The sequence below is a fragment of the Saccostrea cucullata genome, unplaced genomic scaffold (genome assembly GCF_032062105.1).
Source record: "Saccostrea cucullata isolate Sc308-1 unplaced genomic scaffold, CSIRO_AGI_Scuc_v1 ctg2009, whole genome shotgun sequence".
NCBI classification, from domain to species: Eukaryota; Metazoa; Mollusca; class Bivalvia; order Ostreida; family Ostreidae; genus Saccostrea; species Saccostrea cuccullata.
In genome coordinates this window covers 4,108-76,196 of record NW_026940604.1, presented here as the reverse complement: position 1 = coordinate 76,196, position 72,089 = coordinate 4,108, and the positions used below count along the sequence as shown (strand labels likewise).

At 31.4% G+C, this 72,089-nt stretch overlaps 3 protein-coding genes and 1 long non-coding RNA gene across 5 annotated transcripts; 3 read left to right on the top strand and 1 right to left on the bottom strand.

Moving 5' to 3' along the window:
- The first annotated feature begins 16,431 nt into the window (after positions 1-16,431).
- LOC134255689 (RNA-binding protein RO60-like) lies at positions 16,432-20,749 on the top strand. The gene is made up of 2 exons (XM_062738207.1): positions 16,432-16,728; positions 18,845-20,749. Exon 2 carries the CDS (start codon positions 19,300-19,302, stop codon positions 20,230-20,232), a length of 933 nt encoding a protein of 310 aa, XP_062594191.1. The 5' UTR covers positions 16,432-16,728; positions 18,845-19,299; the 3' UTR covers positions 20,233-20,749.
- Positions 20,750-30,016: 9,267 nt separating this feature from the next.
- Positions 30,017-39,726, bottom strand: LOC134255692 (protein draper-like). Of its 2 annotated transcripts, none has more exons than XR_009989607.1 (3): positions 39,594-39,726; positions 39,398-39,456; positions 30,017-30,313 (listed from the first exon to the last, which is right to left on the bottom strand). XR_009989607.1 is itself a non-coding variant. In XM_062738210.1 (3 exons), the coding sequence occupies exons 1-3, from the start codon at positions 39,686-39,688 to the stop codon at positions 38,764-38,766; spliced, it is 297 nt and encodes a 98-aa protein (XP_062594194.1). In that variant the 5' UTR covers positions 39,689-39,726; the 3' UTR covers positions 38,550-38,763. The 2 variants fall into 2 exon arrangements, 1 of the variants encoding a protein (XP_062594194.1); XM_062738210.1 differs by lacking the exon at positions 30,017-30,313 and adding an exon at positions 38,550-38,906.
- A 6,925-nt stretch (positions 39,727-46,651) lies between these two features.
- Positions 46,652-49,051, top strand: LOC134255693 (uncharacterized). Its single transcript, XR_009989608.1, has 3 exons — positions 46,652-46,740; positions 48,633-48,740; positions 48,973-49,051. It is a non-coding gene; the product is annotated as an uncharacterized LOC134255693 (long non-coding RNA).
- A 3,366-nt stretch (positions 49,052-52,417) lies between these two features.
- LOC134255691 (uncharacterized) lies at positions 52,418-64,494 on the top strand. The gene is made up of 9 exons (XM_062738209.1): positions 52,418-52,485; positions 52,880-53,383; positions 54,208-54,459; positions 55,526-55,777; positions 57,960-58,183; positions 58,385-58,516; positions 60,708-60,746; positions 62,290-63,531; positions 63,775-64,494. Exons 1-9 carry the CDS (start codon positions 52,455-52,457, stop codon positions 63,796-63,798), a joined length of 2,700 nt encoding a protein of 899 aa, XP_062594193.1. The 5' UTR covers positions 52,418-52,454; the 3' UTR covers positions 63,799-64,494.
- The last annotated feature ends 7,595 nt before the right edge of the window (positions 64,495-72,089 follow it).

Below are 72,089 nucleotides of genomic sequence, written 5' to 3'. Positions count from 1 at the left end.
ATCTAACAAACTTGATATCAAATCTTACATAAAACCAACAAACAACTTTCAATATTTACACAGGGAAAGTTCTCATAACCCGGCGGTATTCAAAGGTTTTATTAAAGGCGAATGCATAAGACATGTGAGAAAAACCAATGACACTGCAGCTCTCAATATTATTCTACAAGACTTTAAGAAACACTTGTCAAAGAGAGGTTACTCTGATACAGAAATAGATCCCATTATCACAAACATAATCCGAACAGACCGAAATGAGATCCTTAATAAAAGTAACAACCAATTAAAGCTCAACAATAAATTGGTTATGGTTACAAAATATAATCCCCGAATCAAAAGATTAAAAAAACGCATCTTAAAATACTGGAACGAAATGCAAACAGACACAAGATGCAAAGAATTATTTACATCGGAACCAATTATAGCTTATAGCAAAGACAAAAGCATAGGCGAAATAATTATTAGATCACGTTTACCACAAGATCACACTGAAAAGGTGGGCCCCTGAAGAGGCAGACCTTAGGGCAAGTACCCAAAAACTGCCGAAACACTCTTTACTATATTTCAATATACATATATGAATGCTTATATTTCCAAAGGCAAAAGAATGTTGCAAAGTTTGGTTTAGAGTGTAGGGTCCTAATAAATTTCATGGACAAGTTTGGCTGATTGATGTCTTTATTTTCACACCAAGTTATAAAAAAGTACATAAAACCCATACAAGTATGAAGTGATTCGCAATTGATGGATCATAATTTGAACAAGTTAGAATCTACACTTCCCAAGGATGTTTTTACATAAGTTTAAGCTGTTTTAGTGCAGCGGTTATCGAGAAGAACATTTCTAGATATTTGACCTATTTAACTCAACGTTAAAATTAGGTTCACTATTGTTGCCTTGCCCTACCCTCGGCGGTCATGATTTGGACAATTAAGAATTCACTCTACCCTACAATGATTCCATATAAGTTTTATCTTTTTGTCACAGCGAATCATGAATTGAAAATTTCTTAATATTTCCCCTAAAATGTTTACTGTAGAACTTTTGTGCATTATTGTTGCTCCGCCCTTATCTCAAAGGTCATAATTTGGACAATGTAGAATTATCACTTCCCTAGAATGCTTCCATATTTGTTTTATCTTTTTGTCACAATGATTCGACTATGAACAACTCAACAGCCAGGTTTAGGCTGTCCATAAGAAATAAGCCTTAAAATATTTCAAGAAAATCACAATAATGTTGCATCTTTTTTATTAGCATGAGTTTTAATTTCATGGGATTTGTGCAAATGGTCAAAGCGACTTTACGTACATCAGATGTTTGTCATGTGAAATGATTAAAATTAAACACAATATGTCCAGATACAAAAAAATTCTAGAAATTCAACGATATACGCATAATTTTTCCCTATGAAAGTATTTGTGTTTTCTTTAAGACAAAACCTTTAACCTAAAAAAATGCAGGAAGCAAATTCGTCATGTCCGGGAATAAAATTCTTGAATTTACAATATATACATTTGTATGAACCTGTATGCATTGAAATAATGTAAAATCATGGGGGAAAACTGCACAACATGCTTTAGCCACTTTTCAAAACAGAAGGGTCAATTGCTCTTGAGCAAACCTGCGCTCTATAAATTATAAAACTAAAATCGTTGAAATTTTGTCCATTTTGTCCCCTTTCTTAAAAATCATACGAAATCGGACTAGTTTGTGACGTCATAAAAACCAAAATTATGAATAAATCACTTTGAAATTATACATTTTTCTGTTAATTTATATTTCTCATAAATATTACAGAATTCAGCATATTTCATGCTTTTTTTTAAGTTTTACCTTTGTGGGGTCAAAGATTTGCAATATACTGCATATAGTTCTTTAACAATGAAATATAAGGAGATAACGAGCAGTATATATTTTTAAGCTCAGGGTTCATTGAATATTAAAAATAGGATCGGAGCAAGCACGGGCCTTCCTAACATCAGCGGTGGGATCAGATGCCGTGGTGGAGAGAGCATCCCATGACGACAAGAAACAGCTGCCGTTTCCTCACGATTGGCCAATAATGGAAAAAAGGCAATTCAGTGTATATAATGACTTAAAGACTAGTATGAAAAATATCATACACCATTTAACTTGTTAATAAATTGATTTTAATTTGCTGACAAGACTATTGTACCAAGTATAGAACTGCGAAATAATAACTTCAAAATGAACCCTTTTTCTATTGCTAAAATTATTAATTTTTTATTAATACAACCGTAAAAAGTTAACATACATTCTTGTAAACATGTTAGAAAACTTATCTTTCTGTTTTTTTTTACGGAAGCCATGATGACATTCACACAGACGTACCTCTCCATATGGATAATTGTCTCTGTGTACACACCTCTAGTACAATCCTTGAAACTCTCTACTTTCTCTACTGAACGGTGAACGAACGCAGAGCGAACGGTGAGTGAACGATGTGCGAACGCTGAACGCGAATCAAATCAATACTAACTTATTCAAAATTGAATTACTGCCAAAAATCGTACACGCTTAATATAATACATTTACAGTAAACACGACTCCCCTAGAAATTCATGGTTCGACATGTGGCCAATGATCGAGAATGCTTAAAAATCCTGTAGCATCAATTTATATATCAGTAGCTTGCATTGGTTTAAAATCAAAGAAAGGTAGAAGGAAGTCAAACTGTAATGGACCGGGCTATTGATGTAATGCCTATTCCTATATCACAGCCCCGGAGCATTCCCATGAAGACTACTTGAATTGTAAGGGGACTACTTATTAATCCTGCAGGGCACATGCTTGCCGGAACACAGCTATATCTTTTTAATTTAGACACAAAAACATAGGTTTGCCAGAAAAGGGTGCAAAATGCGCACGTTTTTGCAAATTTAAATTTATATCAGAGGACACTGGAGGTATAGTGTGTATTCTTGTTTTCAGAGTTGAAAAAGCCATTTGTGGAAAGAACTATGCTAGAACAACTCGGCGTATCCTTTAAAGCAGTACCCTTATCAAAACTCAAATTACTTTTAGCTGTTGTTGAAGTACAGCATAGATGACCATAGCAAATCCAGTTTTTTATGTTTTGCTTTCTAGCCGCCATGCTAACAGACTGATATTATACACACAACAATGCATAAACAACCGAAACAACACTTAAAATGGAGATTTATGCAATTAACAAAACAAAATACATACATAAGTATATTTGCTGCGAGATCTTATGACAAAATTTACACACATGAACTATAAATTTGCGACAACATGTATGCTAAAGTTAATTTGCACCTAGTCCTGACCAGGTGTAAATTTACTCAACTGTGCAAAATTTACATGTGAGCAAATCAGTTCATACGACAAAAAATGCACCTGTGAGTAAATTTACATATGAGTAAGACATACTGATGTATGCAAATCATGTCGTATGAATGGGGTATTAGACTTTTTGAAGAAAATTTAGTTTAATAAATTATCAAAACCACTGATAAACGTAAACTGTTATTTACTATTGCATACAGATAAAAGCGTGTCTAACGCAAAGACGTGCATCACCGACACAACATCACGTGACTTCCATTAATAGCAAAATTTTCCTTAAGAAAAATGCTAACAGAACAACAATACCCCAGAGTTTGATAATTTCTTTGAGTATGTAATGTAGCTGAAAAACATCTATTTTGTCTAAAAAGTGCTGCTAGAATCCCACTATCTTTTCCGTAAAATATTTATTGCAAACATTCGCACGAAACCTTACCCTTTGTTTTGAATTTTATACATATGAATTGAGATTTTTTGTACAACCATGCTTAACTCGGGATTCTAGCAGCACTTTCCAAGTTTGTCAAAAAGCAAACTTTCAATCTGTACAAATCGTATGTTTTGAAATATCCAGCTTATTGCTGTTCTGTTGCATTTTTTGGTCAAGAATGACGGACAATAGGCCGACCGGGATACGTAATATAGCGGACTGTCTTCAATAGAGAATATAATCGATGAAAATAAATTAGCAAATCTGTTAAATTAATTGAACTATGAATTTAACACAATATTTCCTTAACATCTTTGCATCTTTAGTATGTACTCTTAAAACAATTTCAGAGATTCCATGCTTGTCCCCTGAGATTGAACCCTCTAAAAGTTAGAGCCCCTTTCTGTGTAAACCATTGTTATCGCTACTCCTCCGAAACCGTAAACCGTAGAAGTACAAAAGCTTCTACAATGTCTGCAAGTAATTTAGTACACTTATCATTCTATTAGTGCTAAAGAATTCGTTAACATTTTAAGGTCAGAAGACACGTTCCTCAAAGATATGTTTTGTATTTCTTAGTATTATTTAAAGTAAATATTCATATTTTTAATTCTCATCTGATTTCTACATTGTTTTCAAAATGTTTTTAAACATAAGTACACCAAAAATTGTGTTATAGACATTTAGGAGATTACACATAAGGGTTATATAAGAAAAATGACCCTTTTGTATCTTGGCCAAATGCCTGGTAAGGTACCCTAATTTTTTTGTGTGGAATCTTGTTTAAGTACCTTTACTTCAATGACAAATTCTTAAGAAAAAAAAATATATTTTTGAGGAACGTATCATCTGACCTTAAGTAGTAATTGCCCCCGCCAGTTTATGATGTTTACGAAAAATTGCAAACTTCTTTACGACAAGTTGTAAAGTCATGGGCCCAACTGCATGAGATCTTTTGACCTTTGACCTTGAAGATTAGGTCAAGATCAAAGATCAAGGTCATTGTCAAAGTATCAAAATTGCTTATTTACGGTTTTTGTTAAAATGACCTTGAACTTTGATCTTGATATTTGACCTTTGACCTTGACCTTTTCTCAAAAGGTAAAAAAATATATTCATTACCTTTACCTAGATTCAGCTTCAAGTGTAAAACTGAAGTTTATAAGTGGGTGGATTGTTTTTGTTTTTTTAGAACACCTTGATAAATGACCTTGATCTTTGTCCCATTGACCCAAAGGTCACAATCAAGCTTAATTACATGGAGGTATTTACAACTCCCACTTTAACAAATGCTTATATAATAACCCCCCAGTCCCCTTCTGTAAAATAAAAATCAATACCCACATAGGAAAATTTAATACAACTCAAAGGACATCACTGTTCAGCATAAACTCCAGTTAAGCATGTAGAAGACACCTCAAAGAAAGTGCCCTGAGAGTTTTACGGTAAGTCTCTTAAGTACAATTAAATTCTAGAGAATATCGGCAAAAACTTTTTTTCTGTCTGAAATTTAATTGTTCCTGAGAATAAAAATTAATGAAAGCTTGTATTGGTTATTTCTTCGATAGTTGTTAATATCATTCGATTCGCCTACTCTAATACGACATTTCAATACCAAAAATTCTTGCTTCTTTAGTATGTGGAATCTATTTCAATTTTATTTAGATATCATATTCATCGAATGAATCTCGAAAGTAGCGATTTTTCCTGTCATATAAATTTCCACGCTCTTAATGATACCGTTTTCTTCTTGAGATGCATGTTTCAAGCTTTATTTATGCTTGAAACTATTAATTCAATTCAAAAAGAAATGATTATTAAATCTTACCTATGAGTTTACCATATCTGTCAACACGAACGCGGCCTTTTTCAAATACATAAATTGCTACGCAACCTCAAATGCATGAATCCCCGTTAAAAGCAATATCATAATTGTAATCAGACAATATCCCTTACATATTAACTCAAAATTAAACTCATTCAAACTCACATATACACCCAGGAGCTTGTCAGTAGTTTATTCAGTGATAATATCCCTCTGCTCCACATTTCACTACTTTTTTTTTTAATTCCAAACATTGATTTTCAGCAACAACTATAACATCTAATTCAAATAGAAAATAGTTTGAAGTATGAAGAGTTGCTTACTTTTTCAGAAATGAATAATATGTCAAATCATGAGGTGAAGAAAAATTTCATATGGTCATTATAAAGATCAATTATTTTTAATCTCACAATTAAATTAGAAATTTGAGGCATATATTAAAATAATATTTACTCCCATACCTATCTAATTCCCTTAAGAAAACATACTGAAGCAATGTTTTTTAAATCAGAATATCAAATTGTTTTCTGTGCATGTAAAATAAAATGCATCCATAAACAAGAATTGAAATTCTTTTTTAATGAAATAAAATATTAATTATATGTATATAAACAATTCTGCGGCTGTTATTAATTAAAAGTCTTCCACGTTTAGAGATATATTTTTTTTTTTCAATTTACACCATTTAAAGGAACTGAGTATAAATGTTTTAGGTAAACTATTATAAATAATTAATAAATATACTAGCAATAGAGCTAGACATCAACCTCTGAACAATGGGGTAGGTTTGTCAGAAGTTATTCTGAAAAATGACCCAAGAAGTTTGATCTTTGATCCCTTTCGAAGTTATTGCCACTTTCATTGTCAAGTTTGTTATCGCTACTACTCCGAAACCGTAAAACGCAGAAGTTTGAAACTTTTAGGAGTGTGTTGGACTAATCAAGAGGAACACTGCAGAAGGATTTGTAAACCCCTTCAATGAATTAATAGCTCTGACACTTTTTTAGTTTTACAATTAATTAAAAAATTTTCAAAACGAGAAGTAGTACTTACATAGGACCAACTGCATAAGATTCATTGACTTCAGACCTTCAAATTTATTTCAAGGTTAAAGGTCTTGGTGATTCCAAAAATGAGAACCGGTCACGGTAGCCTAGTGGTAGAGCGTTCGCTTCGTGATCGGGAGGCCCGGGTTCGATTCTCGATCGCGGCGCCGCGTCATACCTAAGACGTAAACATAGGTAGTGACTGTTCCTTCGCCAAGCGCTCGGCACTAGAAGTGAAAGTCATGGGTCTTTCGGATACGACCTTAAAAACGTAGGTCCCGTGTCACGGTAGACGTTGGCACGATAAAGAACCCTCACTGCTCAATGGCCCTGAGTGCCGAGTATAGGTCTAAATTTTGAAGCCCTTCACCGGCATCGGTGACGTCTCCATATGAGTGAAAAATTCTCAAGAGGGACGTTAAACAATATACAATCAATCAATCAATCCAAAAATGAGAAATTAAGCTCTTTTTTTTATCTCTTTTGTCTTTCAACATATACTTAATGTTTAGGTATCATTAATATGTACTTTCAAAACTATTTCAAAGATCTTATTCTTGTCCCCTAAGATTAAACCTTATAAAAGTTATTGCCCCTTGTGCTAAAAACCTTGTTATTGCTACTCCTCTGAAACCATAGACCGTAGAGAGACGGTCCACAAATGTCTTCAGGGTCTTAAGGCATAACTTCACTGTTTAAGTGCAAAAGGATATGATGACCCCTTATATGAGTTATCTCCCTTTAACGTCTTTGTACTTCCTATTAAACGTTATAACTTGAAAACTATACCACATAGACGCATGGTGTCAATTGCATTGTGACCCTTGACGTTTGACCTCGAATCATTTCCCAAGGTCAAAGGTCAAGGTTTATTTCAATTTTTTGTTAATTTTCATTTTTTCTATCTCTTTTTTTTTCTGGTTTCTTATTCAAGGAATTCAATTTTAAGGAATCAGATATAAAACAAAATTGAAATTCAAAGAAGGTGGAAAGACCTCTTATTGTTCTATGAACAATAAGTCTCCTAGTGTTTATTAGTGTGGAAAGACCTATTGATTTTCTTCTGTTTCTTATTATTCTTCTTCTTCCTATTGTTCTTCCGCTGATTTTTTATTTCGACATTTATCGAAAAGACTTTTTGTTCATGGTAAAGGTCATTAAAAGTTAGTAATAAATTTGACCCAACACGTATGAACTATGATCGCTTTCGAAGTTATTACCCCTTTCGCAAGAAATGCTTGTTATCGCTACTTCTCTAAAACCGTAAACCATACAAGAATGAAACCTTCACTAATGTCTTCGACTACTTGAGAGGACTGAGGAATCTATCCATTGCGAAAGTATTCGGTGACATCTTCAATGAGTTATTGCCCCTGAAAGTCTTTAGATTTTACAAAATTTTCAAAACGAGAAGTTGTAGAAACATGGGATCAACTGCATGTGATTCATTGACCTTTGATCTTAATATTCATGTGAAGGTCAAAGGTAAAATCAGTCCGAAATTGAGTAATTAAGCTCTTTTGATATCATTTTTTTGTCTTTTAAAATATAGAAACTGTCTTAGCATCATTATTATATGCTCTTAAAACTGTTTTAAAGATTTAATTCGTATCCCTTAAGATTGACGCTGTTAAAAATTATCACCCTTTGTTGTCACTTGTTATCACCTTTACTTGGAAAAGGTAAACCGTAGGGACATGAAACGTTCACTAATGTTTTCGACTCCTTGAGAAGACTCTGGAATCTATCATTGCAAAATTATCGGTGACCCCTTCAATGAGTTATAGCCCCCGAAAGTTTCTGAATTTTACAAATAATTGAATATTTTTAAAGGAAGAAGACGTAGAGACATCCGACTAAAGCATAAGCTTCATTGACCTTTGACCTTAAAATTCATGTAAAGGTCAAGGTCATTCCAAAAATGAGAAATCAAGCTCTTTTCATAGCTTTTTTTGTCTTTCAACATTAACTAAATATCTCTACATCAATAATATGCAATCTTAAAACTTTTTCAAATATATCATTCTTGTCCCCTATGATTATTCCCTTTAAAAGGTTATTGCCCCTTTTTGTGAAAAACCTTGTTTTCGTTACTCCTCCAACATCGTAGACCGTAGAGACACCAAACCTTTACTAATGTATTGAGGGACTTTAGACATAACTTCCCTGTAAAAGTGCAAAAGGATCTGATAACCCCTTATATGAGTTATTGCCCTTTAACTTTTTTATACTTACTATGAAACCTTATAACTTGAAAACTATAAGAGATAGAAGCAAGGGATCAATTGCACTTTGGCTCCTTACCTTTGACCTTGAATATTTTCTCAAGGTCAAAGGTAAAGGTCATTACATTAGTTTTTAATTTTCATTTTTTCGATCCTAAATTTTGGTTTCTTTTTCATGGAAATTAATTTTAAGGAGTCAGATATAAAACACATTTGAAAATCAAAGAAGGTGGAAAGACTTCTTATTGTTCTGTGAACAATAAGTCTCCTAGTTATTATTCTATTTTGAATATTTTGATCTACTTAGCTTTTGAAACTATAAGACTTATCGAAGAACTTTTTAGTTCATGATACTGGATATTCTAAGTTATTCCAAAAACGATCCCCTATGTTAGAACTTTGACACCTTACGCATTTATTGTCCCTTTCACTGTAAAGCTTGTTATCGCTATTCTTCAGAAACCGTAAACCGTAGAGATACAAAACCTTCACCAATGTCTTCAACTATTTTAGGAGACTTTTTAATCTATTCACTGCAAAAGTTTTTCTTTTACCCTTCAATGAATAACTGCCCCTGAAAGTTTATAAATTTTATAAAAAATTAAAAATATTCAATACGAGAAGTCGTAGAGACATAAAACCAACTGCATAAGTTTCATTGACCTTTGAACTTCAAATCTATTTCAAGGTCAAAGGTCAAGGTCATTCCAAATATGAGGAATAAATTTCTTTTAATAGCTCTTATATCCTTTAACATATACTATCTAACTTCTCTCTGTGATATGCACTCTAAATACTCTTTCGAAGATTTCATTTTTGTCCCCTAAGATTAACCCTTTCAAAAGTTATTGCCCCTTGTGCAAAAAAACCCTTTTTATCGCTACTCCTCCAAAACCATAGACCGTAGAAACCCCAAATCTTCACTAATGTCTTAAGGGTCTTTAGGCCTAACATCACTGTATTAGTGCAAAACGATCTGATGACCCTTTATATGAGTTATTACCCTTAAACTTCTTGTTCTTACTATTAAACCTTAGAACTTGAAAACTTTAAGTCGTGGGAGCATGGGATCAATTGCATTGTGACCCTTGACGTTTGACCTTCAACAATTTCTCAAGGTCAAAGGTCAAGGTTTTTCTATATATTTTTTAAATTTTCATTTTCTCTATGCTTTAAGACAATTTTGGTTTCTTTTTCATGGAAATTTAATTTTAAGGAGTCAGATATAAAATAAATTCAAAGAAGGTGGAAAGACCTCTTATTGTTCTGTGTACAATAAGTCTCCTAGTTTTTTATTTATTAGGTCTTTCCACCTTTCTGTGGAAAGACCTATTGAAATGCTTCTGTTTATTATTATTATTATATTTCTGGAGATGTTTTGAAACCGCAAGACTTATCGAAAATCTTTATAGTTCATTATACTTGATATTAAAAGTTATTCCGAAAAATGACCCCCCCCCCCTATCTAATGTTTGACCCCTTGCGAACTTATTGCCCTTCACGCAAGAAATGCCTGTTATCGTTACTCCTCCAAAACCGTAAACCGTAGAGGTATGAAACCTTCACCAATGTCTACAACTACTTGGGAGGATCTTTCAAACTATTCATTGCGAAAGGATTCGTAAACCCCTTCAATGAGTTATGCCCATGAAAATTTTGAAATATTACAAATAATTAAAAATTTTCAAAACGAGAAGTCATAGAGACCTGGAATTAACTACGTAAGATTCATTGACCTCTCATCTCAAAATCTATGCAAAGGTCAAAGGTCAAGGTCATTCCAAAAATGATAAATTAAGCATTTTTAATATCTTTTTTTTTTTTATCTTTTTAACATATTTAATCTGTCTTTGCATTTTTAATATATACTCTTAAAACTATTTGATTTCATATTTGTCCCTTTAAATTGACCCCATTAAAAGTCAGATTGACCCCATTAAAATTGCCCTTTGTGCAAAAAACCTTGCTATTGCTACTCCTCCAAAACCATTCATCGTAGACAAATGAAACCTTCACTAATGTCGGCGGGTTTGACTGGTCAGCAGGGGATGCTCACTCCTCCATGATATCTGATCCCACTTTTGATGTTTCGGAGGTCCTTGTTTGCTCTGCTGATATTTTGTATTGTTTAATTGTGCTATTTTGTATTGTTTAATTGTCATTAAGGTGGAATACCACTCCAACTTTTTATTTTATAGATCTTGAGTAATCCCTTTTCATCCCTTTTGAACAATGGTTTCAGCATTAGAAGGCCAATATTAGCTCTTGATAATTCTATATAATTTTTTTTTTGGTATTTTTTAAAAGAAAATGAAAAAAAGAATTATTTACATCCAAATAAGTTTTTTTTTAATTGAAAGTTTGATGTAAATAAATGAATCATATAAATAACTTATATAATATGTAAAGAAAGGCTGGTTAGACTTATTAATTTTTTTTATAAAGAATTATTTATGAAAATTAAAGACATTATTTGTGAATATTTTTTAAACATATGGTTAAAACACCATAAAACTAGTCAAAACTAAGGAGAACAAGTATGTCAATCATATTTTAAAAAGAAATTGAAACAAAATTGAGAAATTTTAAAGAAAATATATTTTTTTAATATTTGCACCTTTCTCGATCAAAATTAAATTGATCGCGGTCAAAATTAACACAAAATGAGTGATATACTAATTTATTGCCTTTTGATGAAATTACAATGAAATATATTTTATTGTCAAGTTCAAAAATGTTTAACCCTTATTACACCCAATCGGACTAGTGTTCTAGGGGAAATTTTATTTATTTCCAATAATTGTACAAGTATTGTTGGGATCGGTCTAATTTTGATCGGGATTGGCCAAAATTAAAAAAAAAATAATAATTTCTCTAAAATTTGGCTATTTCGTTTCAATTCCTTTTATAAATATGATTAAAGAACATGTTCTCCCCAGTTGTGACTGGATTTAAGAAACAAGTTTAAAAAATATTCACAAATTATGTGTTTTATTTTCATTGATACTTTTTTATTTAAATTTTTAAAGTATGTATAGGGTCTTTCTTTATATATTTTATTAGGTTTTCATATGTGTGCCTTCATTTACATCAAAATTTTTACAAGAAAGCATCTAATTTTTATGTAAATAATTTTTTTTCATTTTCTTTGAAAAAAATACAATATATATATATATATATATATATATATATATATATATATATATATATATATATATATATATATATATATATATATATATATATATATATATATATATATAATTAAGAGCTAATGCCGGTCTTCAATTCTGAAACCATTGTTTAAAAAGGTTGACTCAGAGATCTTTGAAATAAAAAGTTGATGTGGCATCTCTCCTTAAATACATTATTTGCAAAACATATGAGTTCCAATTTTTCAAACAAGGGTAATGCATGTAATGTACGAGGGGTTATCAAAAAGTTCGTGGACTAGCGCCATAAAATTAAAACCGCTTTAGGTACATAAATTGATTTTTAAAATATCTCGTTATCATCATCTTTTCTTTCTATAGAATAAATCACAAATCATAGATTTTATTTTTTAATAAATAAGTAATGTTTTTGTAAGCAATGGTATGTCCATGCTGCGCAACCTCGAAAACGACGTTTCTTTCGACCTAAGTGTAACTAAGAAGAACTATTGTGATATGAACATTTGACATCCAAATATCCCCGTAAATTCAGGTATGACTGTGTTGGGACTGCTGTTCCATAAAATATTAAATCTTTGCCTCATTCTGGAAGTTCTATTAAATTTTATCGTATATTTACATGGAGTATCCAAACAAATATTGCCTTGAAAATGACGTCAAAAGGGGGATGGGTTTCCTTTTCCAACAATCTATAAAGTTTTGTACTGGTATACACCTAGGAAATGTTTAAACTGGCTACGAAGAAGTAATATGCATCCAGATAACTTTGTTTTAATGCTAAAATAGATTCAGAGAGAAAATAAATGCACAGTTAATGTCGATTTGTATTCAAATTGTGAAAATTCACTCACGTCAGAAAATGACGTTGATCATGTGTTGTAGATATTGAACTCAAAAAAGCAAAATATGCTTGCAATCAAGCGAGGATCTCTGCCATTGTATAAATCTTATTTACAAAAGTATATGCATTGAAAGCCGCTGTTCATGACATTGTAAAGCCATATAAACAAGACGGATTGAAGTCTTTCCTCAGCTCCAGGGAATCTCATCAAAATAAGTATATGTGGTAGAAAAAGCAGACATTGAAAAACAATGACGTTGTCGGACGTCATAAAACTAAACGGCGACGGCACCGGTTGATTATAATATTTTTTTTTTTTTTTTATAATAATTTGGAAAATAATGAAGGTATCAAGCTAAAATTGTCAACATCTCTTTATTTATTTTTTTTTTTGATGTTTTATGTTCCTAAAAAATTTTGTAAGCTCAGACAACATAGTACTAATTTTATAGCCTCAATCTACGAACTTTTTGATAACCCCTCGTAATTCCCCTTTTCTTATCAGATTTCTGTTTTTCTTTGAATTCACAATGCTTCATGTTTTTCTCATCGTCCGTGCTGAAGACTATCTTCATCGTTGAACTGGCGCCTCTATGGTCAGAAATCAGAAAGAATAGAATGATAAAAAAATCCAATAAATATCTCTTTTTGTTTCTTGCGTTTTCCTCAAACTGTACCAAGTTTTTTATTTGCAATGGAAGATAACAACGTAGATCTTATGCATGCGTGCCTTTTAGGTTATTTTTCTTGATCTGATTGGTTAGAGAACGATTTAAATCACCCAGGTTCACAAAAATGTAGGTCACCTTTTGTCAACAAGGAATTTGGTTGTAAAATTATTTACTCATGTGTGAAACGTAAAGACCCAGATTCTATGTTATTAGGTTAAAAAAAGCTAAAAAAAAAAAAAAAAAAAAAAAAAAAAAAAATAGAAAGCAAAACGTAAACAAACAAAGCTTTTCAAGTTGTTGCTAACTTCAGTACATGTAATCTAAAATAAATCATTAATTAGATAATTAACTTAATATACGTCTCGATAAATGCATGTTACGGGAAAAAAATTGACCCATTATACTTGAAAACGCAATTGTGAAGTAAACGTGCCTTACTCACGAGATCTTCAGTTCCTTATAGTTTTTGTCATTAAAATTGTTTTAATTGATTTCTGATTTTTTTTTTTTTGGATTTTCTAATGACTGCAATCTTCTTATCATAATATAAACCATGTAAAAGAGCGTATTTGCTATTTCTTAGAGTTTACATGGTATGCATATATGCTTATTTTTAAAAGAAAATCATACGTGCTTATAGCCTATTAGAATTTACTGTCATCTATTGTCATAAGATGGATGGTCATTGAATTTTTCATGAAAACCTCTATTTTTTTTCAAATGAAATGTATATTTTTACATTTTTTCTAAATGGAGGGAAAATATGACCCATACTAGAAGTGTAAAACCAGCAACCACTTGAAACATTGCATAAGTATTTCTTACAATCACACCTCACTTGACATCCATTTCCGTAATAAGGATATGGATATGATTAACTACAGTTCACTCTTCTGTACCCTGGTGAACATCCTGTAAATATGTTTGCAAACTTTGAAAAAAAACTTTGTTCAAATTCTTAATTCATATGCAGTAAAATGAATTCAAAGTAATTCTGAAACCTTCTGAAGCTAAAAGAAATATTAATGGCATGATCAAGAATGATATTTTCGATTTTTTTTCTTGAATCTTCCTTTTTGGCTGGAGAAATGTAACTAAATTTACATGTATACAATAAGTTAAAAAAAATTCTAATTAACTATGAACTTATTAATGATATATTGAATATCATGATTCGTTTCCGTAATCGAAAATGATATAAAACATATGTGCTTATTTTAAGGTATTTTCCTACAGACGAATGATGTATAAGCTCATACTACACGTATCAATTCGAATACCCAAAAATATAACTATTCATAAACTTTAAATATGGGTTAGATAAATCAAACATTACATTAACTTTTCATTAATACGAAACATCAAATTATACATGGATGTAACTATAGACAGATATCTTTCTATATTAAATATTTATAAGAATCCATTTTTATATTTAGTAGATTTACTTTCGCATCGCTGACTTTCTGTATTTTACTTGTAATCTGCACAGCAATTTCTAAAGCCTCTACAAAAATATTCTATTTTAAGTGATTATTCTGAAACAGCTTTCGTATGATAGTTAATTTTTTAAAAGTGTTTTATTTAAAATGGGAATTCGTTACTGAGACCAACTAGTGACCCCAGTCCTCCCCCCCCCCCCCACACACACACACCCTTACACACTTTAGGCTAGTAAATGTCACATTTCCTGAAGAAAACTATGGTATTTCTTTTGCATAGAAAGCTTCCATTTGGTCGTTTAACAGATTATGTTTAAGAATTAATGTATACATAGCTGAACATTGGAAAACAATCAGAACTTAAAAGGATTGTATTGACCGAAAAAAAAAAACAGCAATAATCGTTTTATTATATCACTCTCTGATAAAATGATACAGCTCATTACTTGTTTGGATTTAATTAAAGTCCTAGCCAAATACAAGACAGAAGCAAAATTAAAATGTAAATAAACTTTACCAGTGGTATCAATTTGAAATGTTTTTTTTAATTTTTTTTATTAATTTTAGTTGCCAATAAAAGTTCCCTTTTTACTATCATTTTGGGTAAATTTAAGGTACAATGTATTATGGATCAGAATATTGTAATCCCGGAGGAGAAAAGAGAAGTGTCTTTTGTATTTACAATACCTTGCATTTTTCACAATATCAAAAAAAAAATAGTTCTGACGTACTCCATGTATAATGTTGACTTCGTGTAATTGAAATACATTTATATTCACAGAGAAGTTTTATATAACAAACCTGTTAGCTCTTAAAAGGATGTTTGAAAATCCACATTTTATCAACATTGATATTGTTCCTGTGAAACTGAAATAAATTCATAACACATGGGTAAAGGGTGCTAAGGAAAAATATGTTACAAATTTGAAGATGAAATAGAGGTGCTGTGAGCAGTGAATTATATAAATGATCAATCGCCTCTAATATAAATATGATGGCAGTGTTCATGTTCTGCAATGGGAAACCCAAAATATGTGTAGGCTGAAAAAGTAATAGAAGGTGCACAACGGCAATATGTAATAAAGATTCTATAAAAAAAATATTCAGTGGTGTAAGAGGAGTTGCAGATAGGAGATGTGTATACTTAAAGCGTAACAAACAGATGGACGGACATCCTGATTAATAAATACTCTCCAGTTTTTCAACTAAGATTTGTATAAAAAAAAAGGACTAAATAGTCAGGCAAGCATTATGGCCCGTGCATTTTTTTTCCTATTTAGTGTCTTCCTCAAGATTGTTGCAACATAAAAAAACTGAAACACTTGTCTGTATTTGAAATAATAATTATAATATTCACTCATTTAACCTCCAGATCGATGATTTTATTTACACTATGTTCAACTCCCATGAGTACTTTCATTACTTTGATTAAATAAACAAACCGAAAGTACGATCGATGGGAATTCCCACATACAATATAAAATGGCATTGCAAGTTGATCCAGAAAAAATGGATACCCATGATGAAGAATTTCTTGGTATTCAACCTGAACCAATGGAATGTCACGGTCAAGAAGTCAGTATTTCGGAAAATCAGGTCAAGAACCCAGCTGGAGACTTCGTCTTTACAACAACCCAAGAAACACAACTCCAGCGATTTTTGTGTCTCGGGGCTTCTTGCAATGACTATCGAACCGGAAATCGAAGTGAATTGAAATTAGACGATGTCAGGTTTATTTTACAGTAAGTCTTTTTTTTAAGCACAAGTTCAAAAATATACTAGAAGACTAATTGTTCTCGAACAATTAGAGGTCTTTCCACCTTCTTTGAATAATATTTATTCCTTTGAATTTAAATTTCATTAAAATGAAACCAGAAATGGCTTAAAAGATGAAAAAAATTAAATAAAAAAAAATTGGAAATGACCTTGACCTTTGACCTTCAAGTAATTTTCAAGGTCAAAGGTCAAGGGTCACATTGCAATTAACCCCATGCCTCTATGACTTATAGTTTTAAAGTTCTGAGGTTTAATAGTAAGCACAAAAGCGTTAAAGGGCAATAACTTATTTAAGGCATCATCAGATCCTTCAACAGTAAGACAAAGAAGTTGTGACTGAAGTCCCTTAACACATTAGTGAAGGTTTCATGTCTTTGCGTTTTACAGTTACGTAGTAGAAGCAAAAACAAGGTTTTTCGTACAAAGGGCGAGAACTTTTAATAGGGTCAATCTTAAGGGACAAGAATGAATTCTTTGAAATAGTTTGAAAAGTACATATTAAAGATGCAAAGATAAATTGTATAAGTTAAAAGACAAAAGAGATAGAAATGGAGCTTAATTTCTTAATTTTTGGAATGACCTTGACCTTTGACCTTTGCATAAATTTTAAGGTTTAAGGTCATTGAATCTTATGCAGTTGGTCCCTTGTCTCTACAACTTCTCAATTTCAAAATATCTAATTATTTGTAAAATTCGAAAAGTTTCAGGGGCTGTAACTCATTGAAGGGGTCTCCGAATACTTTCGCAATGAATAGATTCCAGAGTCCCCTTAAGTTGTCAAAGACATTAATGAAGGTTTCATGTCTCTACGGTGTATGGTTTAGAAGAAGTAGCGATAACAAGGATTTTCGCATAAGGGGCAATAAATTTTAAAAGTGTCAGTCTTAGGCAACATGAATGAAATCTTTGAAATATTTTTAAGAGTACATATAATTGATACCAAGACATTTAGTATATGTTAAAAGACAAAAGAGATATAAAAAAGGCTTAATTTCTTGTTGATGGAATGATACTGATCTTTGACCTTTGCATAAATTTAAAGGTCAAAGGTCAATTAATCTTATGCAGTTGGTCCCATGTCTCTACAACTTCTTGTTTTGAAAATATTTAATTATTTGTAAAATTCAAAGACTTTCAGAGGCAATAACTCATAGAAGGGGTCACCGAATACTTTTGCAATGAATAGATTCCAGAGTCCTCTCAATTAGTCGAAAACTTTAGTGAAGGTTTCATATTTCTATGGTATACGGTTTTGAAGGAGTAGCGATAACAAGCATTTCTTGTGAAAGGGGCAATAACTTCGAAAGTGGTCATAGTTCATACGCGTTGGGTCAAACTCGTTCCTAACTTTTAATGACCTTTACGATGAACAAAAAGTCTTTTCGATAAATGTCGAAACAAAAAATCAGCGGAAGAAAAATAAGAATAATAGGGAAGAAGAATAATAATAAACAGAAGAAAATCAATAAGTCTTTCCACAGAAAGGTGGAAAGACCTAAATAGTACTCGTTGAGAACTGTCATGTCCACGGATAACATTATAAATAGTACACTGTACATGCAGGAATAATTCAAAGGACCACAATCACATCTTCCATACTTATTTGTGTGAACAAAAAAAAAAAAAAGAATAACTAAATAAAGTAGCAATGAGTTTGTCGGATTTTCTACGGAAGCAAATTCATTATTTTACTTGTTGAAAATCTGAAATAACATATGGATGTTATAAAAATTAAAAATGGTCAATGAACAAGTCATAGTATTTTATAAATCATTTTTGGAGATTATAAAATTTTAGAGAAATTATAAAATTTATTTTGATTAATATATAAATTTATTGAAAACTTATCGAAAAGGATAGCAAAGGAAATGTTCATGTATATTAAGGAGGATAAATAAAAGACGTTCAAATTAACTTAATTCTTACAAGAATATTAAGCTCAGGTGACATAACACAACTTTATTTTTATTATTCAAAACTCACCAGATTAAACGTATATTTAAGAAAAAAAATTTTGTTTCATATAATTCAACGTATTTTGATTTTATGATTTTTCACTGATTTTCATTTTTTGATTTAAAGATTGGTAGGCGATGGATTTGGGAAAAAAGTGGTTGATTTTCTAACAGACTTCTCTACAAATTGTCGTTCGTTCAAACAGGATCCTACATTGTACAGTTTGGCCCTCTGCTGTCGTTCGTCTGATCAAATTACAAAGCATGCCGCCTTTGCAGCTGTACAGAAGGTTTGTAGAATACCAACACATCTTTTCAGATTCCTTGACTACTGCCAAAAAGTTAGCCGTGACTTGACATCTAGTAAAGGATGGGGACGGGGTCTTCGCAAAGCAGTATGTGATTGGTACCTGAGATATGGTAAATCAGAACGAAACCTGAAGCTTTTGGCGTTACACCTCACGAAATACACAAAACGATATGGCTGGAGACACAGACAAGCAATCTGTCTTGCTCATCTCACGGTGGAAGGAAATCCTGCTTTGAAGTATTTGATAATAGTTGCAAGGAAGGGGAAACGATATGCCGATTCTACTTCGCTATTTGACAAACTTAAGAAACAAGAAAAATAATAATGAAACTCAGTTGAAAGCTGTTGCCGATTTGCTAGATGGGATTGAGCGTGCAAAGAAAACAAGAAATGTCAATGTGATTACAGATCTAATCCTTAAGCACAGGTTAGTCAGAGAAAATGTCCCAAGATTTTTCTTAAATGAAAAACAAGTTTGGTTGGCCTTGAGTAGACACATGCCGATGACAGCTCTAATCAGAAACCTTGGGAAAATGTCAAATTTGGATATATTCCTTCAAGAAAATCAAAGGTCAGACAAAGAAGAATCCTTTGAAGAAAATTTGATCTTGGGGAAATTGCAAAACAGAGAACTGATTTTAAAGGAAAAAGTTCATCCAGTGATCTTTCTAAAAGCAATTAACCAGTACAAAAAAGGTCACAATAGCTCTGAAAAAACAAAATGGAATGTGCTGCCCCAAATTTGCACAGCTCTGGAAAATGGATTCTACTTATCCTTTGAAAACGTCAGACCCACTGGCAAGCGTTTTCTTATTGCAGTAGAAATCAGTCAATCGATGAAGGAAGAAATCCAGGTCCCAGGCACATTTTCTTTACGTGCTATAGATGTTGCCGCCTTTATGGTGACCTTAGCAGCTAGGACAGAACAGCATTCTGATGTCATAGTCTTTTCATCCGAAACACCTAAACCCTTATTCATCCAATCAACTGCCACAATAGACGACGTAAACGCTAGAATTCAACAAATTGCGGATAATACACGTAATCAAGCCTCTGACGCTTCTTGGGTTTTTAAATATGCATTGCAGGAGAAGAAGCGTTATGATGCAATTGTAAATACACCGATTCCACGTCTTGTAAAGGATATCCACATCCTATGGAAGCTCTTAAAATGTATCGCGAAGCGGCAGGGCGAGAAGATATAAGATTAGTTGTTTGTAACTTATCATGTACCGACTTTTCTATTGGAGATAGAGAGGATCTGTTCACAATGACCATATGCGGATTTGATTCCCATTGTCCGCAAATCATTATGAACTTCGTTCATGGCATTCTTTGAACTGAATCTTAAAAACATATGAAATAATCCATCTAAGTATTAATAGCAACGTCCTGAATAAGTGCAAACCTTTCCTTATAATGTAACTTTTTAAATGTCTGCATTCACATGATAAATCAATGTGCCAAAATCACAACCGCTCACTCCGGGACGTACTACATATATGACATTTGATCAGCTGTAAATTCATGAATAAAAGGACCATCAGATTTAGATTTTGGATAAACAAGTATGTCTTTTTTGACATGTACGTATTTGCTTATCGTGCAATCCTATGATGTACAGTGTAAATTTGTCAAAATATGAAAATATGAAAATGGAACATTTGATTTTAAAGTACTACAATGTTTACTTCATGTTTAAATATTTTGTGCTCAAACAAGATTTTTTATGATTTCTACAAGAATGTTAGCAAAAAATAATTGGATTATTAATTATATAAAATACTCATTTGTTTCTAAATAAATAAAGATATTTTGTATAAATAATTGTTTTTCTGTTATTCATTTGTACTAATTTTTTTCTATATGTATCCAACTAGCGGATAAAAAAGAATATTTTATTTGTTTCTTGCACCTACAGCATGTTTTGCGAGGACGGTTTGTGTAATGTTTTATTGTAATAACTTGATGCACTTTATGCATTCAAGACGAGCAAAGTCATTTTGTGCAATAATGCAAAAAAAAAAAAAAAAAAAAAAAATTTACATATATATAGTAAATTGGGAGGGACTTTTAAAATGACAAAGAAATAAAAACTTAATTATGTTAAGATTGCGAGCTTTTTTAAATAACAATAAAGGAACTAGAGGTACTATAAGCAATGGTCTTTCTAAATGATAGCCCCCGCTTCCCATATAAATACGATCGCAGTGTCCCTGTTTTGATATGGGAAACGCAAAATGTGAGTCGAATCAAAAATAAAATAGAAGGTACATGTAGATTTTTACAATGGTTAAATGTGTTATATAAAGATTCTGTGAAAGTCTCATCAAATTTCATTCAGTGGTAGGAGAGGAGTTGCGAAATGATATGGAATCTCGAACTCCATAAAAAAATACAAAGTAGGAGCAGGGTAAACACGGACCTCCGATACATCAGAGGTGGGATAAGGTGCCTTTGAAGAGAGAGCATCCCTTGCTGACCGGTCAAACCCGTGTGCTCATTGTCATTATCGGGAAATAACAGTAAAATACCGTTGTAAAATCAGTGTATAAATAATAGGGATGACAATCGAATACAGAATAATTAATCGGTTGCCCGTAAGACGTTCTGACAGATTAACCGGTTAACCGTATCAAAATACGCATTTTCTTGATGTACATTACTCTTTTTCCTATGTAGATCTATTGTATACACAAGAAGACTGATAAAGTAATAATTGTACTTGACTTTTTAAAAAAAATATTTAATTTTAGTTTTTAAAAAAATGGGGAAAAATTAAGAAATGCACAAATCATGTCTAAGAATTAAATCATTGATATTTTTCCAGTTGTCATCAGTTGCGTTGTCACCATAATTAATGCTTGGTCTTAAATACATCACTTGATTTACAAAGTTTGTTTAGCAATTATCACTTCAAACACACAATGGCTAATTACCCTATAATCTATATCCGGAGAACGATAATAACATCCGAGTCAGTTTGGATACGTGATAACGCTGAACTATCAACGTTTCTCCAAAGACTTTTTTTCAAAAATGAATTTCTATCATAGTTTGGTTCAAATTTACATATATTTTTTATTTTCTCCGACTAACCGATTACAGATTTTCTAACCGATTGCCATCGTTCCGACCGAGTAATCGGTTAACCGATTACAAATTGCCATCCCTAATAAATAATGTATAACAATTAGTTTGAAAAACGTCAGTCAGTATTTGACTTAATGATCAATTGTATTTGCTTACAAGGCCATTGTATCGAACAAAGAACGTACGAAATGATGACTTTAAACGAGGCGGCTGATACACTTGTTTCATCAATTTGCGTGTCTGCTACTCAACAAAATATCTCGTTTTAGAATTTTTTCATACGCAGAGTATGCTCTTGCGTATCGAATCGACTGAGATATATACACTCCGTTTGCTGTAGGTGATGAAGGTATATATAGAAAGGGAAGTGGATGATAGAAAAGTTAAAGATATCACGTTTATCATATAGCTAGGTTGTTACATTAACATTTACAAGTAAAATATCCAAGTATGAAACACATGCGTCAGATGCTGTGGTATCTTTTATCTCAAGCTCACCAGGATATATCGTATCGGCGTAGGAATTGAAACATAAAACATAATTGTGTGACTTATTAACCCAAGTCAAATCACAAGTCAATAAAACAATAGAAAAATTAGCAGAGCAAAAACACACACCTTCAGAACATCGGAGGTGGGATCAGGTGTCATGAAGGAAAGAAAGAGTGAACATTACCTGTCGACCAGTGACACCCGCCATGTGCTCTATGTCATGATATAGAAAGAACTTTACTAATGACCAACCTATACTATGGCAATTGGTTCAGTGCATGTATCTGAGGTTAAAATGACTTTAATATAGTTAGTAACATTGAGTAACTAGTATACGCATACAAATGTGAAACTAAACGTTATTTTTAAGTCATTTGGATTTCTTTTGGAAAAAGAATGTTAGAAACCTAAATATTCATTTTACTTACTTCGCATTTACGAATTTCTGGATTCCACTCATATTATGCACAGCATCTTTTGAATGCCATGTAACTTATACATTTAAGTGAAATAATCTCACACATCTTGAGCAAAATATTGTATTTGTAATATTTATTCATAGCACGGAATAAATATATTTCATCTTAATGAGGAAAAAAAAAAGAAACTAAAAAATACAAATATTGGACATACATGTATTGGGATTTATGTTGAACAGAGAAAAGGGAAATTGCTTAAAATAAACATAGACATGGCGATTAATGACTTACTAAGCATCGTGTCTCAAACACTGTTAATACCATGACTTTAATTTTAGGTTTATTTTGATTAAACAGAATTTAATTAATTTCCCTTTTCCGATTATGCATTGTAAGGACTTTTAATTTGACGTGTCTCCAGTTGATACAAAGTGATACAATAGAACTTTTTTTTATCTTGTAATAATTGTAGTCAGAAAACAATTATAAATGTATTCACAATGACAGTAAGTAGCAAATGTAAAAATTTCTATATGTATCTTCGTCCCGGTAATGTTGTCAGTTGTCGTCAGGAATTAAAATTATTTCAATCCAAAGTAAAGCTGTGTATTCATTTCGAATGGTTCTAAATGTGCGCATATTGTTAACTTTGCAAAATTTGAGGAGACGACCATTAGGCCAGGAAGTAATAAGAGTTCAATAAAGAAAAATGAAATGTTACATTTAAAAGCCTTTAAAGTTTATTTGCTGCTAAAGGGTTTCAAGAGTAATGAAAACATGAACGCAAGAATTTAGTTCTTGCACCGTATTTACAAGTAATTATTGAAATGTAGGTGTACATTTAAAATACTGACTGGATCTCAAATATGACGATCTTGCATTTATATTACAAAATTGTCAAATCAATTATGGAATCAAAATTAAGAGAAGAATAAGTATGATAAAAAAAATAATATATAGCTCTTTGTTTTCATACACCTTACTAAGTTAATTTGTTTGCAAAGAAAGACAACAACGCAGACCTTTAACGTTTTGTTCCGTTGTGGTTATTTTTCTTTCACAAAAAATAATATAAACCTCCCAGGTTAACTAGAATATAGGTCATCTTTTATCAGCAAAGAATTTGGTTGTAAAATTATCTACTCATGTGTAAAATGTAAATACCTACTTTGTATTTTATCAGATAAAACAACTGAAGAATAGAAAAAAAAGTAAACAAACAAAACATATAAAATTTTTATTCAACTGCGTTATCTTATATTAGCTATCACATTTTCAAAATCTGATGTCGTTATACGTATCCATGTAAATCATTTAGAGGATGTAAATATAAATAATAATTGATCGTGCTAGAATTACATGTAACAATACGAGGGGTCTCAAGAAAAAGCATAACCAATCAAATATTTCTAGTTAAAATTATATAACTTTAAAAGCTAGAGCCGAGCTCGTTGCAAAGCAACGAGTAGGTCTTCCGTCCTGTTTGACCGGAAGTAACTTTCATTTGCTAAAAAAAAGAGTAATGAAGTCGGAAAATGGTTTAATCCTCCAAATCTATGTTCATTTTTGCAAAATCACGCCATTTTTGGCAACTTCCAGTTTGACCGGAAGTACCGTCAACGGACTGAAAATTAAGATTTAAGATTTCAGTGACATATGATATCCAAAACCTGTCAAGAACAACAAAAATATGCAATTTTTGTCTACTTCCGGTTTGACCGGAAGTGACGTACCCGGACGTATTTTGACAACCTCATTAAATACAACTTGACATTTTGAACAATTTTGCTTATTTGACGTATTATAAATTCTCAATACTTTTTGAGATATTAAACAAAAATTTTCAAGGGCCCTAGATCCCTAATTTTAGGGGCCAGCCCCTTTTAAATGATATCAAATGAAAGCGCTCGTAATTATGCACAAATTTTATTCAACATGTCTTAATAAAATATTTTTAGTTTTCAAGATAAAAAGAAAAATATCTGTAAATTTTCGCTCTTTTAGGCGTTCTAATTTTTGACCCCTATATAGCGCCATTTTGAATGCAGAAATCAAAAACAAAAACCGATGTGCACAACTTCAATCCTTCTGTTATCTAAAACAAGTAAAATTTCTGCTCCAGCTTTTGTGGTCTCTGAGCCTTTATCCGGAAACGAAAGCCTATGATTTTTCGTTTAAAGGGGAATAACTCAAAACCGGAAGTGACCTTTTGAAATTTTAGTCATTATTCTGATAGAGTTTATAAACGTCTATAACCTCCGAAAATTTGAGCGAAATCCGTTGAGAAATGAGTGAGATATGAGGCCTCAAAGTTAGCGTCTAGGAAGTAGAAGAAAAAAAAAAGAATAATAATCTTTACCAACAGAATCAGTAGAAGGTCTTCCGTTGGAAACGGAAGACCTTAATTAGAAGCAATCATAAAGGGTTGCCCAAAATAGCTAAAGATACATTTATTGTTGATAAAAAGGTTTTAAAATATTCAAAGAGCAAGGAAAAAGTAAACATCATTAATTTAAAACGTTGAATTTGCTATGTCTTGAATTTGGAACATTAACCAATATTCTTTGAAAAAAAAAGTACATGCAGTATTAACCCACGTATATATACTGAGTATTCATTAGTTAAAGCTATTCACATACACTTTGATATTGCATGAATTTAAACAACCAAATTTAAAGTCAACATTTCATTTTATAATTTATATAGTCATCTAAATGAACTTGTTAGCAAATGTAACCTATCAATTGGTTGTATTTTAGCTGATTTGATTCATATCAATTGTCAGGCCTTTTTTGAACTAAATTTGACTACTGAATGTTCTACATCTGTAACTGATAAATACATAGGGATTACAGCCTGTTTGACCGGTTAACAGGGAATGCTTTCTCTTCCTATTCACCTGATCCCAGCTCCGGAAATTCAGATGATCTTTATTTATAGCATGTACATATATTTGTATTATTTGCAGCTTTATGAGATCGATTAATGTTCGTTATAACTCTTTATATTATTTGTGTATAAAAAAGGAGACAGAATATTATGGGTGCACGTACTCCTTAAATGCATACAATATTATGCTTGAAAGTCTAATAATGTGTAAAAAAAAAAAAATAATTAAAACACAATGCTTTTAAATATTATTTCTCATACAAATATTTTACACTTTTAATGAAATACAGGAAATGATGATATCATACGAAAATTCTATTAAGAAATACTTTGGAGTAAACCGAGCACAGACCCCTATAAACATTGGAGGTCGACACAGATGCAGTCTCCGACTGTCTAGCTCCCATCAACCCTTTGTCTTAGATTGGTAAATAATTAAATAAATAAAAACAAGATGTGTTTGTGAAACACTGATGCCCCCGTATGGCAACATAGCGAAGGTTAAGCTTTCTCAAATGCAGATCAAATATGTTGGTACCAATTAAGGCCTTTTTACAAGAAATGCGAAATATAAAACGCTTGCTATACCTGTTCCAGGGTTATGACCAAGGTTAACATTTTATAATACAGGACAATTTTAAGGTGAAAGGGTCAAGGTTGTAGGGTTCTAAAGAAAGGCTTTGTCTCAATGATTACGTATGGGAAGTATGAAAGCGCTGACCCTTACCGTTCAAAAGTTATGATCAAGGTTAAAGTTTGTAAAAGTAGGTCAAACTCTAAGGTCAAGGTCAAAGGGTCAAGATTCTTGATATCCAATGAAAGGTCTTGTCACAAGGATTACACATGTGAAATATGAAAGCTCTAGCCCCTACTGTTCAAAAGTTATGGTCAAGGTTAAAGTTTGTAAAAAGTAAGTCAAACTCCAAGGTCAAGGTCAAAGGGTCAAAGTTCTTGATATCAAATGAAAGGTCTTGTCACAGGGATAAATTTGTGAAGTATGAATGCCCTAGCCCAAACCCTTCAAAAATATGGTCAATGTTGTATTTTTAAAGGAGGTCAAATTCCAAGGTCAAGGTCAAAGGATCAAGGTCCTTGGTATCCAATGAAAGGACTTTTTATCAGAATTATTTATATGAAGGATAAAAACCGTAGTAGTTTTTGTTCAAAAGTAATAGACAAGGTTAAAGTTTTTTCATAGGTACAAAAATCTCCAAGGTCAATGTCAAAGGGTCAAGGTTGTTGGTATTATGTGAAAGGTCTTTTAACAAACATTACCTATGTGAAGTATAAATGTCCTGGTGTCTACTGTTCAAAAGATATGACCAAAGTAAAATTTTAAAATTTTCATGTAAAAGTGGGTCAAACTCCAAGGTCAAGGTCTAAAGGTCAAATTTGGTGGTACCCAAAGAAAGGTCTTGTCACAAGAAATACACATATGAAATATGAAAGTCATAGCTCCACTAAATCAAAAGTTATGGGCAAGGTTAAAGTTTTTGCGGACAAACAAACAGAGAGACAGACAGAGAGACAGACAGACGGACACGACAAAAACTATATGCCCCCGAAACTTCGTTTACGGGGGCATAAAACAAAGTTTATTAAGCAACTATTGACCTTGCAATGAATATGAAAAGCCTCTCTTAACAATCGATTAATCAACATCATGCATTTGCAAAGCATTTACAAAATGTTGACCTTTAGGAATATTCTTAATACTGTTAAAGCATCAATCATTTATCAGTAGCCTTCCAAGACAGAAACATATCTTTTTCTTTAGCTGAATATGCCATTGCTTATTCAATCAACAAGAAAAACTTATACATGTATATGGATATGGCGTATATTATTTTCTTTATAAATAATGGGTTGAAACTATATTAGAACAAGATGTGTTTGTAAAACACTGATGCCCCTGTATGGCAACATAGCAAAGATTAAACTTTTCTTTATTGCAAATTTAATTAATTGGTACCAAAAGTAGGGTATACTAACCGGAAATAATTGTGAAATTTGAAAGAAAGCTTATGTTAAAGTTTTTTAACAAGTACAAAAATCTCCAAGGTCAAGGTCAACAGGTCAATGTAATTAGTATCAAATGAAAGGTCTTGCCACATAAAATACTTATGTAGAGTATGAAAGCCCTAGTCCTAACCGTTCAGAAGTTATGGTCAACGTTCAATTTCTAAAAAGTAGGTCAAACTCCAAGGTCAAGGTCAAAGGATCAAAATTATTGTTATCAAAAGAAAGGTCTTGTCAGAAGGATCAAATATTTAAAGTATGAAAGCACTAGCCCTAACTCTTAAAAAGTTATGGTCAAGGTTTGTTTTTAAAGTAGGTCAATCTCAAAGGTCAAGGTCAAAGGGTCAAAGTTTTTGGTATCCATTGGTCTTTCACAACAAAGCCCTATCCCGTACCGTTCAAAAGTTATGGCCAAGGTTAAAGTTTTTTCACAAGTACGGAAATCTACAAGGTCAAGGTCAAAGGGTCAAGGTTGTTGGTATCCAGTGAAAGGTCTTTAAACAAACACTACAAATTTGAAGTATAAATGTCTTTGTGTCTACTGTTCAAAAGATATGGCCAATGTAAATTTTTTTCTTTTTTAAAGAAGGTCAATCTCAAAGGTCAAGGTCAAAGGGTCAAAGTTCTTGTTGTCCAATGAAAGGTCTTTTCACAACAATTACATATATGAAGTATGAAAGCCCTATCCCTTACCGTTCAAAAGTTATTGCCAAGATTAACGTTTTTTCACAAGTACTGAAATCTACAAGGTCAAGGTCAAAGGGTCAAGGTTGTTGGTATCCAGTGAAAGGCCTTTAAACTAACATTACATATGTGAAGTATAAATGTCCTGGTATCTACTGTTCAGAAGATATGGCCAAAGTAAAATTTTAAAATTTTCATGTTAAAGTGGGTCAAACTCCAAGGTCAAGGTAAAGAGGTTAAATTTAGTGGTACCCAAAGAAAGGTCCTGTCACAAGGAATACACATATGAAATATGAAAGTCATAGCTCCACTACATCAATAGTTATGGGCAATGTTAAAGTTTTTGCGGACAAACAGACAAACAGAGAGACAGAGAGACAGAGAGACATACAGACAGACAGACAGAGAGACAGAGAAACAGACAGACACGACAAAAACTATATACCCCCGAAACTTCGTTTACGGGGGCATAAAAAAACAATTTTTTTACTTTAATTTTTAATTGGCAATTAGTGTATATGATGTGTGTATTTCTTGATATTTGGTAGTTGGAAGTTGAAACTCTATTAAGAGTTGCTTCGTTATTCCGGCAGTACTGGCATCCCACGAGGGATCACAACTTTTGGAATTTGCTTCTAATTTTTAGTTCTTTTTGTTTCATCTATTTCCTCAAAAAGCTTGCTTTTTCTAACTTCATTTATTCCTATATCAAGGATAACTAATATGTGTATTTATTGTTCCTCTTGGATTGTAGTTGGAGTCTATTTACAAATATTTGTATGTATATTGCCATATTTGACGGTATGCCCATTCGGCCAATAGGTATTTTAGTACGACTAGCATTCCTTTGAACAGTCTGTTGTTTATTTTAAACATATGTTATTGACAATATGTCAAAAGTACTGGACACAAGTTCCAAAAACTTAGATAGTCCTCTTTGAAGACTACGTCACTAATGAACAGTGTAGTTTTGTCATTCCAAAAAATTAAATTGATAAAAGTCTTGTTATGATCAATGGTAATCCCTAAAATTCGAATGACTGAGGAAAAATTCACTTGATGTACATATTTCATTAGTTTACACGTCCAATTTGTTGACTCTTTCGGTAGATATTATTGGATATAATTATATAAAATATCAGTTTTGAAAACTATACATTTTACTGATATTTTTTAATCCTATTGAGACGCCAAATGTACTTTCACAACTTCACGAACTTAACTTCATTATCGTTTTTAAAATGTTTCTTGCTAATATCTGATTTTTCTCAAGTGTTCATTAAAATAGAAATCATCTAAAAACTAAAGAATATGTTTCATGGTGTAAAATTTTGTTTGGTTCTAGTTTAGAAAGAAATGCATTGATATGGTTATAAATCTACCTGTACCTGGAAGTGTCATGGAGTTGATTGAGAATCAATATTTTTTTTTTTCGAAAGCTTCCTTTTTCGCATACCACTCAGTCACTTTAAGTATTTTTGTTCGACTGAAAGGTTTACTTTCCCCTACTTTCTATTAAAAAAAAAACAAAATATAATTAAAATAACACTAACAAGTAGTGTGTTTCAAGCAACCAGTTGAGGCATCACAGGTGTTGTTGTCACAGTCACATTTTTCTTGACATCTATCTCCATAATAAGGATATGGACAGGATTGATTCAGTTGACTCCACCGTATCCCGGTAAACATCCTGTAAATATTTATTTTCATAAATAAAATTAAACCTTAAAATACATACTTTATACGTACAAAAAAAAAAGAATGTCAAACAATATAGATATACCAAACCAAACAGATATTATCTTTTATACTTCGTGCTTGGCTGGAGAAATGTAACTACATGTGTACATAAAAAAAATCGATAAGCCCTACAAATATAAATGGCTCATATACAGAACACCTGTTGATTTTTAATGCCCTGTAACTTAAATTTTTAAGTGAAATTATCTCTCACAACTTGAGCGAAATATTGTATTAGTAATATTTATTCATAACACGGAATAAATATATTTCATTTTAATATATTTCATTTTAATGAGGAAAAAAGAAAGTAAAAAATACACAACTTGGACAGGCATGTATTGGGATTTATGAAAAACAAAGAAAAGGGAAATTTCTTAAAATAAACATAGACATGGCGATTAATGACTTACTAAGCATCGTGTCTCAAACACTGTTAATACCATTACTTTAATTTTATGTGTTATTTTAATGAAACAGAATTTAATTAATTTCTCTTTTCCGATTATGCATTGTTAGGACTTTTAATTTGACGTATCTCCAGTTGATACAGTGTGATACAATTCACTTTGCATTTTATATCAGTTCCTGTATCTTTCCGATTCCTCTTTTAACTCATTTATTATATAAAATAATTCTGGTGATTATAAAAAGATCTATATCATTTAAAGTAAAAAAAAATCACTAGCATAAAAGAATAACAGTCGCTAATTACCCTTCCATCCAGCAAGGAAAACCTCCCAAAGATAACTGCCAGAAAAAAATATTCTGTTCATGAAAGTTTTATAATATGTCTTTATTTATACCTTGTTTCTTAATCTCAATTCTTTTCAAGATTAACTGCATTTCATAAATAAAAGGTTATAAGGAAAGTTTCAGTGCTTGAGAGCTAACCAATATTGCATCACCTACAGTATAGGTTTTGTATAGTTAATTTTCTCAATATTAATAATATATCATATATAAAAATGCACAGTAGATGTTTTTTTCTTGTAAATAAGTGTAGTCAGAAAACAATTATACATGTATTCACAATGAAAGTAGGTAGCAAATGCAAAAAAAATTCTGTATGTAACTTCCTCCCGTTAATGTTGTCAGTTAACAGGAATTAAAATTATTTCAATACAAAGTAAAGCTATGCATTCATTTCGAATGGTTCTAAATGTGTGCATATTGTTTGCAAAATTTGAGGAAACGCGATTAGGCCAGGATGTAATAAGAGTTCAATTTAGAAAAATTAAATTTTAAATTTTAAAGCCTTTAAAGTTTATTTGTTGCTAAAGGGTTTCAAGAGTAATGAAAACATGACACAAGATTGAACGAAACAATTTATGTTCTTGCACCGTGTATACAAGCAGTAATTGAAAGATAGGGGTACATTAAAAATACTGACTGGATCTCAAATATGACAATCTTGCATTTATAATACAAAAGTGTCAAATCAATTATGGAACCAAAATTAAGAGAAGAATAAGTATGTTAAAAAATAAAATAATGTATAGCTCTTTTATGCATCTGATGTTTTCATACACTGTACTAAGTTTACTTTTGTTTGCAAAGAAAGACAACAACGCAAACTTGTAACGTGTTGTTCCCGTTGTAGTTATTTTTCTTGCACTTAATGGACAAAAAATAATTTAAATCTCCCAGGTTCACTAGAATATAGGTCATCTTTTATCAGCAAAGAATTTGGTTGTAAAATTATCTACTCATGTGTAAAATGTAAATACCCACTTTGTGTTTTATCAGATACATGTCGTTATACGTGTCCATGTAAATCATTTAGAGGATGTGAATATGAATATTACTTGATCGTGTTAGGATAACATGTAATAATACAAGGGGTCTCAAGAAAAAGCTTAACCAATCAAATATTCCAGGTTAAAATTAGATAATTTTAAAAATTAGAAGGAAACATAAAGGGGTGCCCAAATCGCCAAAGATACATTTATTGTTGATGAAATAGGTTTAAAACATATTCAAAGAGCACGAAAAAGTAAACATGATTAATTTAAAACGTTGACTTTGCTAGGTATTGAATTTGGAACATTAACCAATATTCTTTTAAAAAAAGTACATGCAGTATTGTGTTCCGTATGCTGAGTATTCATCGATAAAAGCTATTCTTATACACTTTGATAATGCATGAATTTAAACAACACAATTTAAAGTCAGCATTTCATAACTTATACAGTAATTTTAATGACCTTGTTAGCAAATGTAACCTATCAATTGTTTACATTTTGGCTGACTTGAATCATGTCAATTGTCAGGCCTTTGTTTTGGACTAAATTTGACTACTGAATGTTCTAAATGATAAATATATAAAGATATCACAGTCTGTTTGACCGGTTAACAGGGGGTGCTTTCTCTTCATAATGACCTGATCGAAGCTCCGGAAATTCAGATGATATTTATTTATAGTATGTACATATACACATGTTTTTTTTATTATTTGCAGCTTTATGAGATCGATCAATGTTCGTAATCTCTGCATTTGTGTATAGAAAAGGAGACAGAACTATTATGACTGCATGTACTCCTTAAATGCATACAACATGATTCTTGAAAGTCTAATAATCTGTAGAAAACACAATGGTTTTAAATTTTATTTCTCATACAAATATTTTTTTTTCTTTTAATAAAATACAAGTAATGACGATGCCATACTTAAGTTCTATCAAGGAATACAAATTTGGGGTTAATCAAGCATCGGAGGTCGACACAGGTGCCATAAGAGATTGAGCATGTCTGGAAATCTTGGTAAATGATTCAATCAGTTAATTAAGCAACCAGTGGACTTGCAATAATTATGAAAAGTAGGAAATATGAGTTAGCAACATCTTGAATTTGCAAAGAATTTGGAAAATGTTTACCTTTAGGGATATTCTTAATACTATTAAAGCATCAAACATTTGTCAATAGCCTTTCTTGGCATTAACAAATTTTTCTAAAGCTGAAAATGCCATCGCGTTTTAAATTAACAGGAAATGAAAAAAGTTAATATTGCGTATATTAATTGCTTTAAAAATGCTGTGAAATCACTAAATTACGTGGGGTTTTAATTTTCGTTGTTTTCGTGGTATGAAGGGACCTACAAATTTATGTCCACCACGAAATGCAAATTTTCATATGCACAACTACTAAAAAGATCTTTATTCACGAATCAAATCCCCACGAAACAACATTTTTTCCTCAAACCACGAAAGAGCTAAGTTCACGAAGTGCAAAAATCCGCCTAGTCATCAAAATAAGTGAAACTTCCTGACATTATACTCGAAGATTTGTATGTTGTAAAACATTTTATTTTTTAAGAATATCTTTTCTGGTTTTCTTTTTACAGCCGTTTCAATTTAGCATCCCGTTTTCTCAATCAATGCCGTCAAGTCATTACGTTGACTTATATGCTTCGACACCGTGGCGTTGACGTTTTGTATAAAAATAAAACATAAACATTTATGGAATAAAATTCAACAATATAGGCCATTCTTCAAAATTATAGAATTTCAGGACAATGTTTCTATGAATTTTTTAAGAAGTTCTGAAAAATGGATTGTTTTTTTTATTTATATGTAATTCAAAGAAATGAGAACTATTTGTTATATATTTATAAATAATGAATAAATGATTGAGTGGAAACATGCAACACCTTTTAAATGAAAATAAGGGGCAGATTAAGTTGAACATCAACACAAAGTGTAAATCTATCATATCTGAGTAAAACTTAATTTTTTGTAGTAAAATATATATTATGGTAGCCATGGAGGAAACGGATTTTAATATCCTTAAATGTGTTATAATATGGTCCTACGACATACAAACTTGAAAAATAGAGATTTTGACAGAGAATAGACAAGTGTTCTTTAATAACGAAAACATCATGCTTAAAAAAATGCTTAATTAAAAATGAATATGTTTGTAGTTAAATCATCATTTATTATATTGTCATTTAAAGATTTCGCTGCACTTCCTTAATTTATGGCATTTCCTGAACATTTGATATGTACACAGTATTTACATAAATTTCACGAAAAATAGTGATATGAATATTGAAGGCTACATAGTATCTTACGCACACAGAGCAGTATATATATTTAGGAAAAAAAACCACAATAGTAGACTTTTAAACAAAATTGATGCAAAGCAGGCGCACGTAGAATCGTCTTTGAAGTGTGTGTGGGGGGGGGGGGGCAGGGAATTTTTTTCACTTACTTGTAAATTAAAGTAAAGTTGAAAAGCAAAAAAAAAAAATTGCTCAAGCTCGAAAATGGTATTTCGTGGGGGAGGGGTGAGGCAACTTTTTTTAATGTCAACTTTCTTTCACTACCATTTGTTTTGCATACAATACTACAATTCCCTGATATCATTTTACTATGGTAAGAAGTGGGGGGGGGCACCAACCTTTCAATAAACATTTTCAATAGTATAGGTAATGTTGGAAAAAAAAGTGCCCCCCCCCCCTCTTTGTTGCTACGTGCCTGCAAAGCATCAAATCGGCCGCAAAAATTAGCGTTTTCGTTATATAAAAAGAAGAACAAAACGAAAACACAAGATTTCCAAAGTATTAAAATTGTAAAAGTTAAAAAGCAAGATAACCACCATCTTCGCTAGCTAAGGGCTTGAGAAGATGGTTAAACGGAAATGGCACGTAAGCCAATTATTTAATGTAATTTACTTAATTGAAATAAATCCACCAATGAACGATAAAAACGTTATATAATCAAAGTGAAAAATTTTATCAAACTTCTCTCAGTACCACTTTTTATTTTAAAAATCTATACTTCCCCTTCTTTGAATACACTGCAACATGTGCGTGTTGAAATAGGGGAGGGGGTAACCTTTTTTTTTTTTTAAAAAAAAAAAGGAATATTTTAATAACAGATTATATAACTTATCAATATTCTCATAACTGAATAAAATCAAAATTTATATTTATTGAAAAACTAGAGGATTACGGATAACCGCGAATTAGCATGACTAGCTTTCGACAGAGTGATTAGCTAAAAAAAAAACTCATGCACGAGGATTAGCATGACTAGCTTTCGACGAAGAGATAAGCTCAAAAACTAACGCACGAGGATTAGCTGATTCACAGCGATTTCTATGGAATTGTTCAGATCTAATCACTTAATTTTATATAGGGAAAATTCAGTAGAGGTAAAATAAATGAAACTAACTTCATGAATCTTTGTCGTGTGACAACGCCGATGTTCTTTCAAAATATGTGCGGGGTGAAAAAAAAATTGTTGTGTCATTTGAAACTAATTTATCTAGGACTACTTTTCAGAAAACCTATTACAATATATGAGACATTTCGGCACTGTAATTCATATCCCGACAACATGTCAAGCAACATATTACCTTACCATACCCCCCCCCCCCCCCGGATACCATGTTGAATGAATTAGAGACAAACGCCCTATCTATGATGTTATTTTCTATACGTTATTTCAAGAAAACAAAAATGACAGACAGGTAAAATTACCAGTTCAATCCGTTAATGATACATGTAATACATTTGGGACATACCGGTATAATGAATTAATTCAATGACCAAGTCACGAAACATCAGTAATGTTCTTATTTTTTTATCATACAGATTTTTAAAAATAAATGAAAATGCAATTCAGTTATTAATTTCTTTTTAAATATTACTGTATCCCTGTAGTATCTTTATTGGAATATTCATTGCATATATTATTGTCTTATAAACAAGTATAATATGAGTGATATTGTGGGGATCCGAACATCCCCCCATTACCCTCAGGCTATTTTTTTTTCGTTAGAAGACCTCACTCTCTCTTAGCTTCTCATTTTATGTCCAGGCTCTATCTCCTATAATAATGTACTCTACTATAAAATGACTTGCTAATCTTGGCTGCCCTCTTTCCCTTAGACCTGAAGTTGAACAGGTTACATTTGAGAGGAGTAACTCAAAATAAAAAGAGATAAACAAGTAGCCTCCCTTTGACTTTTTTTCATGTGGCATGAAGGCGAGACTGTAATCATACATGTAAAGAGCTGTCACTATCTCGGTACATGTAGTAAGTTATTCGTTTTTACAATGTACATTGTATTAGTCTAATAAAGGCCCATAACAAAAATTACACGCGATCAAAAATCATTATTTTTTCGCAAATTGTTTATTTCAATAGATCTATTTGAATTTTTAGCTCGAATTTTCTAGGTTCAATATTTCGTTAGGCCTACATATGTTATAAACTCTCGGATCGGAAAATATTATTAATGATAAACTTTTTTAAAATTAAGCGGTCTTCTTGAAATGCCAACAGCAGTTTCTGAAATGCATGTTGGTTTACGATAGGGCCTGTGGCTTTGTGCGCTTGTATCTTGACTCAGCCAAACGTAAATCATTTTTATCATTAATGAAGCCAGTCGATGCAGACGTGTCACGACATACACAATTTGTGTTTTGTAAAGGAGTAAAACAAATAATTTTCAGTTTATAATATATACATCCTGCTAGTTGCTACCGATATAATTGTTTATGTTAAAAATATATTCTAGGATTACTAAGTAATTCCGACTTGGTGACAATAAAGTTTTTCGGGTGATCTCCCTTTGATTACATAGTGACCATGGAGACGAGATCGGGAGATAAAACATAAATACATTGTTTGTAAAACTAAATAAGATTTGGGGGAAAGAATATCCATTTTTAAAAAATATTTCAGCATAATCAATGATAATGTAAACCTAGATCAGCTGTGCTTGACTAAAAAGTCTTGGGTTAGGAATGAGTCACCATTATTGCATCTTCATACAGTCATACCTATAGTAAAGAGACTCCGAGAGACTTATGTACTTTTTTTGCACCACAACACAAAATAACTTATAATAAATGGTAAATTTGCATTTAAAAACTAATTAAACTTCACAAAAGCAACATATAATCTTGTTTCTTTTTAATTAATTTGGGTAAAACCCCATTATTTCCACTTTGGTGGTTGGTGCGAAGAGATTTGAGTCGAACAAAAATTAAATATTTCGATGTGGCCACACCCCTCGAACAAAATAAAATAACACTCTATTTGTTCATTTTTTAATTTTCTTTTTAATGGTGTGAGTTTTATTTTGTTCAAAGGGTGTGGCCACAGCAAAAATTTGCATCAAAGACGTAAAAAATGCTAAATTTTGATAAAAAGTGGCAAAGTTCACGTGTTTAGACGTTTTCTGCACAAATATGACGTCATCAAATGAAAACTTTGGCATAAACTATTCAAGTTTGATACCTAAGGATAATATTTCCGTAAATAATTTTCTTCTTCCCTCACTTTATTTTTCCTAAAATCATTAGGCCGATTTAGCACATTCGTGGATTTAGCTCTTTGATCCTACGAAAATATGTAATTTTACAGAAATGGAAAATTGTTTTAGAAAAAAAAACCGTAAATCCTAAATTTTAAATTCTAGTTAGCAATTAGTGTATATGAGATTATGTGTTTATTTCTTGAAATCCTGTAGTTGGCAGTTGAAACTCTGCTAAGAGTTGACGCAAACTTTGTAATTCCGGCAATACTGGTATCCGACAGGAAATCACATTCTTTGAATTTGCTTGTAATTTTTATTTTTTTTCGCTTCAGCTATTACCCCCCCCCCCCCCCAAAAAAAGCCTGTTTTCTAAGTTCATGTGTTCCCATGTTAAAGATTAACTAATACCTGAATTTATTGTTACTCTTTGGCTGTAATAGGAGTCCATTAAAACATATTTGTATTTATATTGTAATTTTTCGTTGCATGTCTATTCGGCCGATACGGATTTAAGTACGACATGTATTCTTTGAATAGGGGTTTTATCTTTTCAAATAGACTTAAGTATACGCATAATAAATTCATTAAAATTGAAAAGTTAAAAGTCTTGTTATAACAAAATTCCAACCATTACCGCAAAAATACACTTGGTGTATATATCTCATTAGTTTACACGTCCAACTTGTTTACTGTTTCGGTAGATATAATTAGAAATGTCAGTTTTGATAAGTAGACGTTTTTTTTGTATTTATACATTATATATACTATACACTGAGACACCATTGAGACGCCAAATGTCCTTTAACAACTTCATTGTTATTTTTCTAAACTGTGTTTTTTAAATTTCTGTTTTTTTTCTAAGGTGTATTAAAATAGCATTTATTTAAAAACTGAAGAGAATGTTTCCCGGAGTTTAAGGTTGCTTATTACTAGTTTAGAATCAAATGCGCTGGTAGGATAAAATAAATCTGTCTGCCATTTAGTGAAGTAGAGTTTCCTTGAAAATCAAGTATTTTTCCCGAAAGCTTCTTTTTTGCTATCCATACAATAACTTCCAGTATTTTTTTTTCGACTGAAAGATTTGATTTCCCCCCTTTTTATTTAAAAAAATATATAAATTTAATGACACTAACAAGTAGTGTGTATCAGGCAACCAACTGAGACATCACATGTGTTGTTGTCACAGTCACATTTTCCTTGACACCAGTCTCCATAAAAGGGATAAGGACATGGTTGACTACAGTTGGTTCCACTGTATCCGGGTAAACATTCTGTAAATATTTTTGTAGAGATCAAATTAAATATTCTTATTTTATTTGTACAAAAAGAATGCCAAGCATTTCTGAATACCTTAAATTGCAAAATAAATGTACATAGCAAGAACAAGTAAAATGATATCCTTGTTTCTTTCTGCTTGGCTGGAGAAATGTAAATACATGTGTATTTTGGATGACTATTTTTAATGAATTATTAACGGATTGACATAAACAATATAAAATTAAACACAGAGATTTATATCTGTTATTAAGTAAAATATAAACGTGAATTTTTAACAGCAAATTTCTACTAAAAATGATTATTAGCTGATTATTTCCATTCAGATAACAAAACTAAACATATGCCCAAACTTTAAAATATGGGTTTGATGCATGATATGCAAATTGACATTTAACAGTTTGCAACGTTGAGCTAAGCATGTGTATAACTCTACAGGTACAGTGTATCTCTACAGAAATATATTTATACAAATCATTTAATTTACTTTCACATTGCTGAGTTTCTGTATTCCACTTGTAATTTCCACAACATCCTTTAAAGCCCCTAAAACATGTATAATTGAGTGAAATACAGTGTATTCTAGAACAACATTAGCAACATATGGAAGGAAAGGTGTGGTTTTTATTCATCAAGGAATAAAATAAATATTTTTTATACTAATAACGACAAAAAATACCTACGATTCACAATATGGAATTTCCATTGAACATAAACAAAGTAAAGTGTACGTGCTTAAAATAAGCATAGATATGATGTGTACAGAATTTTTATGCATCGTTCCTCAAATAAAAGCAAAGAGCAGTTTACATTATATGGGAAGTAGATCGATTTCCTCTTTCCGTCAACTCATTGCAAGGACTTTGACACATCTTTCAGTGAAACAAATGATAATTTGAAGTTTTACATCATAAAAATCTGTTTATTTCAAGAAATAAATTCGTCGCTAGTGCTAAAGAAAAATAATCTTTTAGTTAGTCTTCCATATCCCCTAAAAAAAATAATGATTATGCCTATGAGGATTAGAGGACCTAACTTTTTTCAGGGAGAATTCTTGTTTTACAATGTATAAATATGTGGTAGTGTATTCGGTTAAAAGTTTACCGTGTTGCAATTATTCCTATAGATCTCTCTGAAATATAATCTTTCAAGGGAGGTACTTGTAAAGACAATAACAATTATAAACCAAAGGCATTGGTATCGTTGTACGCGGAGAATGATGTCAAACACATACGGTAATACTGGTACTTTTTGTAAAGATCAAGCAACACTATTATATTTCAAAATGAATTCAACTGAAGAATACAGATTTAGATTTAATAAGAAGTAGCAACAATGCCTAAAACTTTCGAGAATTGCAGTTATTACCCTAAAAGTGTAAACTGAAACATTATCTTTCCATAATACACAAGATGTAATGCAAGTATGTGCAAATATTCATTAACAGATAGAGCTAGAATGGTATATGTTCAAGCAAAAGTTGACGTGTGGAAAATTTTTTTTACTTTTTACTTCGCATAATTGAATTTCTAAACCTTAAAAGTGAAGGATATTGCTCGAGATTTGTACTTAAATGAACAAAAACTGTCCCAAATCCACAATGTTCATATCACTATCTGAGTAATGATATAAAGTTTTTTTGTTATCGTGGTTTTACAAGTAAGGCATTTCATACATCCGAAATATTACATAATAGTTTAAAATGTGTTTAATTATAACAAAAATGTATGTGCAGCTGAAAAAAAGTAATGATGATTCTCTGAAAAAAGAAAAAAATATAACTTCATGATTTGAGATTATTTTTTCTATTGAATCAGCCTGAGAAAATGACATAGAATATGCATTTTGTTTTCCGATTATAAGTATGTATAACGCATTTCCAGTAAAAACATTATATGTTAGGATTCCATTGGGTAAAAAAATTCCTACGAATGGTAGAGAAATTTGGAAAGTCAATTGAATGGCACCGTTACCTTTGATCCCTGTCACCGAAAACTCCACTTATGAAATATTTTAATTTAAACTTCGTTGATTATCAGGATACTTAGAATGAAATACATATCTGTTAAAATCAGAAATGTACTTTGTATCCATTTGTGATAAACATTCACTTCAAAAACATCCATTGCAAAATAATTTGACAGATCGCACATACACAGATGAATAAACATAGATATTTATTTACAATTTGTATATTGAAAACTGTGGTAAACATTGCCTCGCCCTTCTTTTCTCTGAATTAAACAATTTTCATATTCTCATTCGTACATACATGTACATACCCGCCTTTGTTTGTAGATCAAGCTAACTGACAACTTTTGAAATTTTACCTTTATATTGCTTTACCAGAATCTACGGAGGATTAACTTGTGATTTCTCAGTATCTGTGGGAATTTTTTGCTATCTTTTACTTTATATAAGTATATTGAAATTTGACCTGAACATGCTGAATATTACTATATTTTTACACATACTGAACGCACACGTGAGAATCAGTACATTCCATTCAAACGTCTATTTATTTACTACAAGTTTACATGTATAAGCACACAGGAAAATCGCTACTGTTAGTGATCATAATTATTTAATTGGACTGTGTATTTTATTTATCGGTATAAATGCTGTATGTATGTATATGTACAAAACAGTACACACCAGGGGCCTAGCCAGGGTACTTTTGATGTGGACTCCCGAGTAGGCAGGAGGTTTAGGTCCTCCTTAAGCCCCCGATGGATCCTAGGCGATGGCTTGTTGGGGGTCCTGGAGGCGAAGCCCTCGGAAGCAAGTGAATTTTTACGATTTTTATGTGTATATTCGACCCTTCTGATTGCATTTTTCTTGCACTTTACAAGTTTGTCATCACGCAACCATATTCGAGGTCTACTATGTTTATTGTACAGACAAACACTCAAAAATGAGAAAGGATCTGTCTAATATCGTTGTATGACAAACCCACTAAAACAATCTTTTATTTTTGAAAAGACAACTGAAATATCTATGGTAAAATAGTCGGTTAGACTGGTAAAGTATTATGCACTTCTAGCAAAAACTCAGCAATTTTCAATAGTAAATCAGATCTAATGATTTAAGAGGATAAATACAATCGTATTTCCCACTAAACTGATTTTGTTAATTGTCTTTTTCCTCTTTGTTATAAATAATTTCGACGGAAGTATTATATGTTTTAAGAGCATACAAGAATCAATAGAAACTACGTCTGCCCCTCCCTCCTTTTCAAAAAATGATGTGGACGTTTGTGAGTACAAACGTACGCCTCGCTACGCGCCTGCACACGATGAAAGGAAACGATTGGATATGCTGCAAAATTTGTTAACAGAGCTGTTCCCCTGCTGACACAGAGCACTGATCTAACATAAATCTTAGGGTTGATAATGCAAAATATTGTTTTATTAATCAAGGACTTAATCAGTTCATTTTTATTGTTAATTATGGGATGAACAATACTTTTGTGTAATGAAATACCTGGAGGTATCTGAATTTATTCTTGCGAGTATATTTTCAGATTGACCTATCTTCGATTCAATTGATAATCAATTAATTTTCTCCTCTAATATGTTGCGCATATAAAAATTCAGCTGCATGCTGAGGGGAATAGCTGATTTGATGCTTTCACTAAAAGCAGTATCCATAGCATGTCTCGTATCTTTTCTTTTAACGATGCAATACATCTGTACAGAATTCATTAGCTAAAATCTAAGCCTGTACTGGTGAAAACGGTTATTTTCCCCTGACTATCTGTCTGTCTCTAGAAGTCTAACCCATGGCAACTGCCTTTCCGCCGTTTTTCTACAGGTTGTAATATTAAACTGATTTTTGGTATGTGACTTTTAACGGGCATTTTTATTTATTAAGAGAACCACGTAACATTTGCCGGTAGGGTAGGGTGCAATGCTCTCTTAAGGCTTTTTTAAAAAAATGAATAACGCTTCTCCCTAAGCATCCTCTTATAAATTGTCACTTTTGCTGAAAATGAAGGAAAAGGCACAACTTGAAGCAAGATTGATATCATCAGCAGTCAATAATAGTTATTCAGCATGATTATCCGTGCGTTGTGAGGCGATACAATACATTACATATAATGTTATAATTTGTTTATTTATGCAATTATCTATTTGAAATTTGCTCGAATATTAATAATATATGTACTAAAGAGTAGTGAAAATTTCAGAATGCAGTGATGATTACTTTTCAAACTAGAAAACTTGCCTATGATTTTACATGACAACCCTCGTATATTATACTGCGCGGTGAGAAGATTTCACGTGCGTTTTGAGATTTGAATAATAATAGATTTCATAAAGAAAATGTAATTAATGTAAATTTAATAAATATGTGTTCTCGTAAAAATACATTTTGTCGACGCTTGGTCCTCGAACACAATCAATGAATGTACATTTTGTTCTTCATGTTGAATGCGTAATTGTAAAAGCAAAACTTAGCTCATCCTGTGTACTTAAATATCTGTACATCAAATACAGTTTAATGTGAGTCATTCTATTCATTTTAAAGAAGGAAGATCATTCGACGCCCGGCTGAATAAACTTAACAATGATTTAAATTCTTTTTATAGGCTATTGCTTTTTCTTGGAAAAATGTGTGCATTGCGTTCTCATAAAGCCATTTGAATATCTATTGTTATAACACAGTTTTGCATTGTAAATAGAAGATATAATCGACATTGAAGTTTTTTTTTGGAACGGCACACATTTCTGAGCTGGTGTCTATAAAATTGTGGAGAAAAAGATTTTTGCTCAACATGTGGAAGTTTCATTAGTGTTCTTGAACATTTTTTGGCGTGACAGAATGAGGCAACTGACATATGAGAATTGTCTTCTGGTACTGTTGGTAATAATACATTTTTATGAGGTAAGTGTCTGTAAAAGTATTTTAAGACTTGGAAAATAACCTTTTGCACTGTAAATTGAGAGATGTATATCAATTTGTTACCCTAATTACGTACCTATTGAATGCATGCTACACTTATACAATTAAAATAACTGTTATTGTAAACAAGTAATTATCAAGATTTTAAATTCTTATTTACAATAATCATAGACCGCTTCCTTATATATAGAGAATATTGGATATCATAGGGACAACTTTCGTTTCGTTGCTAGAGTGCAGTACATGTATCTCCCTTCCGTTTTCTTTCTTTCTTTTTAAGGGTTGCAGTGAAGTTTTCTTCTGCATTTCGTCTGCATGTCCTTTTAGCATTTTCTTTTGAAATAAATTGTTTATACATATTGTAAATTGCCATGGGAACCCATAAACGGTTACTACATCCTAAGCAATTAAGAAAACGATATTTGCCTGGCTGATATGCCTGACATCACAGCACATATTACTGCGTATCTACACCCATTCACTTCCGAGTCATTCTACGACATTGCAAATAAACTCTTGGCAACTCTATTTTTTTTATTCAATAAACCACAACACTTTAAGTATTTAAATGGAAACACATTACATACATGTAATTATATATTATTTATGTTACAGTATACTATATTCAACCGATTTAATATTTTTTAACTTCTAATCAACTAATAAGGAAATTCCATTCATGACATTTAGGAACGGGGTCATACCAAGAAATTAATTTTAAATATGATATTTAAAAACCAAATTCAATTTGTGAATCAAAATTGGAAACACATTATTATATTACTCATCTGAAAGATAACCAACTAAAATAAAAAAAAACTAATTCATTTAAGGACAAAATATTCCCCTTGCAATTTTTTTCTCTCTAAAATAAGTTAGATTTCTTAGAATTTAAACACAAGCGATAAAAATCTTGAATACCAGCTGCAGGTTGTTAACACACACGCGATATCCAATACTGTATCAGAATTGGGTATAAAACCTGTGTTTTTGTTGGTGTTATCAAGGAATACCCGCTTAATCGTCGAACAATGCAAGTATTGATAAGTAGAACTGTTAAACAAAGATTTTGATTGCGGTAAAGAATCTGGAATTATCCGACGGTGTAAAATTTAACAGATTTCTCATTGGGGCAGAAACTGAATTATTATGTGGTTATATTGTTTTAGGACACAATATTCATACTCTTAAAAAATCCGTTTAGTCCAGATGTGTCTTCTTCTTTGGTTACCCATAATTAAGTTCGGGCCAAGGTTAAACTTTTTTTATCCCAAAATTTTGTCATTTTCCAAGGTCAAATGATAAAAATAATAGTACCACGTCATAGGAAGGATCTTTTTGTAACGAATAGGTATTTAGAATTTGAAAACCCCAGCACTAACTAATAATGTGGTCAATGTTAATGTTCTATTTTTTAAAAAAAGTCACACTTCAAGGTAGAGTTTAATAAAAGTTAAACCTTGGTTCTTACTTTGTTGTTTGGTACTAGCGCATTCATATATTACATATGTATTCTTGTAACAAGTTCCTTCCTTAGATTGTTTGTATGTTGTTTAACATCCCTCTTGAGAATTTTTCACTCATATGGAGACGCCACCGTATGGCGGTGAAAGGCTTCAAATTTAGACCTATACTCGGCACTCAGGGTCATTGAGCAGTGAGGATTCTTTATCGTGCCAGCGCCTACCGTGACACGGGACCTAAGTTTTTAAGGTCATATCCAAAATACCCATGACTTTCACTTCTAGTGCCGAGCGCTTGGCGAAGGAACAGTCACTACCTATGTTTACGTCTTAGGTTTGACGCGGCGCCGCGAACGAGAATGGAACCCAGGCCTCCCGATCACGAAGCGAACGCTCTATCACTAGGCTACCGTGACCGGTAGTTCCTCGTAGTGACAATCGAATGATTCGAACAATTTCATGCCGAAAGTTTCATGTATTGCCACGAGTTGTACTCCAAATAGTAGATTGTCAAATAAGAAAAGTTTAAATTTTCCCTGAACATGTTATTAGCTTTAGAATTAAAACAAAAAAAATGTTTACAATTTTCATATGAAAATTTAATGAGCAGAGTCCTCTTAGACAAAATATTGTTAAAAATGTAACATTTGAGGATTCCCTTCTCTCAAAAATTGATTAGGGTAGTTCAGTGATTGTTTAGCGAGGTATTCTACCAAGATATTTTTTTCTTCTTTTCCGCCCTTATAAATTCTTATAATGATCGATCTTGCATTGTATTCAGTATCACATTTGCACCACCCAACAGAACTTTCCTGCCTCCATTGCGAAAGAGTTTCGCTAAGTTAAGTTATATATTTTTGTTTTCGCGATATAAAGTATTGGTGACCCCCCCCCCACCCTGTCCTATTAATTTCAAAAGAGATTTATTTAAAAGACTCCATGTGTGCATCAAAATAAGTCTTTTTTTTTCATATATATATACATATATATATATTTGTATATCTAGGCCATTGATGCATTTATATCCTTTAATGTTATATATATAGAGAGAGAGAGAGAGAGAGAGAGAGACTTAAACGAGGTCTGATTCTGAGGTAAACATGTCAAGGACAATTTGAACACAAACTTTTTAGTTGCCTTTAGTCATTTATACGTTTTGGCTTTCTTTTTAGATATCGTAATGGAAAATATCAAAATGTATATTACATGTATTATAATAACCTTTTGAAGATTTTTGCACAATATCGGTTTCCAGTACATAAAGTAAGTTCATGCCCTGAAACGAAGACATCATGGAACAAAGCTGGGTTAAGGTTAAATTGTTCCACAGACCGATTTTAGTATTTTTCACAGTAGACTTAAAATACCAGTACCAGTGCATTCCAACACAGGACATTTCAGCCCTCGTGTTTTGTTAAAATTTAGTTTTGCTATGATCTTGACATGGGCTTTTATGAAAAAGGTAATAAATCATAGCTCAGGATTCTCAATCGTTAAAAATTTTACTGTGTTGCAGATCTTCTTTAAATTTTAATTATACGCGAAGGACAAAAATTTTGAAAATAAACTTTAAGAATATATTCAAATTCGCAACTAAGACACTATTCGTTATGATAACAAAATAATACTTGCATATACTTGTTTAAATAAATCCCTTATTCGTTACACAAATGGTATGGTTGTAAATTTGTCGTGATTATTTGTTAGTTTTCTTGATCGAATTACCAAATTTCAAAAAAAAAAAGAAACTTGAGAATAGTAAAATACTTTTAAGAGTTCTTTGAATATGTGGATAATTTTAAGCAATTTATTTAAATCAATGAAATGACTCCAGCACGATGTTATGTTTGACTTACAGGGCTCACATAACTCTAGAGCCCTGACTCTATAGAAAGAAATAATTAGTTTTTTAACACTTTACAACTTATTGTACTGTTATGCAACATACACTGAATGTTCACGTCATGGAAACAGAAATTTACCATTTCCCCGCGAGCACCTTTTAGCGTGGTACACGTTTCTCTAAAGTTTAGCGTAAATAATATTATGACGCTGTATTTTAATGCAAAAATAACATTTCTTATTTGATGAGATTTTTTCAAGTATAAAATAGAAGGAAGTAGTCATTAAATTAAGGATTAAATGAACTTTTTAAAGTGCGTGAAAATGCGTGATTGCGGGGAAACGGTATATGTGTGATTTTGCGTTAGAAATAGGAAATGGTATATGCGTTAAAATGCGTGACTGTGGGGAAGAGGGTTAATAGTAATAATATTTGTTTTAATGCATCTACAAAATAACCGTTACCTGGAAGTGTGAAACAAATTATTTGTCTCTGTTCCTTCATGCCTAAAGTCCGGCAAGGATCTAGGAGATAATCAAGTATGCGAGGTGAAGCCCTAGTTATCAGGAATTCTACATTTTAGAACTGAAAGACGGTAGAATTGTTTGATTTAAATTTCAGCTAGAAAGAAGCTAAAGCTAAGTTAAGACCTAGAGTACTGTTAAACCATGAGGTTTTCTTAGCCCTCTAAGTATCTAATCAAATAGTGCTCATAAACCATGAGGTTTTTTTAGCACAGAAAAGACGAACTAACCATGAGGTTGTGTTCCCCAACCCAAGTGACGTAAACTGCTCGAACACGGGTTTAAATACCCTAGCAAGGTCAAAATAAAAACCAGTGGCTATCAAAGATTCTAAGCTAAGTTAAGCAATCAGAAAACAGCTACCAAAAGTACTACGGAAAGACTGCCAACATGAATGACACTTCCTGTAAAACATAAAAATGTAAAACATGTGGAATGTCAACTCATGTTCTAACTTATAAATGACAAATAATGAAGGGGTTTTAAGTACGTAACAACTGAAAACAAATGGTAAATAGAATTATCAGACTGAAATACCACTTGTAGTACTACTTGTAGATTATGAATTACGAAACGAAGGCTATAAAATTAAAATCTAAACCACTACATTTGAAATGCCACAAAAATATACTACTCTTCCTTTTCATTAAAATGAACATAATCTGGTCGCTGAACACTTGTCATTCACAACCCAATATGTGCTTAATAAAACTTATTATTTTTGGAGAATTTTACATTATGAAAGAAGTAGTACTGTTCATTTGCACTTAAAGTTAGGATACCGGCATGAATGATGTCACAGAAGTGTTGCAAAAATTATTCTTTGAATAATAAACTTTTCATAAAATGTAAATAGTACTAAGTGATCAATAGATTTGACATGAAAAGAGCAAAAAGAAATGTCTTTTAATGATTGCATTAATAAAATCTTTATGCAAATTCTTTTAACATAGCGCGTGTACATGTATACATATATTCTCTACGTAGGAAAATGCTTACACCTTTCAAGTTCTGGATTCTTACACCAAAGAAGCTGTGAGACGTTCACAGATGGTTGTCCTCCGCAGCCGTACTTTAGTAGCGACATGTTTCAATGTAAGAAAAACATATTGAACTTTCGTGGACATTAAATTTTGTTGTTTAGAAAGTAGCTCTAAAAGTGATCGTTTACAACAAAATAAATAAAATGTCATCCCCAACAAAATGTCCTGCTTTTAGAGTATAGTGTATATCAAATATTTAAAATATAATCCCATAACACTTACATGTATCTGAAGTTAATAAAAATGTAACTCATCTATCATATTTTCATTGATATTTATTCAAGACCCAAAGTGTTCGGAGATCGACGAGAAAAATAGATGTTACTTAGCTGATATAGATTGCCAGTCAAGGAAATCAGTTAAAGGCCCTTTCACAATTGGCGCAGCATGTATTTTGTTTATATCGTAAACTGTTGCCAGCATATGTAAAAAGTGTTCGTATTCGCAGATCTAAAGCGACTGTTGTGCAATAAATCTTGCGATATATCTTGCGTCTATATGTGTTGTAGAATGAAAGCGAAAGATAATGCGATAATCAGATCAGGTAATCGGACGATTGAACGTGCGACAATACGACTGTTCGTGCGCTCACATTCCATAGTACAATGTTCGTGCGAAATATATATTCCTAAATTGTTTCCGAGGCTCTTCACACAAACAAAAATATACATGTTGCAAAGCATGGCAATTGAAGGTATATATTTTAGTAAAACGTTGACTGATTTTGAAATGAAATGACATAAATAATAAATCCCGTTGAATTGCGATATTTTGGATCGCATTTGGTCGCGTCTGAATAGTGTGCATGTTGACTTTTTTGAGGAGACCTGATGCGAAAAAACACATGCAATGAATGCGAGACATCGTGCAACGTATGCGATAGCTCGTGCGAAGCTAAAATTTTCCCATCGCAAAGTGTTGTGAAGTGCTCGTGCGCCAATTGTGAAAGGGCCTTAAGCAATATAACAGGCAAGTCTCATAAATGCATTTCCTAAATTGAGGGTACTTAACGGTATATTTTTTGACTGATTTTGAAATGAAATGACATAGATAATAAATCCCTTAAAGAAACCGGAGGTTTTCCTTTGTGCATAGGTATGGGACTTTGTTTTGCTTTCTATGTAACTCCATAAGAAATATTGCACAATTTTCTAACCTAATAGCAAAATCTGATACAACTTTACTTAGCAAACATATTTCAGGTGACCAATTTTAGTGTATTTATAAATCTATCGGAAATATTTCTGATTTATAAAAAAAGTTTGGTTGTCTTTTTTATCCTTAATAAAAAAACAAGTTTACGTTTCCATATTTATATTATTTAAGATAAACTTCTAAAATTGATTACTGTTTCTTATCTTCGTGTTTCGTATTTATACTACAATCATTAAGCTTACATAATCACCTTGAAAAAAACGTTAAAGAAAGTAAATTTACATCAAATATATAATTTATTACAATGAGTGCTAATAATGAATTTAATTTGCATATTACAGCACGGTATTAACAGACTCATCAACTACTCTTTGGACTTATCCTGGTGTTTATAAAGGAAACACAACCACTACCTTTGAAAAGAAGAACTGCACACGCAGAAATTATTTCCATACAGACAATCCTTCGCAGATGAAAATAATAATTATATTATCAGCCATGCTATCTACTATGATGTTGATGAACATTTTAATTGTGTTTGTTTTTTGTATCAAAAAGAGAAAAATCTTTGAACGATGCAAAAGATACAAGCCAATTCCAAATAAAAACATTGAGTTTGGATTGGATACGAAAATCGAGTATTTTACAAGTAGGTTTAGTTAGATCTTTTTAAATTAGCTTTAAATTAAATACAAAGTACAGCATTTTATACTTTAAAGATTAACATTCAATTAGTATTTATATTTTCAATTCTCGATTCTGATGAGATGATATATTACTGACGTATTTATTAATTTGATAATATTCTCCATGTTACTATAATTCTAAAGCAAAGGTATCTTTCATCTTTTTGAAAACTGAGAGTTTTCGAAACAAGTTTCTTTTTTCCAGAGGTCTACCAGTTTAGAAATAACTTAAGGCTCAAATGTGGTAATGAAAGTGAGAAAGTTATCTGGAAGAAGAACGACGAAGAAATCAATGTAGAGGGTCATGTTAACAAATACACAACAGAGAAACATGGAAATTTATTCATTTTTGATGTTAAAATGGAAGACAAAGGAAGGTACCAATGCTTCGCACCTGAAGGTCATGCAGATACATATGCTGTCAATATAGGTATGTGTTCTATGCTAGTGTTTTACTTTTGTATGAAGACAAAATAACTGGAACTTTTTTTTATTTAATGATCTTAACGCTCTTGGCATTAAATATTATTTGTTATTTATTCTGGCTGTTGAAGAATTTCAGGGAAAAAAACCGTCAGTGATAAGAGCGTCTACTAAAATGTCGCGATGTAAATAGTTGTTTGTTACACCGCGAGTACAAATCCTACTGTTGGACGTGAATATTCTGTGGCTTTTCACCCCAAGCGAAGGTTAAAGTCTCAGTCGCAACCATAATGCTACCCCCTAGGCCCTATACATGCTATAGAGTAGGATAAAACACCTAGTATTCTGTAAATCAATACACATCTTAAAGAAAATTCACCAATTGTTTCTGACCATATACCTTCCCTTTAAGACATACACTTTTCTAAGGCTTACTGCTTTTTGCTAAATTTCCTTTTCCAGTATCCACGTCTCTTAGTTTTGCATTTACAACTCTGTATATGATGAGTGTGAGAATAACACCTACTTGATGCACTGTTTAGCACTCTGTTAAACTACAAATATGTCCTACAATGAGATTCATCATTTTTCTACATTAAATTTTACGTCAAACAGGGAATATCTCATTTCTAACTTAGAACTGCAAAATGATGACTTGAAATGAAACTGCTGGAATTCTTGTTTCATCAACTTGTTTGTCAATAATCTACTTCGTTTTAAAAATTGTTCATACGTAAAGCATGTTCTTCATAAAATTCCACTAACCAATAAAATTTTAATAAAACTTAAATTAGAAGAGAATTCTATAGCTAAAATATTTCTCATAAAAATATTTCATATTTTAGATAATAATTTATTCTTTTTGACATTTTGTAAAGTTTACATTATACACCTATTTACTGGCTATGAGGACAATAGCAAGTTTATCGTCCCCAAGACAGCAAACTATTTCCCGAGGCGCAATCCCTCGGCTGCGCCTCGGGAAATAGTTTGCTGTCGAGGGGGACGATAAAGTTGCTATTGTCCGAATAGTCAGTAAATAGGTGTTTTATTATACCGATGCTGACTTTACTTTTGTTACGTCATAATATATACGTCACAATCCATATAAAATCAGAAGTCTTCCGAAATGAAAAGCGAGGGAAATCGAATGCTGCCGTTGAAAAATTTGAGGGCTATTCACCATGGGCAAATAGCACAAAAACTATTTCACGACAGAGACTGTTTAGAAAAAAAATAGCTTGATTATTCGACTTATTTTTATATAGAAAAAATAAACAGAGGTATAATAATTATGAATTGTTTGATATGTTTATGATTTTACTGCAATATGGTACAAGAAAAATAATTTACTGCAGAAATCCAAACGCTGAAACTAAATGGCCCATTCAGATGAAGATTTGTCTCGGAATGCAGAGAAATATGTGTGCATCATTTGGAATGGCGATAAAGATAGATATGTAAATAGTATTGTTGAAATTACTGAAATATCACGGCCATCTATGTATCCTGGGGACGCTTCTGGACTTCAAGGTAAAGTGATTTCTGTTCAAGTTCTCTTTATAATCAATGAAGCGAGTTTTTTGAAATACAAATGCCCCATTTTGTCTCTCACGTTTAATAACCCTTTTATTCGTGAGAAGACTATCTCTTATTTTCATTCAACAAATAAATAGTCAGTAAAACTAATTGTATTTCCTATGAAATCTCCCAATTGTATATACACAATACACTATTTTTATTCAACAGACCTACCTACAGACTTCTATAATGAATGTTAACTAAATTAAATTCTGATTAATATGTTCATAACTTTTACTCAATAGTTGCTTACATTTGAATGCTAAAAATGCAAAATTTCACTACTTAATTGATGTTGCAATATCATATGATTGAATTTTTATTTCTATATTTTGATACATTACAGGATTGTTCCCGGAGTCTAACAAACAGGCAGAATTGAAATTCCTTTTTCATTGTTGTGTTTTATTAAGTAAAAATTTTACCTTAAAATGGGGAGAAATTAATGAAAATCATTTAGATAGAATTAACCAATTGTTACAATCTACCCTTCGCTTAAATATCAACGATTATCGAGAATCAGCAGTGAAGCAAGAAACTCTTATTTCATGGGAAGGAAGCATTACATTTGCTTCTGAGGAGGCAAAAATTCAGACGTTTTGGACACTGTTGCAAAGGTGTCACGTTCCGAAACGCTTGATAGATTATGTTTTTGATAACAAACTTGCCAACCTTATTATTAGATTTCTTCGACTTGATGGACACAAATGTTCAGATAGTGAAACCTGCATAGTTTTATCGTCTTTACATGTTGAAAAATACTTAGAATTCCTCATTAGTAAACACTTCACCGGAAAAGATGAATCAGATATGGAAGAAAATTCTGTCCTCAAAAAGATAATAATTGATGGTAAGTAAGTTTCTTTCAAGGTTTTTAAGGAAAATATGTGATACCACCATTTATTTTATACGTTAACTTTTCTATGCGCTTAAATGTACAAAACTTAAATGATCAACGTTCAATTTTTTACCTAAAAATATTATAAAGATATTTATATATATTTGACCTTCTTTAAAAATCACCTTCTTGTTATCAGAAAAACAATGTTGATCTAAAAATCCTTATGAAAGAAATTGTCATGAAGTGTTATGCAACCTGTCTAATGTACAACGATATGAACAATAAGGGTACATGTAAAAGGACGTTTCATTTTGAAAAGTAATCTTACGTGTATATATGGTAAAAATTGCAAAACTTTAATTTCCATGTCTAAGATGGCGTCGAACAGGTATTTACTTATACAATAGTGTACCTATGCTGTTCCTCTCAATTTTTTTTTATTATTTTCTCTTAATAGTAAATATTGCACGTAAAGTTTGAAAAAATCATTGACAATAAATTGAAAATAATAGACAAAAAAAAAAATAAAAAAAATAAAAAAATTAAAAATCGCTTAGAAGAATTCTTTGAGCTGTCAAACTGTTATGTTTTCTTCTTCTAGACGGAGGATTTACAGGCATTTGGGATCGAAATATAATATAGATTAGAGTATAAACATTTTGTCTATTTTTAGGATTAATGTCTACACTTATTTTGTTTTGTAGATTGATAGTTATGCAACAATGTTTATTTTATGCAGCTGTGTATAGGGGTAAACAAGAGGGTGTTCTTCTACGAATTACACTGCCCCGAATGTGTTCAAATGTCCTTAGTTTCATTTTTTTTCTTTTCAGATGAATATGTGCAAGAGAAAGACGGTACAATTAAAGATTTTGTAATAACCTATGCTTTTAGATATAAGGAACACACAAAATCATTTGTATCAAAATACTTTCGATCCCAAGGCTACAAAGCAGAGTCGGGAGAAAGTTGTATCTGCTTATCGGAGAAGGAAACAGAAAAATTGATTAAGATTTTGAATATTGACATAATAGTTCATCCTACTATCTCAGATGAACATATTCATTTAGAAGTGTCTAAACAATGTAAGTTATTTCTATTACATGAGACTAAATATAAAATTGAAAATATTTTAAAAAATCTTTTTAAAAACTTTTTGGGGATCGTGGCCATGTTTGGAACTCCCATAGTTCCTTTTGCTTATGCAGAGCTTCTGGAAATCCATTGTGACGTCACGTTAAAGTTGGGGAGGGGGGATATTAACGTCTTGTTGGCATTCACATTCATTAATTTCTCATAAATATAATTTTTAAACATAAACTGATGTGTAACTTGTCTTGTCCAAATAATCGATTTAAGTGCAGAATTAAAGACATTTTGATCTTGCTGTACTTTCTTAATGACGCCACGGTTTAGTTTACCACTCAGTTTTACTGTATTTCGGACGTAAATGTAGCTACATGTATTATTGTATCTTTTTTATGCAAAGTTTCCTAAAAAAGCAAGATGTGACCTGAATTGAGTCATATTCTTTAATGTATTTAATGTATTATTTTTTTATATTCATTAGTTGAAAATGATTGATTGATTGACTGTATAATGTTGAACATCTCTCTCAAGATGTTTTCATTCACATTGATGCGCCACCACTTGGCGTTGGAGAGCTGCAAATTGTGTCCTTTACTCGGCACTCTGGGCTATGAGCAGGAAGGAATCTTCTTTCTGCCAGATCTCGGTGTACTGATTGAGATGACGTCATAGACTTGTTTGATACGCAGTTTCTTCTAAGTTTTTGAGAGTAGAATAAGCGATTATTGAGGCTTGTAAATGTAAAATTAAAAATTAAATAAGCGTGTTTGGACTTAAATTGAGACATTTTTTAAAATGTATTAATCAATATTTTCAGGTCTTATTAAATTGAAAGCAATTAGGTCTCATATAAAGCCGTAGTAATGCACATTTATATAAAAGTGTTCTAAAATTGTATGCAACGATATCATATTTTTCGCATTGTCGAAATCAAAAGCTTTTAATCTCTTTGATGATCGTGTAGCTAATTAAAAAAGTACAGTGCATAAGCCAATCAATGTATGCATTTTACAAAACAATTGCATTTGAATTTAGTCAAAAATGATTTCATTTCTTTATTAGGCAAGATACCATTAGAAGTTCTGAAGTGGAGTCATCAAGAGCGTATTCGATTTCTTAATAAAATCAAGTTGGAGAGCACAGAAGTTTTTCATGCCCGAGGCATGCTTATAGGATGTGCTGGTGCTGGAAAAACAACCTTACTAGGAGAACTTATGAGAAAAAATTTGGGCAAGAGAAGACAAAAAACAAAGACCACTATTGGCCTAGAGGTGCACAATGATCTATTTGTAGTAGAAAATAACACTTTGCTTGGTAAGTTCAGCTAAAGTAATATAAAAATATCGAAACATCGCGTACTACGCTGGCCAAAAGCTCTACAGAGTATATGTTACTTGTTATAAAAATCCGACTCTAAATACTTTTTTTTCTGATTTTGATTCATGTATTTTGTGGTTAATTGTTCAATCTCTATACATACTTTTAATGAAAATACTGAAGTGATTACTATTTAAACGGTGATATACTATAGCATAGCAATTACATTTAGATCCAAAAAATAATTTGTTTCCGATGAAATATCAATAATATCCTTCCTTAAGTATTAGATGAAAAGTAACTTGATATAAATTTCTTATGAAGTACTGAATCCTATCTCTATACTACACAGCTGTAGTATACTAGTATGTATAATTATTTTAGAAATAGTATATAATTTTTAGAGGTTTTTTTTATTATTTGGGAATGACATGAAGTCGGTACGTGATCAGATATACATGTACCATAATGCTCTTAGGGCGATATAGAATTTGATCACGTAACCGACTTCATGTCATAGCCCAATGAAACTCAAAAAAAATGATATTTTATTTCTTATATAGATGTCAAACGATCTTGTTTAAGTTACCAAGAAATCTAGGCATTATTTAGACTTTAGTTTGGAAATGGAAGTCGCCAGAATCGGAACATTCCCAATGACACGTACGAGAAAATCTGATTATTTGACCAACTGCATGTTTTGGAAAATTGAATTTGATTTACTTAGCATTGTTATATAAAGAAAGACTACAGCAATTGTAAATATAAAATATTATACATGTAATAATAGGTCTTTTGTCCATTATATTTCACGTGATCTCATAAAAAAAGAATCACAATGAGATATGAAATTTTATAAGAAGTACGATACATTGCTATGAACAGTCAATAAGTAATTACAGTTTAACAAATTTAGAATAAGATTTGAAAAAAAGGAAGAAAATAAATAAATGTTGTATTGTAGAAAAAAAATATGTAAATAAATATTGTTTGTGAAATAAAAAAAAAATCCCGATATTTGATGAAATATTAGCTGTGCAATAATCAGATCTTTGCAGTAAATACATTAGAAATCAATGGAGCATTGGCTATTAAAGTGCAATATTTCATTTTGTATTTTCAATTATTATATGCAGCTCTCTTACATCAAAAAGAGCTAAATGTATTATTTTTATTTTCAAATGTTATTTCATAATCTACGTACATGCATAATTGAAATATAATTTAAGAGATTTAAAGATTCTAAACCCCTCTTTAAGAAAACGATTCAGAGTCAATTTAAGTTTCAAAATTTTAAGTACAGTTTTCATAGCAAAAGGCATTATACTATATTTAATTTCAGTTAGAATCACTATCTTAAATTAATTGTTTTCTTTCATCACTAAATAATGCTCTAAAATTTAAACTTTCCATTTTCCTAAAATGATTTTTTTTAATATGAAAGACATACATTTACGTTGCTATACCAGTTTAGAAATGTTATGCAATATATAACAACAACCATGGTTTAAAAACTTGCACAAGGGGTCAGATTTGTTTTTTTTGTCTTTAATTTGTGATGATCCTCTGATACATTTGCTTTAATTCCGGCTTTATTCCCCGGTATAAAGTTTAGAATAGAAACAAAAATGACGGTGTTTTAACAATGTATTAGACATGATTTCCCCCCGCAATGCTATTTAATTGTTTTTGTATGGACAGAAGGTTTCAGCGCTACACAGAAATGCATTTATAATTTCGTAATCAGATTTCTATATCATTATGAAATTTGTTTGATCGTATTTGTAGTACTGAGGGAAATTCAATTAAACTTGTATAACCTGAAAAATTAAATTGTAAAAATACCTGTCAGTCTAATAACAGGTCCTCACCAGAAACTAGTACCTTAGGACATAAATTAAAAATCACTTTTTTACGTCATCTAATTTATGAAAGCGCCGATTAGATTGGCTCATGTTATCATCAATATAGAAACTGTATACATTTCTGAATATTTCTTGATTTTGACAAATTAAGTTTGTCAAAGTTAAAAGCAATATTTTTTACGAAGGATACTCATTAGAAAGCACAATATGCACAGTGGTTTAATTTTGATTAGTATTTTTGAATAGTATTTGCATAATTTAGATTTGAATACTAAGTTAGTTTATCATAAACAATCAACAGTATTATGTTTCAGAATACGACAAAGGCAAAGATGATGCTTCAAACTCGTCGAGAAATCTGATAAGCATCACAGACTTTGCTGGACAAGTGGCCTATTATGCCTGTCACCAGGTGTATTTGTCAAGAAGGGCCTTTTATATCCTTGTTGTTGACATGACAAAAGATTTAGAGTCAACGGTTCCTACTACGAATAGAAGTGATATGAGAGGATCACTATTTGAAAACTGGACGTACAAGGTGATTTCTTTTAATTGCTAACATCACTTTTGATGGCTGCTCGAATAGATTTCTTAATGACTTGAGTTTTTTTCCTGATTATTCATTAAATTAAGTTTTTTAATTAAAGTGATTTCTCATCTTATTTGATCTAGATGGATAACAAAAAAAAAACGAATATATATAATGTAATTGCAATTTTATTGTTACTTTATTTCATAGAACTTTTTCCGGTTCTGGTTGCAATCAATACATACATACTGTGACGAAAGAGAAGATTTTATTCTGCCTGAAAAAAGAAACAAGGATCTGAGTCCAGTTATACTCGTGGCAACCCATGCAGATAAAATACAGGTTTTCTCAAACAACGATTTTGTCGTCTCTTCGTTTAACTCTTGCTTCTTAGTTCATCCCCTGCATACGGAGTTTATATATCTCAGTTGATTCGATACGGAAGAGCATTCCCCTAACAAAAAAATACTATAGTTTACTTTAGTTAACTATAGTTTACTATAGTTAACTATGTTAAATCAAAGTGTCAAAGTTTTCGCCAAAGTTGTTCAAAGTGTCAAAGTTTTCGCCAAAGTTTTTCAAAGTGTCAAAGTTTTCGCCAAAGTTTTTCAAAGTGTCAAAGTTTTCGCCAAAGTTTTTCAAAGTGTCAAAGTTTTCGCCCAAGTTTTTCAAAGTGTCTAAGTTTTCTCCAAAGTTTTTCAAAGTGTCAAAGTTTTCGCCAAAGTTTTTCAAAGTGTCAAAGATTTTGTCAAAGTTTTTCAAAGTGTCAAAGTTTTTGATAAAGTTTTTCAAAGTGTCAAAGTTTTCGCCAAAGTTTTTAAAGTGTCAAAGTTTTTCATAAACTTTTTCAAAGTGTCAAAGTATTTGATAAAGCTTTTCGAAGTGTTAAAGTATCCAAGTTTTTGATAAAGTTTTTTTTAAGTATCAAAGTTGTGAATAAACTTTTTCAAAGTGTCTAAGTTTTCAATAAAGTTTTTCAAAGTTTCCAAGTTTTCGATAAAGTTTTTAATTTTAAAGTGTTAAAATTTTGGATAAACTTTTTCAAAGTGTCAAAGTCTCGATAAAGTTTTTCGAAGTGTTAAAGTATCCAAGTTTTCGATAAAGTTTTTTGAAGTATCAAAGTTTTCGATAAAGTTTTTCAAAGTGTCAAAGTTTTCAAAGCGTCAAAGTCTTTGATAAAGTTTTTTGAGTGTTAAAGTATCCATGTTTTCCATAAAGTTTTTCAAAGTATCAAAGTTTTCGATAAAGTTTTTCAAAGTATCAAAGTTTTCGATATAGTTTTTCAAAGTATCAAAGTTTTAGATAAAGTTTTTCAAAGTGTCAAAGTTTTCTATAAAGTTTTTTGAAGTTCCAAAGTTTTCGATAAAGTTTTTTGAAGTATTAAAGTTTTCAATAAAGTTTTTCAAAGTGTCAAAGTTTTCGATAAAGTTTTTCAAAGTGTCAAAGTTTTCGATAAGAGTTTTTCAAAGTGTCAAAGTTTTTCGCCAAAGTTTTTCAAAGTGTCAAAGTTTTCGCCAAAGTTTCAAAGTGTCAAAGTTTTTCAAAGTGTCAAAGTTTTCGCCAAAGTTTTTCAAAGTGTCAAAGTTTTCGCCAAAGTTTTTCAAAGTCTCAAAGTTTTCGCCAAAGTTTTTCAAAGTGTCAAAGTTTTCGCCAAAGATTTTCAAAGTGTCAAAGTTTTCGCCAAAGTTTTTCAAAGTGTCAAAGTTTTCGCCAAAGTTTTTCAAAGTGTCAAAGTTTTTGTCAAAGTTTTCAAAGTGTCAAAGTTATAACTATAGTTAACTATAGTTAACTATAGTTAACTATAGTATTTTTTGTTAAGGTCTCTACGTATAAAAAATTCTAAACCGAGGTAAATTATTGAAAAACAAGTTGCTGAAACAACAATATCAACAGTCTCGTTTAAAGTCATAATTCGTAAGTTCTATGGTCGATACAATGACCTTGTCAGCAAATACAATGTATCATTAAGTCATATGATGACTCACATTTTTCATACTAATTGTTTGTCCATTATTTATACACTGAATTGACGATGGATTGTTTCTCAATTTTGAAAGCGAGCACACGACGGGTGTGACTTGTCAGCAGGGGGAGCTCACTTCTCCATAGCACCTTATCACACTTCTGATGTTTTGGAGGTCCTTGTTTGCTCTGTGCTATTGTATAGTTTTACGAACATTTGACCATGTTTTTTTTTCATATGTAGAAAAAATGGAGTTTTGCTTAGCTGCAGACCAACACCCTAACATATGCACATTGATTATTATATATCCGTTCCGAAAATAAAACCAAACAGATGTTTTTTCATAACTTTATAATTATTTAATAATTATTCATTGTTGTACTTTGAAAAAAGGGATATATCTAGTGCATCAATGTTGATGCTCGAATTACATGTAACCAAGAAAAAATCTTTAAAAAATAGGTCAGAGTTGCATTGTTGTAATATATACTTTCTCATATATCATTTTTTATATTTATTAGAAAAAGGGAGATTTCTTTTTTTTAAAATAGTTTTTGTTTCTTTTTTTAGGAAAGCCATTGCATATGCCCAGGTTCTCATTCAAACGAGGTATTGATGCGTTTTGAATTATATAATAACACTACTAATGAATTTTTTTGCATAGTTTTTTAAGCAACACGAAAAGCAGCTTTGATTTTTTTAGCCTGGGAATTCAAGATTGACTGTGAGATTTCATAAAATCATTCATGCTAAAGTTTTTATTCTTCAGGAATAAATAAGCAAGTATAGGTTACATCAGAGATGCCGAGTAATATTGAATATATCGTTTTAATGGGGCATGGAAATCGAGGGCGTGGTGCGCCTGAGATTTCCACGCCCCATAAAAATGATATAACCAATAGGCAATCTTGTCGCATGTCTGATGACTTAAATTTTAATGAGAGTATCAAAATTCAATGAAAAAATGATCTGATTTCTGCTTCCCGCAGTGATCTATGAAGAGTCGTGGAAATTATTATCGTATATATGTGATACGGGATATAACGCCACAGAAAGATCAATGAAAATCACAGGAAATGAAAACCAAATGAGAAGAAAAAAAATAATATTAACCCTTGTAAAACCTACCAAAACATATATTTTTTTCTTTATTGATACCATAAACAGTATTATTATGGCGCCCCAAACGAAGTCGGGGGCGACCAATTGCGATTGTACGCAAGCCATGTTTTTGTTCTATGGGTTTCTCGAAGATGGCTGGGACAATCTTTTTGAAACTTTCCTCAAAGGACGATCACAGGTTGTAGTTGTGTTGTGTGGTCATTCAGTTTCAAAATGACTACCATTGCCATGGACACTGCTAAAAGCGTAGAATTTTGTCCGAGTGTTGTCTCTGGACCCTTGGACATTCGCCATGAAACTTTATTAATTTAATGATTAGTATCTGTTATTGTGTGTGTTGCATTTAAGAATTGAAAATTGTCAATAGTTGCCATGGAAACAGGTGAGAGTGAAAATTCTTTAACTTTGATTTTTAAATCAAAGCACCGAAAGGACTGATACGAGTTGATGGTTGTCCATGCTTAGCTAATGGGTATTGTTTAAGTGATGAAAAATGAAAGTCTTGTCCACTTCGGGGCGACATACGCTATTGCTTGCAATAACTGAATTTATAGTTTATATTTCTAACTCATCGACAGTATCCCCTTTCCTCTTGGAATACTGGAAGATTATTACAGAATTTGCACTTGTAAAATGTAGCAATGCCTACTTATCATACTTTAACAAAGAGTATATTGGATTACATTTTTGCACAAATTAATGCAGTGGGAAATTGGGTCATGATTTGCAAAAGAAAATTCATTTTTTTAAACGCAAAATCATTTTTCATTTTTTTTTTCATTCGTTGATTTTATCTCACTTTAATTATTAATGATGGCAATAAATGTTCATCGTGATGGTTATAATATGTTAACTAAAATAATGTGTATCATTTTACTATTTATTTTCTTGCTGAAAAATTGTAAGTTTGACTTAAATTATGAAACAAAGTGATCCTTCCAGTTCTTTACAGTTTTATTTTGCTATAGTACATAAAAAAAACATTTACACCCGTTTCTGTACTAATTTACTGTCACTACATTCATTTTAGGAAGCAAAGGACGGGTTGTTTTATGACTCTTTGATAAAATGTATTCCTGGAGACCAGAGTCTGGTGGGACATCTATCATTCGATCATTATTTTGAAGTTGGATTTCCACCTAGAATGCCATGGACAAAAAACAAAGACATAGAAAAAATAAGAAAAGCGATTGTCGATACCGCGGAAGCATTATCACACTGGGGTGAAAGAATACCTAAAGTATGGAGTGACTGTGAAAAGTTTTTAAAAGAAAACCAACAGAAACAAATCATTTCAAGAAATGACATGACGATGTTTTTCAGAAATAATTATCCTGAGACTGAAAAGGATATCAATGTGGGTGATATTCTAAAATTCTACCACGAAGTAGGATTAATCTTGCATTTTCCAAATGAAAGCTTAAAAGATGTTATAATCGTTGATGTGCAGTGGTTTGTCGATGCTTTTAAGCATATCATAACCGACCCGAAGCATTTTGATAAACATTACAGAAATAACAATGAGTTCAACTTATTTAACAAGTTTGGAATTTTGTCTGACATACTATTGCAGGAAATATGGACACATAATAAAACAACAAAGTCGTGTATTCAACACAAGAGCAAAATAATACCCTATATGAACAAATTAGGTCTTATTGCAGAGGTCGATTATGAAACTGCAAATCAAACTGACGCAGAGAAATCGGAAATAGTGGATGAAGTGAAGTACTACATTCCGAGTATGAATAAAAAGGACTTCGATCTATCCTCTATTGGTAAAATAATGTCCTGCCAAAAGACGTCTATTCTACATTTTAAATTCACAGACTTTATCCCGCATTTCTTTTTTTACCGCCTGATTGTGGCTTGTATCGGTAAATGGAAAGTATTAGATAAAGGCAAGATGCTTTATAAAGATATAGCTTTTTACATGACAGATAGACAAGGGTATCATAACATAGCAATTGCAATAAACGAATCTTGTATCCAAGTGCAAATGTTTAGAAGAGATAATAGAGAACTGGAAATAGAACACACGTTAAGCTGCAGAGAAATGATTGAAGAAATGATTGGGAAAATTACATCAACATTTCATAAATCGGTGAAATATGTTACTGGATTCTCATGTAAAGATATCAATTTAACTGAAGAAAGTGAGAAAAAGTTCATAGAAGAAAGAGACATAATCAACAAGGTTCATGAATTCGCATGTCCAAATCATGTCGATAAAAACCATATTGTCAATAGAGCAAAGCTCCTAGAATACTGGGTAATAAAACATGTTTTACATGACTCAGACAGAGTAAAATAGAAAGTTTAAATACAAGATATTTACATTTCATTTACTTAATATCAGCTTTGAAAAGCTTTTTTCAAAAACATTTGTATTAAGTTATGATTACTTATATTTATAATTACTTTTCTATGTTTGTTGGTGAATATATTCATTTAGATCTAAGATATGCCTTTTTATTTGATTTGATGCTCACTAAAACTATTAAATTTATTGCAGGTAAAAGACGACGAAGAAAAATAAAACTCAGACGTATTCATAAATGTACAGTATACCAAAATACCAAAAACAATACAGCTTATTTACCATAAGGAAAATAAATAAGATGTTCACATGCATAAAAGAATGAAGATAATGGTGCTGTACGAGTGGGTTATCTAAATTAATTTTGCATTTGTTCAATGCTTAATGTTTACGTTGCTATAATTTTTTATTAATGCATTTACACTGTAACTATGTTTCATCCTTTAATAAATAATGCATATAGATTCTGTTTATGGATAATCGAAAAGTTTATTTCATCCGCGATAAGAAGACTGTATTTGTTCAGATTCTTAACAATGTCATGTAAAATCTTAAAAGAACCCCTTTAAGCGCATCTAATAAAATGCTAACAAGTATTTAATGTCGTTTAATGTGGATATGTTAATCATTTGAAGGCTGCAAATGTAAACAAAAATATGTTTTATTTGATTGCATGCAGAATTTTTGATTGTTGGTGGGAAAGTTTGAATTCAAAGGAAGCTATAGAAAAAAATCTTTTCTCAAATAGTCCTTTAAGGTAAAAATATTTTTAAAAAGACACAAGCACATAGGAGTAATGCAAATATTTTTTTTTATCTGTTTTGTTTTTCCAATGTCCTTAAAATCAAATCCAAAATTTAATTTATTTGAAATTATGATTTATTGCATTAATATCTTGAAATAAAAATATACTTATTAAATGCCTTTACTTTATTTAGAATAATAGTAAAAGGTATGAGCACAGCATAAATATATTTAACAAATCCAAGTAGCAAAAATAACCAGCTCATGATAGATACACTGTACGTCTTTTAACTGTATGTATTGAGAATGTAGATCCCAGTGGGTGATTAGCGGAAAAACTATTAAAGATGCCATTTAATGATATGTAGAACTGAGCTGTTATAAATACACGTCATAAAGTGCAGTTGCTCTATAATGCTGTGTGAACTTAGTATGTATAAGAAAATAGCTTGAACCTTCTCTCTGTAAAAAATACCCAAGAAATACCTCTACCTAGCCTTAACTTACTTGCGTAGTTACTTGAAGAGTTTATTTATCGTTTCTTGATTTTGAAATATTGTTTTCATTTTAATATTGTTGGGAAAATCATACGTCTGCTGAAAATATATTTTTTTTCTTAAAAACATTCAGGTGTTTAAGAAAACATGAAGAGAAATAATAGGCTTTAAAAACGATCCTGTTTTAAGTGTCGTTAAATTGCAATTAATTGACCACAGCTTCTTTCCCCCTGTGTCTTGACTTGCCTACCCTTGTGTCTTTCGACTGAAAGGTAAAATTTTTACGTGTTTCTAATTAAGAAAAATAAATTCAAGACCCTTACTTGTTGTGTATACTAGGCAACCAGTGGAAACATCACACGTGTTGTTGTCACAGTCACATGTTCCTTGACATTCGTCACCATAAAAAGGATAAGGACATGGAAGACTACAGTTGACTCCACTGTATCCCGGTAAACATTCTTAAAAAAGAAAAAAAAATTGCATTGACCAAATCAAAGCACAGGCGTCCGAAGTGTAGACCGATAGCACCCTCTTTTTATTAAAAAATTGTAAAAGCTTTAATACCTCAGAAATATAAAATTCCCCCGTCAATCATATCTATGTATCGTTCTATGCAAACAGATTGTTTGTTTTATCAACTTCAGAGAATGGCCTTACACGAAAGCATATAAAATACACAAGATCAGAAACAACATTGGTATACACAATTTTTTCCACTGACTGCTCTGAAGAATGTTTTGGTGTTCTCATATCTGTTCGCTTTATCTGATTTGTTAACTGTAAAATATTTCAAATCTTAAACCAATGAGATAAAGCGAAATTTCATTATTTTTTTTTTTTTGTTACTACTAGAACATACGAGGGGTTATCAAAAAGTCCGTGGATTAGCGCTCTAATATTAAAACCGGTTTAAGCACATCAATGAATTTTAAAATATATAGTTAGCATCAACTTTTCTCTCTAAAGAATAAATCATAAATAATAAATTTCATTTTTTAAATAATTTAGTAATGTTTTTGTAAGCAATGGTATGTCCAGGCGGCGCAAAGGTGACGTTTTAGCGACCCATGTGTAACTGAGAAAAAACTATTGATATGAACAATTGACGTACAAAATTCCGTTAATTCAGATATTTGTTGGGACACAATTGTTCCATAAAATATGAAAATTTTACTTCATTCTGAAAATTTTGATGATATCTATCGTAAATTTTGCATGTAGTGTCCAACCGAATATATATAAGGCCTTGAAAATGACGTCAAAAGGGGGGATTTCTTTTTCCAACATGTTATAACTTTATAAAGATTTGCCCGTGAAAAAAAGGTATATACCAAAGAACTGTTTAAACTGGCTACAGAGAAAAAAATATGCATCCAGAGTACTTGTCTTTTAATGTCAAAATAGATTCAGAGAGAAAAGGGATGCACAGCTAATGTCGATTTGTATTCAAAGTGTGAAAAATCAATCACGTCAAAAAATGACATTGGTCATGCGTTGTAGCAAAACTTGGAGTTTGCTCCCAAAAGCAAAATATGCTGGCATAATCAAGCGAGAATCTCTCCCAATGCATAAATCTATTCGGAATATTATATACATTGAATTGAAAGCCGCTGTTCATGACATGGTAAAGTACTATAAGCAAGGGGGTTTAAGTCCTTACTCAGCTCCAGGGAATCTCAAAAAAGTGTATGAGATAGCAGATGCGGACCTTGAAAAACAATGACGTTGTCGGACGTCATGAAACTAACGGTGACAGCGCCGGGTAATCATATAATGTCGTTTTTATTTTATCATAATTTGGCAAATAATGAACGTATTAGGGTAACATTTTCAGCATTTCTTTATATTTTGTTGTTTTATGTTCCAAATAAAGTTTGAAAGCACAGACTACTTAGTAAAAATTTAATAGCCTCAGTCCACAAATGTTTTGATAACCCCTCGTACAAACCTCTTTAATTGTTTTTAATTTAAGAAGGTAGGATATCGATCTACATTTTAGGTGTCTGTGATCATAGAAGGAGGGATGAATATTGTCTTATCTTATTTTAAAAAAGAATGTCAAACTGTTCTGAAAGCCTTTAAGTATTTCATATTCATTCAACCAAATGAAATTTTTATAGCCGAATCCAGGAGTATGGATTTATTTCCCTTACTTTCGCAGTGCTGGGTTTCTACATTCCACATGTAACCTGCACAACAATTCTTGAAGTCTCTACAAAAATATATTTTTGAGTGGAGTATTCTATTATAATTCAAAAAGCATCACATTCGATCGTCATAATAATCATAGTTATGAAGGAATCAGGTACATTAATTGTATTATACATGTATATCAAATTATGAAACAGGGATATCTACGTGTTACAATATGAAAATTCCCTGGAACATGAGCAAAGAAAATTAAACGTGCTTAATATAAACATGCACAAGAAGGTTACTAACTGATGATGTTTCATGTCTACAGCGATGTTCCTAAATATTTTTTGTGTAATTATTATTGAACGGGAAGTAGATTAATTTCCTTCTTTCAGTCATATTGAAATTGATCGTCCACGGTCACATTGTATGGACTTTGACACATTTCTCAAAGTTAAAAATCATAATATGAAATTTCTACATATAATTCTTTCAAACTTTGAATTAAAGTTGATTATATTGATTTAATGGGTATTTATAGTAATAATTTATTTTTTCATTTTATATGAAAAGAAATGCTTTAGTAGTACGTTTAGTGATCGTTAGTACAAAACATATTGATACGCTATTCTAATTAAACTGTTGAACCCCGACTGCTCACAGCATGAAATCTAAAGTCTCATTGAGAAAATTTTTCACTCCATCGTGCTGATGGAAGGGCAAGGGTGTACAGACGCCGTAGAGAGAGAGTTTTGCGTATAGAAGCTGATAGATTTGGTGGGGGTGTAATGATGAATATCTTACACTTGCAGGACATATTATGTACAAGTACAAGGCATACTGACTGCCCAGCAATATACAAGTGTAGTGACTCAAATATGCAACCTTTTGTTCTCCCTGTAATGCAAAACACAATTGTCCAGCAAGTCGCACACACACACACACACACACACACACACACACACACACACACACACACACACACACACACACGCACGAAATGAAACCCACATTCTTTAATGCAAAAATATCAAATAAAAATACACACCTTGTGTGCCTCAAATTTTCATCATACAGTGTATTTCAAGTTGATTATTTGCAAAGGAAGACAACAACGTATACCTTCATTGGTATCCATCTTTGGGTTATTTTTCTTGCATTTAATCGACAGAAAAATGGTTTAAATCACCTGAGTTCACAAATATGTAGGTCATCTTTTGTCGACAAAGAATTTCGTTGTAAAATTATCTACTCATGTGTAAAATGTAAATACCCAGATTGTATGTTTTCAGGTTAGACAACTCGGGAATAGACAAGAACAACGTAAACCAAAAAAAAAATGTTTCAGCTAATTTAAGCAAGCACATCTAATAAAATCAGCGCTAAAGAGTATTTAATGTCGTTTAATAAGGAGGATGCAAATATGAAAAAAAGAAAATTATCGCATTGGCTATTGTTGATTGTTGATGTTAAAGCTTAAATTCAAATGGAGCTATAGAAAAATAAAACTTCCTCTCAAATAGCCTTTCAAGGTAAAATATTTTAATAAGACACAAGTACACAGGTTTGAGCAAATTGTCGAAGATGCAATTTTCTTTATCTATTTTATTTAAGTATCCTTAAAACCAAATCCAAAATTTAATTTATTTGAAATGCCTTTATTGCATTAACATTTTATTATAACTACTTGTATATACTGATTTAATGTCTTTACATTATTCAGCATTATAGTAAAAGGTATGAGTACAGCATGACTATATTTAACAAATCCAAGCAACAATTATAACAAGCTCATGATAGATACATGTATGTCCTTTTACTGTACGTATTGAGAATGTAGTTCCAAGTGTGTGTTTAGCGGGAAAGCTTTTTAAGATGTCATTTAGTGAGATGTAATAATTAGATATGTAAATTTGATCATACTGAAAAAAGCAAATGTGTCATAAGTTATTAAATTCAAAAAAAAATTATTATTTTATAATCTTTCAGTTTATTAATGTACAATAATACATAATGACATCTTCCTAAAATATACATTATGAGGAAGGATTCTATCCCGGATAAAAGGTTTAAATTTTTTTTTCAGTCATACCTGTTAAATTATATGTTAAGATTATTTTTTTCTTTTCAGCATTCATATTTTTTTGTAATATTTGTTTTCTCCATTGCTACAAACAAATTAATAAAACTGCTTATTTCAATTTAATTATCATTTATCGCATATACGAAAATTTACTGTATCATCTAAATAAAAACATGTGATTAAATCTATGGCTAAGTTATTTCTACAAATGATAGAATTTAAACCGCTAAAAGCGGTTTATAAAGCGTAAACTGCCCGAAGCTATGTTATATCGGATAACATAAGTTGAAATAAGCTTCATTCCTTAAATATTAAAAATTATATTAAGGTCAGACGACACGTTCCTAAAATTTATGTTTTGTATCTCTAGGTATTATATCAAAAGCTTTTCATATTTGTAATTCTCTTCTGATTTCTACATTATTTTCAAAATGTTTTTAAATAAAAGTACACCAAAAATTTCAATATATGCCATTCAAAAGATTACTCAATAGGATTATAAAATATATGACCCTGTGGTATCTTGTCTAAATCCCTAATTTTTTGTGAGGAAACTTGTTTTGGCGCCTATAGTTCAATGACAAATTCTTAGGAAAAGTTATATATTTTTGAGGAACGTGTCGTCTGGCCTTAATGACTATCTATGGTACTGTAAACTTATTTTCGTTTTAGATTAAATTAAATACTGTAACTGTAGTTGAAATTATACAGTCGTCTTTTCGCCTGTCCGAATAAATATTCAACAAGAACAGCAGTATATTAAATTTTGAATTATTGCATGTTTTGTTTCAGAAGTGGAATGTTTAGTGGGGGCTAATTTTAGCTTATATCATCAATTTTGAGAAGTCCGCTGACATTTTCATTAACGTAAATGTACACCCTTGACAGTATCAGTACTAAACGACACGAATTAAAGTTGTATAATATTCAGAGCTGATAAGCAGACATTTTATTTTTCATATGTACTCGCTTATAAGTCGGCGGGAGTTGATTTTAGTGTAAAACTCCGAATTATAGGCAAGTCATAGAAAATAAATATTGCTTGTATATTTTTTTGGACAGCCAACGTTGCATTCTCTAAACATTCCTGACGATTTTGGTTGATCAAAGAATTGACATACTGTATTATAAGTTTATACGTAAAGAACAGTCAAGTGATTTAATCAATTTTCAATAGTTTTATTTTCTTTTATATGAAGGGCGCATTATTTACTTTTTTAATGATTTTAGATTTACGGCCGACGTCATTTACGAAAGAGAAAATTGAAAAAAAAGTCAGAACAAAAGAGTATTTATTTGAAAATTAGCAAACTTAGATGTTACATAATTATGTTGATCCGTCATAATATATTTTCTAAATGCTATGAACAATCAATTTGACTTAATGTTTATGAATTTAATAAAGAATTCTGAAAAGGAAATTCTATTCTATAAAGCAAAATATCCGGAAGGATGATAATCGATGCAAACAGGAGTATTTTCTCTTTCCATTCTTTCACTTGAAAAGCTACTACATTGCATAAACGTAAAAAATGTATAAATCGTTACGAAAATTGCTATTTTACAGTCATTCCGAAAATATTTTAGGAAAGATCAATACAAGCCCTAATTTCCTTTTTCCATACCTCCTAAAAAATCCAAGATGGCGGCAAAATGTCCAAAATGGCCGCCAATAGTCAAAATGTCGGAATGGCCGAGACAGTCTTATTGAGAAAATACTTTCAAAATCATGTAAGTTAGGGATAAGTAATGGCTACTTATAAATTCTTTACAATTTATCACTAATCAAAGATTTATAAACATAGGGATCATAATTAAGTGTAGTCACTAAAAGTCAGATGTCTTTCTGGACATCGCAAAGAAAAAAGCTATCAATGTTATGAAAATGGCAAAGATAGGGGGGGGGGGGGAGAATTTACAACAGTTAATTCACAACCTTATTTTAAATTTACATAGATCTTTAAATAACATGATATCAAATTTTTAGTATCAATCAATATTTAGTATATATTCAAACTGTATTATCAATGCTACCTGGAAAAGTTGAGTGTTAAGTTTATTTCAGACATCTGCTACTACCTGCATAGTCATGAAATGGAATGATCCTACCCAAAGTCTAACTGTATAAACTCACTGAAAAAAATACCACAAAGTATCATGTTCACAAATAAAATTTTAAATATTTTCAGTCATAAGTAGAATAATTAATTAAAAGATTTCTTTTATGATATATGAATTTCGGGTTACTATATAGTTTTTTTTTTAACTTCAGAATAAATCCTGACTACATGATCAAACATGTACATTTATCAGTTTATATGTAGTATAGGTAAGAAAAAACATAGTTTTCATAGATTTTTTCCCAAAAAGTCTAATAGTTTTTAATCTCAATTTTTTTCTTGTGGTTTTAGGATAAAAAGGAAATGGAGATAACTAACAGTATTTAATTTTAAAGTCCATAAAACAATACAAAATAAAAACCAGAGCAAACAAGAGCCTCTTTAGCATCAGAAGTTGGATAAGGGGCCATGGAGGAGAGAGCACGCCCGCCGTGTCATAATCCGGAAATAACAGAAAAATCCGTCGTCAATTCAATGTATAAATAATGGACAAACAATTGGTATGAAAAATGTCAGTTAGCATTTGACGCAATAATAAATTGAATATGCTGACAAGGTCATAATATCGACCATAGAATGAACTTACAAAATGATTACTTTAAACGACACGGTTGATATTCTTGTTTCATCAACTTGCTTGTCAATAAAATATCTCGTTTTAGAAACTGTTCATGCCTAGAGCTTACTCTTGCGTATCGAATCAACTGAGATATATACACTCCGTATGCAGATGATGAAGGTATATAGCTGCATAAGTAAGGGAAGTTGACGATGGAAAAGTTAAAGTCGTCACGTTTATCATATAGCTTGGTTGTTAGGTTATCATTAACCTCTTTTTCAAGAAAAATATCCAAGTATGGAACAGATGTGCCAGACTCTTTCGTGTCTTTAATCTCAAGTTATCCTGGATATATTATATTGACGTAG

What these genes read in the sequence shown, in the direction of transcription:
- LOC134255691 (XM_062738209.1), top strand. Translation starts at nt 52,455, where the DNA reads ATGTATCCTGGGGACGCTTCTGGACTTCAAG. An exon ending in TTTAGAAGTGTCTAAACAAT is followed by an intron (nt 54,460 to 55,525) that starts GTAAGTTATTTC and finishes TTTCTTTATTAG; the next exon opens with GCAAGATACCATTAGAAGTT. An exon ending in TTGAAAACTGGACGTACAAG is followed by an intron (nt 58,184 to 58,384) that starts GTGATTTCTTTT and finishes TTTATTTCATAG; the next exon opens with AACTTTTTCCGGTTCTGGTT.
- LOC134255692 (XM_062738210.1), bottom strand. Translation starts at nt 39,688, where the DNA reads ATGCATAAAAATTCTGTACACATCATATCTATGCTTATTTTAAGCACG. An exon ending in GAAATTCCATATTGTGAATC is followed by an intron (nt 39,457 to 39,593) that starts GTAGGTATTTTT and finishes TACATGTTTTAG; the next exon opens with GGGCTTTAAAGGATGTTGTG. An exon ending in AGAAACTCAGCAATGTGAAA is followed by an intron (nt 38,907 to 39,397) that starts GTAAATTAAATG and finishes AAATATTTACAG; the next exon opens with AATGTTTACCCGGATACAGT.
- LOC134255689 (XM_062738207.1), top strand. Translation starts at nt 19,300, where the DNA reads ATGCCGATTCTACTTCGCTATTTGACAAACTTAAGAAACAAGAAAAAT.